This window comes from Mycena indigotica, assembly GCF_014461135.1.
Source record: "Mycena indigotica strain 171206Taipei chromosome Unknown Mind.scaff0006, whole genome shotgun sequence".
Taxonomy (NCBI): Eukaryota; Fungi; Basidiomycota; class Agaricomycetes; order Agaricales; family Mycenaceae; genus Mycena; species Mycena indigotica.
The window spans coordinates 983,730-1,043,964 of NW_023503005.1; the positions used below are offsets into that span (position 1 = coordinate 983,730).

A 60,235-nucleotide genomic window follows, 5' to 3' on the forward strand; every position below is an offset into this window, starting at 1 on the left:
AAGCCCCACAATAGCAGGGTGCCATTCAAGACAAGTTGTTGGTATAACTGTCCCATCTTCGTCCCAAGGGTGGATCAGAGGGTTCCGTGTTTGATACGAGATTTGGGCAGGTATCGCTCGATGCTGGAACATGAGAAGCAGCTTGGCAAGGCCAGCAGCGCCGGACGCAGCCTCCAGGTGGCCGATATTGGCTTTGATAGAGGTAATGTGCAGCGGGTTTCCTTGTTCTCGTTCATTCCCGCACAAGACAGCCCGCAGACTGGCGACTTCATTTGGATCGCCAGCCTGTGTTCCCGTGCCGTGCGCCTCGACAACATTGACCCTTTCTGGTGACATGCCAGAAGTTTCGAGGACCTTGCGGAAGAGCATTGCCTGGGTCCCGGCGTGGGGATAAGTGATCGAGTGGGCGTTGCCGCTCTGGTTAATTTCGACACCGCGAATGACACCAAGAATTTGGTCATGCTCGTTTTCTGCGTCGGACAATCGCTTGAGGACAAAAAGACCGCAGCCCTCCGACCGAGAGTAGCCATCGGCTGAAGCGTCAAAGGCCTTGCAAGGGCCAGATGGGGAGAGGAAGTGGCCTCTATCGAGACCGATGAACATCTAGAGAGAGTATTGGTGAGAATGAAGCAGGATGTTTAGAACGCGTACATCTGGACTCGATATGACATTCACACCCCCAACCAAGGCGGCTGAGCAATCGCCGTTGATGATTGCTCGAGCACCAAGGTAGAGAGCAACATTCGAGGAAGAACAGGCAGTGTCGACAACCATGGATGGCCCGCTTAGTTGCATGGCAAATGATATTCGACCACTCAAGAATGCTCGGAGCGTGCCTGTGCAAGAGCTTAGTCAGAGGTCAGAAGACAACATATTTGTTAGACAAACCAGTACTATAGTAAACGTCTATGTCGTCTTTCAGATTCTGCACGTAATCTGACGTTGCTGCCCCAATATAGCACCCAAAAGTCTCCGGACGGAAGGATGGTGTAGCGTTCGGAACATAACCTGCGTCTTCCAAAGCTTCGTAAGCGGTTTGCAGCAACAAACGTTGCTGAGGATCCATGCTTTTTGCCTCGCGCGGGCTAATTTGGAAGAATGTGTTGTCGAACTCATCGACGTTCTGGAGGAAGTTGCCCATATGTGCTTTCATTTGCCGTCCAGGTATCTTGGTACCATCGTAATCCTCGACCTTGAATCGATGTTGGGGTATCTGTCTCTCCCATTAGCCAATAAACAAGCAAGTGGGTCAACAACCGACCTCCGAAATTGTGTTGATGCCATTTTCCAACAGTTGCCAAAGGGCATGTTTATCTGGTGCATTTGGCATGTTGACGGCCATTCCGACAATGGCGATCGGGTCATGCTTCCCGCGGACGATATCATCGCGCTTGCTCCAGTCTACGGAAGCCAGTTGCAATGCCCTCTCCGTCGTTCGTAGAAGACCCGAACCCGGTCCGAAGTTGGCTAATCTCGTATTTGAGCCGTCGGTTGCGCTGTCGACTCTCAATTTCACACTCTGCAAAACTTGGTCCCAGTTAACCGGCTGTGTCAAAATCATATCAACTATGAGCTCGACGAGAGATGCGTGTGTGTCTCTGGCAGCTTGCTTGAGGTCTTCGCCATTCGCAGTACTGAAAATCGGCTGCTTCAAGTCTTCGAATGTCGGGAAGTTGATTGCTCGCCGGGAAATATCCTGCATGACTTGTTCCTTGAGCTCTTGATGGTCTGGCGAATGGTATAGCATGTCCAAACTTGTCTCGTGAGCCATAATAGGCAATTCCAAAGTCGACACGAATGCGCGGAGTATGTCTGGCCGACCAGAGATTGTAACACAAGTCTCGTCCAGAACCGCAGTTATGTAAAGCAGCATAGCGGCGGAGGCCTGAAGAGAGTAAGCGGTCGTGGCCAAAGACCTCAGAAGTTGGGTGTTACCGTTTCTTTCTGCTGCTGGGTCCAATTCCGCAGCAGCGATTCCGCTTTGTTTTTCGATATGCCAAGGAGGACGACACCCCAAGATGCGGACATAGCGTCGCTTTCTTCCATCTGACCACCACTCGCCAGGCTCCGAGTACGATACTCCATGGCTCTCACCCCGATCCAAATCGCCAGTCGAAATGCCTCGATCGCATAGCCGATGAAAGAACCCAAATCGTCTGACGAGGCGACGACGCATGCGGCAAGAGCGCCTGAAGAGAAGCCAAGCACGCCGAAGGGAAAACGCCCCAAGCTGTCTCGAAATGGAGTCGCTGTTGCCTTCTCTTGTGGAATCACGTGAAGGTAGCGCAAGACTTGTGCAAGAAAGAGCGATGTGCTCGATATGACCGGGTTGTTGTAGTACTTGCCGTCGAAAGCAAGGAGGGAGCCGGGAGATGGAAAGTCGGCCAGGTCGATGCCTGCCTGAGAGCGTTCAGGAGGAGAAAGCGAAGCCAATTCTCCGTGAAAAGCTTCAAGACACGCCGTTGCAACGGTTAGTCCTGTTCCTGATTCCATGTCTTGAAGCGCTTGGAGGCGAGATGCTTTCTGAGAGCTGGCAGATACGCCTTGGCCGCCGAAAAGCGGGATGTCGAGAGCGGTCATTGTCGAATGTATGTTCGAGGGGATGCGAGTGGGAGAAGCTGGAGAGCAAGGATTCGATTACGAGTTTAGGTCTGTGATCTGGTAACTGGGCCGGTCTATGGCAGCCTGCTCGTCAGCTGGGTAGTGCCATCAACTCAACCTGGAAGGCAAAAAGTCAATCTTCGTCCGGTGAGCGTTCAATCGCACTTGCCGTATAGATTAATTTCTGCGAGCAACACGACCCGGGGTTGTGGTAAAAGCGCGCAAACAATATGACCGAGCCGTTTTCTTCAATGTAGAGCAATAAACATGGAGCTGAGCTTTTGACTAGCGATAGAAGCACTTGCTGGCTGTTGCAACTTATGCGATTTTGGCAGCGCCGGTCCCAGTGCGGCAGTCCGGTTTGCTTGGTAGAACTTCGCAGTGTCTTCCGAAAAAAACTTGTTGTCCATTGTCAGCGCGCAATTGAGAACTTTATCCTTGTCGTATGCTCACCGTGGTTAGCGACGAGCGACAAGAGGTTGATTTGAATGGCTCTGGTTTATGCAAAAGAACATGCCAGGGACTGCAGCTGTTTGGGGCACCGCGACCCGTGGTCCCGTTGGCAGTGCCTGGAAAACAAGTTTAGACACGTGATCCCGAAATAAGACGATCCAACGACATACTTACCTTTCACATTCAATACTAGCACGGATTATGGGCCAACCGTGACGAAAGCGCTCTTGAAGCCAAATAAAGCATCCACCCATTGGCAGCTGCAGAGTCGGACCCGTAGCTATACGGAAGGTAAGATGCGTTGTGGACTATTGTGGAATGCCGAAGTAACATAGCAAGTCTCCGACCCTCAGGACACGGTCGATACGGCTTTACTGTTTACACAAACTTTGCGTTCATGGGCCTGATTTCAGAAATTGTCAAGCACCTTAGACTCTGTTTGACTCTCAAGATGCCTCGTCCATCGAAGCTATAACTAGTCTTCATCAAGATTCGACCAACTTGAACGAGTTGCCGCGCGTTTTTATCTTTTGTGGCCCCGTTCGTGTCAAACGTATACGTGCGTAAGGGCAGCCAAGCGGGTTGCTGATCAATGGGCGGGGACAGTATCTGGTAGACGAGATAAAATAACACGCTGAATCTTCTCCAAATTTGTGCGACACATTATCCACGCCCCCTGGCGGAAAGACGTGTCCACATTGCGCTTCAAAGCTTCAACGTTCAACGCCCACGCCAAACTTGAATATGACTGTCGCACTTCTTCCGATGTTGGCGAACTAAATCCAATTGGAGTTGTGCCATTCTGCTAGCTGACAATGGAGTTCTGCAATATTTACCGGAATAACAATGCTGCACGAAAAGCTCACAGTCCCAAAGCCTTTCGTGCGTCTGCAAGTTCCGCGCACTCCTCCCCGGGACACTGATGTTCACAGTTTGCCCCATGCAGGCTCGTGATCCACCAGTCCCCGTTGGCACTCAGGCTCCTTCTCACATCTTCATCGCGAAAAGAACCGCGTTGCACACCCAGACTATGGAGACGACGCAGAGCATTATAGACACCGTTTCTGTGGACATCAGCAAACAATCTTGTGATGATTAATCTTGCTTACTTCTCGTTGGGGGACAACGAATCGAATGGCGGGCAGCTCTCCGAATGCTCTAATATAGCTCCCACCCAGGCACAACGCGGGTCTTCGAAAGCACCCCAGCACTGTGGAACGAGGCTGGGGGACTTGTCTGCTGACGTTCTCGCATCGAGTCGTTCATATGTAGCGAGTTCGTCAGCTAAATCACTTGCTCGTGTTCGTGCAATGGCCTTCAGCAAAATCGACCGTTGGTTGGTACCGCCCATGTCCAACACTGCATGGTAGAGCTGTGCGTCATCGCTACCGGTTATTCCCGTTATCGTAAGTTGGACGGGATCCCCAGCGATTTCTGGTGAGACTGGGGTCGGGCTTCTGGATGAGCAGCCACTAAAATTTGACAGCCCGTCGAAATTGTCACTACTTGGAGGAGTCTCCACATCGTCCATTTCGTCAGAGTAGTCATCCGAGTTATAATCGTCATAATCTTCCTCATCGTCCTCATCGTCGTCGCTTCCATCCGAGTCCGTCGACAGCATCTCAAGTTGCTGACGAGATATGAGACGCATGTCCGCTATGGGTAAGCTGAGAGAAGAACTCCCAGTCCACCGCACGTGCTATGAAGTAGTATTAGATATACCTCATCTGAATAGCAAGCACGCACGATACGGTCCAGCACTTTCAAGTTGGGTGTCGCGGATGTTGAGTTGCTGGGTTCAGCTGGTGACTGGTCGCTTGGATTCAAGTTGGGTGTAACTCGGGGGTGAAGTTCAACACCGAGAGTGATGCGGCCGTCTGCATGGTGTACGTCCTGTTCTGGAATTGACAGCGCGAACCAGAGCGCGATGAGGGACGCCAAGTGGTGTCTTTCTGGGGGAGATGATGGAGCGCAGCTGGTGACGTCCGACAGTAGGAGGGCGCGGTAGCCGAGGGCGTCGCGATGCGCTAGTAAAAAAAGTCACGGGTATACGTTTCATTGAACTGTGGACTTACTGTCTTCAACGATGCAGAAGAAAGGATAGGCAAAGAGAAGGCCGAACCGAATGTCGAGGTCAGCCCGGAACTTCAGTGGGTAGACAGGTTCCGAGACAATGTGCTGCAGCAACTCGATCTTAGTGCCGAGCTGGGAGAAGTGAGACCAAGGGTTACGATGCAGACTACAAAATACCTGTTCAAGCGCATTTTGTGTCTGCGGGTCCACTTGATGCATACCATTCACTTCTTTTATTACAGCTTCCTGGAGGACGCCCGGGGGGAGGAACACCGCAGAAAACCCACTGATTGCGATATGGTCGGCCTTCAAAGTCAAGTCTAGGTTTGCCCCAGACACTCCCCTCGGGAAATAGAAGCCATTGAAAGAGAACTCGGGATGGATGTCTCTCCAGAGCGTGCAAATGAAGCGCGTGATTTCGAGAGCAGCGATGGAAACACCATGGCTCGTGTCCGGCATGGTGGAGGGCCCGGGCAGGTCTTGCAAAAGGAAGGTGTATGTTGTTTGAACAAACTCGGAGAATTCTCCAAGGTTATTAATCGATATAAAGCGATCCAAGCGACGGAAGAGGTCTTCTTCAAGATGGGCATTGCGTCTGAAATGGGTGGGGACAGGGGGAGTAGGTGCAGTGAATAGAGAAGCTGAATATGCTTCTTTGACATTGGGCCGCTCGGGGATTTGTGGAAGGCGAATGTTCAGCAGGTCCCTCCAATTTGAGAGTCGGAAATGGTCGTTGAGGTAAGACATTTTGTGGAGCTCCTTCAAGTTGCTTTGCGTCACGCACATCTGTTGCATAATTTGACGAGCTCTCAGATCGTTGTTGTTCACTCACCAGAAGTTGTCAACGTTGCTTTTAAATTGCGAGTCGAATTCAAAGTGAATAGGCAGCGTTTTCGCGATTATGTTCATGGTGGTTGGTTGCCTACAGCCAAGATCTAAGTATGAGGGAGACGACAAAAAGTGTACACGTTTACTGATATTGAAGTGATATAAGCTATTGTAGCTATGCGAACTTGCCGGAACGTAAAAATACTTTTCGTTGTCTGCTAGCCAGGCTGTTTCTTGGGTGTAGTCGAAGGGTTAACTGAGCGACCGACGACGCTTGGCCAGGTTCTACGAAGGGAAGGGTCCACCAGTAGAGGAACTCTGCGTCCTTTGACCACGTATGGGGGGGCTTTGGGCGTATTTTGTTCTAAGTCAGCCGATTTGCGCGGTTTTTGGTGTCGCGATGTCGGACTCTGGGTTTTGTTTCTCATTCGGCTTCTGGGAGTTGGTCCCAGCGCTACGCGGACTGGACCCGACGGCATGTCAGGTAAGGTCTTGGGTAGACCGGACTGCAAGAACAGATCGACAGTCGCGTCGGGCCAAATGACCACCCGTGGCAGCTTGCTGGCGAAAGAAGTGTCGCCAGTCAATGGATCAGTTTCCTTTGTCGCATCTCTCCATGTGGCCCGAGTTTTTGCATCGAGTTCAATTGGGGGCGGTAGATCAGTCGTCGGTTGTTCTTCTTCGTCTAGGTTGTCAACTTGAAGCTTTTCTGCATGCCCCAAATCTGAGAAGACACCTCTGGATCTTGAGTCGTTCTCGTCGCTCGTGGTAGATGATTCGGTGGATGTTTTGGGAGGTGATGGCGAATCTGGCTCGGGCACAAAAGCAATGGCAAAGTGCGGCCAGCCATCTATAAAGCTCAATTGGAGGAAGCAGCACAAAAAAGGAGAAGTAGCGCACCTTGATCAAGAACAACACGTGTTCGACCCCCAAAGTAGATGGTTTCAGCCAGATATCCGGCCTCGATTATTCCAGCGCGGTTTAGATCATCGTATTCAGTTTGATCGAAGTGGGCAGAGGCGGCTCCTGCGACTTCAGAACGTGGAGGGGAATCTTGTCCCTACGAATGTTAACACAAGCAAAAGGGGAAATTGGAGACACAAACCAGGCGGATGACATAAAGACGTGCAACTTCATGGATGATGGTGCTTTTAACACCGGCCACGACAGCCTTCAAGGATCTCCCAGCCTCGGCACTCTTTCTGCTTTCAGCTGCTTGCGTTGCAGCTATGTAATACTTGACCAGCTCAAACGACAGTGTAACGTGGTGGTTGTGGGTTGCATATCGTCTGGCGATGATCTGTTTTACCCATTTGTCAGGCATGTCAACGAGGTTGTTGTCCCACACGGGCGGTGCTCGCAGAGTCGGAACGAGCACCATCTTTATCGTCATCAAACACGAATGGAAATTCGGGGTCAGTGGAGGCATCGCAAATTACGAAGCGAGGGGGCAGAGAATCCCGCAAAAGGGCGTTGGTGTTTCTCGATAACGCTGCAGTCTGAGTGGTGGACGCAATGTTCCAGGACGTGATTGGGGCAAAAATCTTCAGGGGTGGCGTGAAAGCTAGCTCCGTCGCAGTTTGCGTTACGAGCTTGCTCAATGGATGATCGAGTGGCAAGAGCTTTGCCGTCTTGTTCTTGAAGGAAACATAGGTTTTGATGGGCAGAATGAGCTCAGTATTCCAACGGCAACGGCTTCATCCCAAAAATGTGTAGCATCTGTATCTCACAGTAAAAACAGGAAAAAATGGGGATGAAAGCACACACCATCCTCATTGCTGAACCTAATGTGAATACTGATGTCGTCCCAAATCCGGGTGACCGCTGGAAGAATAACAATACAGTACAATATAAGTAAGTAGTCTCCCTGCTTTTCCAGAAGTCAACTGGGAGATGCTGGAAATACTCTGAAGAACAAGGTTACTGGGTGATTATATGTGGCAATGAAGCCTCACTTTGCAGCATGGGAACATTCAATTTATCAAGGAATCTGAAGCCGGATGGCACAACTGTACGAAAGTAAGTCAGCGGTCAAGAGGTGGTTGCTTGAAGTTGCATCTACCTTCCACACTAATTATTGACAAAAGGTCAATTTTCTGCGACCCCTTTGTCCCTTGACACTCCACATTGAAACGGAACTCTGGCCTAGGCGGTTCTGAGCTTGGTCGCAAGAGAGGTCCAAAGCTGGAAGGAGCCATCTCAGCACTTCGTGATGGAGTGAAAGAATGCAACAAGAGCGGACAAGTTGGTGGTCTTGGAAGAGAAGAATTCAAAGAGGCGTCCGAGTCATCGATGTTTGACTCCTATCTTGGTGGGGGTTCCGTGGAGGAATGGTCTCTAGGCACGGAATCGCCGTTCAAGTTCGTTTCGAGATCGTATTGCTTGTTTGGATTGTCGACATGGACTGTTTCCAACTCGAGGAGAGCACAAGTTCGCTCGTCAATGTTGAAGATTGATGGGTCACGGGTGTGACTCGCCGTGAATCTTCCAGAGCCTTCCACTTGTGCGCTGACTGATCATTAGAAAACTGTAGAATATACTAGTACAATTAGCCTGTAGTATATAACCTGAAATGATTCTCAGCGTTGGGCATCGTTTGCCCTAACGCATTGAACCCTCACCGGTTTGCGATTGCAAACTCTCGCCGACTTTGATCCCATCGCTCCCGCGATAACCTCGGAATTTCAACAGTCAATGAGCTTCTTCAGCGAGCCGACCTCCCTACAGACGGTGACACTCTCAACACTGAGATTCATGTTCTCGAAGTACTCGGCCAACGGTCGTTCGCCCATCAACTGACCGGAAGGTTGTCACCATGACTGCGGGCTGGTATGGATTGGGCGGATAAGGTTAAGTAGTGAATGATACAACCAATGGGACCTACCAGGGTCAGACTGGCTCGACCTCATCACCGAAGCCAATGCATTTCGATCCCTTGCCTCCCACAAGCCCTTGCCTCCCACAGTGCCTGGTCCCATTGGTTGTATCATTCACGGCAGTGGCAGTCTGCTGCTAAATAGACTGGGCTAGTCATCCCGGCTAATCTTCGTTGTCTCCCAGTTATTTGTTATGCTGCAAAGGAGTGTTAGAGATAGTGTTAGAGCAAATAAGATTCTATCGCGCACCCTCCAGTTTATGGGCATGATGATAGTCACTGCGTAGAAGGCGCGAACCGAGAAGAGCTTGGATGCCATTTTGTAGAAATCGAGTATGACGGTGGCATTGGTGTTCGTGCGCGTCAAAACTTTGCTACGTAGAGAACCTCCTCATAGCTGAGGGACGCATGCTGGAAACTGGGCAGCAAATATGTTGCCGGTACTTCATTTGCAGAAATAAGTAAACAGTGATTGGTCAGCTAGGACAAGTAGAATTCTACAACTTTAGCTGGATTATGCACAGAAATTTTACAATCCCAGCGCCTCTCGTGCCTTCACAAGTTCCCCACACTCTTCTCCTGGACACTGATGTTCACAGCTCGCCCCATGCAGGTTCGTTATCCACCATTCCCCGTTGACGCTCCTTCTCACATGTCCACTGTGAAAAGAACCGCGCTGCACACCCAGACTATGGAGACGGCGCAGAGCATTATAGACGTCGTTTCTGAGCACATTAGCAAACAATCTTGTGATGATTACTCGCACTTACTTCTCGGTGGGGGACAACGCATCGAATGGCGGGCAGCTCTCCGAATGTTCTAGTATCGCTCCCACCCAGGCACAACGCGGGTCTGCGAAAGCACCCAAGCACGGTGGAACGAGGCTGGGGGACTTGTCTGCTGAGGTTCTCGCATCGAGTCGTTCATATATAGCGAGTTCGTCAGCTAGCTCGCCCGCCCGGGTTCGTGTGATGGCTTTCAGCAAAATTGACCGTTGGTTGGGACCGCCCATGTCCAGCACTGCACGGTAGAGCTGTGCGCCATCGCTACCGGTTATTCCCGTTATCGTAAGTTGGGCGGGATACCCAGCGATTTCTAGTGAGGCTGGGGTCGGGCTTCTGGATGAACGGCCACTAGAATTTGACAGTCCGTCGTCGAAATGCTCACTAGTAGGAGGGGCCTCGACATCGTCCATTTCTTCTTCATGGTAGTCATCTGAGTCGTTGTCGTTGTGGTATTCCTCGTCCTCCTCCAAATTGACGCCCTCATCGGTGTCATCGCCATCTGAGTCCCCATCGTCTGTGGACAGCATTTGAAGCTGCTCACGAGATATGCGACGCATATTTGCCATGGGTGGGCTGGACGAAGAACTCCCCGTCCACCGCACATGCTATGAAGAGTTGAATATACCGTTATCTGAATAGTAAACACGAACGATACGGTCGAGCACTTTCCATGTCGTGGGCGTTGAGGGTTCAGCTGGCGGCTTGAGGGTGTTGGTGTTTCGGGAGTCGAGTTTAACACCGTAAGTGATGCGGCCGTCTGTATGACGCACATCTTGTTCTGGAATTGACAGTGCAAACCAAAGAGCGACGAGAGAGGCCAAGTGGGGGCTTTCCGGGGAAGGCGGATCCTGTGGAGCACAGCTGGTGACATCCGACAATCGGAGGGCGTGGTCCGTGGCTGGTGAAAGTCAGGGGTGTATGCTGAGTTCAACTGTGGACTTACCGTCTTCAACGATACAGAAGAACGGATAGGCAAAGAGAAGACCGAACCGAATGTCGAGGTCAGCCCGGAACTTCAGTGAGCAGACAGGTTCCGAGACAAGGTGCTGCAGTAACTCCATCTTGGTGCCGAGCTAGGAGAAGTGAGACACCCAAGGGTTACGATGCGAGGCTGAAAATACCTGCTTAAGTGCAGTTTGTGTCTGCAGGTCCACCTGCAAAGCAACATCGTCCGGCGTAGCATTCACCTCTTCCTGGAGGACGCCGCGGGGAAGGAACACTGCGGAAAATCCGCTGATTGCGATATCGTCGGCCTTGAGAGTCAAGTCCATATTCGACCCGGGCACCCCCCTCGGGAGATGAAAGCCGTTGAAATAGAAGTCGGGATGGATGTCTGTCCAGAGAGCGCAAATGAAGTCTGTGATTTTGGAAGCAGCGGTGTAAACACCATAGCTTGTATCCGGCATGGTCGAGGACAGGGCTCGCAAAAGGGAGGTATATTCTGTTTGAATGAGCTGGGAGAAATTGCCAAGATTATTCAGGGATATGAAGCGGTCCAAGCGGCGGTTCAAGATGGGCATTGCGTCGGAAATGGGTGGGGGCAGGCGGGGTAGGTGCGGTGAATGGAGAAGGGGAATATGCTCTTTTAGCATTGAGCCGCTCGGGGATTTGTGGAAGGTGAATGTTCAGCAGGTCCCCCCAATTCGAGAGTTGGCAATGGTCGTTGAGGTCAGACATTTTGCCCCTCTCTGATGCATCTACTGCATGATTTAACGCGCTCTCAGATCGTTGTTGTTCACTCACCAAACATTTATTTGCTTTGCGAGTCTGCTGCTAAATGAACCGGACTATTCATCCCATCCCGGCTAATCTCCGTTGTGCTGCAAAGAAGTGTCAGAGACAGCGTTAGAGCACATAAGATTCTATCGCACACCCTCCAGTTCATGGGCATGAGTAATAGTCACTGCGAACAAGGTGCCAATCGAGCGGGACGGCGGCATTGGTGTTCGTGCGCGTGAAAACCTTTGCGATAGCCCGAGAAAAGAGGAGCCAGTGAGAGCTGAGGGACGCGTGCTGGAAAATGTTACTTTTGAGCAGGAACAAACACGCATACCAATTAGTCAGCTACCACTAACATTTTACAAACCTATAGGTTCCCCGGCGTTCGTCAGTCGGACCGTGCCGCGTATCAATCCAATCCAATCCAATCCCCGCATCCTTGCGCTAAACACTGACGCCAACCGTCTATGAATTTCTCGGAGCTCGACGAGCTCTCCGATAGTCTCCCTCAACTTCCTGTCACCAAATGACATTGCTTTGCGACTAGCAGTACTCTCTCAACCTGGCCCAAGCCGCTCTCTGCTCTATCCAGACCCAGACCCAAACCCATGTCATTGCGCGTCGGAGGCGTGATGATCGTTGTGGACTGTTGGTTGGCACCTGGTCCACGATTCTCGTCCACAATGTATTAATAATCAATCCCAGTCACTGTTAAGGTTGCGCAAGTGCCTGTTCTCGGAGGAACACGTCTCGTGGGGACCATGCTTGCGTGTTGTGCATGTTCAGCGAGTTGGTTGGCCACGTTGGCGACCGTCGAAGGTTCGGAAGCCGACGTTAGTCAACGATACAGACTGACCAGGGATTTTGAAGGTGGTGATGTCGTGCCGGGCAAGTTGGAGCAACCGTAGTGCAACCGTGCACTAATAAAACCTAAAACCGTCCACAAGCGATCGAAAAATGGTCCGGTCACTGTCTTGGGAATAATGACGATCTGGGTTACATACATAGGAACCTCTCGCCCTTCATCTTTCGGTCTGAAGGTCCGCTCTCCGCCACCATGGCAAGCACCCTCAGACGTTGCTCGCAGGTCGGGATTTGCCGAGTCAGAGAGTTGATGACCGTGATGTGATGTGATGTGACAGGCGAACTTCAGGACTTAAGCACTGAGATGCAAGGTAATGACCAAACCATGGTGAGCACCTTGACCAGCCCCATGCGAGCTTCCACAATGACGTGGTCCATAGGCGCCCGTTGTCCGCTTCCGCTGGCTCATACCAGATGAAACGCAGTTTTTTGGCCTGCGATTCGAAATGGATCAACAGCCAAAAGACCAAAAAATATTCCCAACGCTCTCAGCTCGCTACCCAGCTCGTCCAGACGACATTCATCGGGGCCGTCTCTATGTCGCCCCTGCGGCTTCGCTTGGCGATGGCATCCCCACTTTCAAACGGCATGCCCGCGCGCGGTACAACGGCGCATTCCTCACAGAAGTCACTTTCGGTGAGGCCATAGAAGACCCGAATGGCTCGCCGTGTGTTTTCTTCGAGCCTGTTGTGTATGTCAGCAACAAGAAGAGGCGGCTATTACTCCCCAAAATCGACTCCCCCAGCACTCTCGCAAAAGGAGGCCAGCCCTTGCAAGAAGCGATGCAGAAGAGCGACTCTCGATTCCACGGAGTTATTCCATCTGCAGAAGTAGGAGCATGTCCCACTATCCGTACGATCCACGGGGCCTGCCAGGCCGAGCCGCTGGCCCAGCTCTGGTCAGCCCTCCACCGATGTGTCTCGGCCAATGAACAGGAACTAAAGGCCTCCCTCGCCCAGATCAAGGCAGGTGTTCTCCGCAGATGATGTGTTCTACAATGCTTATTTGCAACTCATAGAAAGATGGTGGTTTGTCCAAAGGGGAACTACTCAACAATGCACGGAAGTTGATCTCTGCACTTTGCGGAGATTACGCCGCGGAGCCGGGTTTGCGACAAGCCATCGAGGGGCCATTGCGACGTCTCACTGGCTTCTCGGGAGACGACCAGCTGTTCCTCGTTTGCAAAAACCAGCTGGCTGGAGACCCAACTATCCAGGCATTGTACCGCATTCGTCATCTCATCGCTGGAGATCCCAATATGGTAACTTGAGCATGTTTGTCAGCCCTACTCAAACGCTTCATCAAGGACGAAACCCGGCCCGTGCTGGTGCTCTTCATGGCCATCCGCGCGCATACTATCGAGATCGGTCACGCTTATCTCAACACGTATTACGTCGACGGGAAAGAGGAGGAGCGGGCTTCGTGGCAGGCTGCGACACATCTCACGTATGGGGTGGGCGGCACATTGTCAACGGACCCAAGCGACCTTGAAGTACTTCGCACCGCTTGTATCCTGACGTGTGTTGGGAAGGCAGTCAAAGCACTCGCTGTTTTCCGCAAGCTGATCCAAGCGCCCCCTATCGCCCCCTCTGTCTTTCCAATCAGAGATATGCTAGGTGGCACTTTGCAGCCGGCTCGTCTCTTCCGCGAAACCGACATGCGCGTATTCCACACTGTGTGGCAGAGGGAAGGGCACGAGGACCAGCACGTTGTGGTGAAATTGTTCGAGACTACTACCTACGGGGAAGCGGCACATCGGGCTGCAGCAGAGGCAGATTTGGCGCCAAACCTCGTCTTCTACGGGGATGCTCTCCAGGAGTCGCAGACTGGCTGGTCTGTTGTCGTTATGGATTATGTCGAGCGTGCGGACCACATCACCCAAGCACATATCAAAGCTCTTGAAGCTCTTCCCGGGCGGTTGCGCCAGCTCGGCATCGTCCACGGCGACCTCCGGCTGCCCAACATCCTTTTTGCGAAGAATGACAAGGTGGTGGTTATCGACTGGAACTGGGCCGGCACGCATCCACACTATCCGTGGACGATGAACATGGGCCTCACGTGGCCGCACGGCGCGCAGCCGGGCGGGAGGATCCTGCCTGAACACGACAAGCAGCAGATTGATTGGATAGTGGCGGCATTGCAGAAGGCATACGCCAAGATGCGGGACGGGCCGTTGGAGCTTACTGAAGCAAGAGAGTTCGTGGCTATTGAGCTGCGTGACGTCGGTGGTTCGAGCGAAGACTCAGGATAGTGTTAATGTACAAATTTTCACTGAGATACTTTGTTGGAATTGGAATATATCAGAGCCAAATGCCACATTGAACAGTATGAGCACCAGATTTGGCAGCTTCGTCGAGAACGAGGCGGTTACTTACCACGGATATCCCAAGTCGACCGAACCAAACTGCAGCGGGCAGCGAGACAGTAGAAAGCTTGAAACGAGACATATGCGAAAAAGACAAGAGTCAGAACTTGCTGTCGGACGCATGGAGCTGGCCGGGACTAGGAAAGTGGGCTCCATGCAGGTCACCCTGCGTCCGGAAAGCTGCGACGCTCAGATCATCTCCCGAAAGTCGGTGTTGGGCCGAGTGTGGTAGAGCGGCCGTGAGTGCCGGCGGCTGGTCTGAGTGGATTCCGAAGTTATTGTTACCAGCGAAGAAAGAGTTGTCGCGTGCATCTGTTGCGGTCAATTTAAGGTTGGTCGGCGTTGCTCAGTTTCCTCAATCGAAAGGTGGACAATTAATACTCAATAAGCATGAGTACAACTCACTCACTCAAAGTAAAAATGAAACAATCATTGAAGTGAAGTTGCGTCCGCATTCACGTCGTCGGCCGTCCAGCCTATGTAAGACTGTGAATTTTTGAAGGAATGCAGAAGAATGCACTCACTCGTGTGAGAAATTGCAGCAGAAATAGTCATAAGACGCCGAATTGGTGCAGGGGACCCAAATCGTCTTCCCTGAGATGCATATATTGACATCATCCCCAGACGAGTTTCTAGTAGTCGGGTACTACTAGTCGCTCCAACCCCGAGTTCTCGATCCGTCCCACCGGCCGCCGGTCCGCTTGCTTTCGACGGCAAACAACTCAGTCATCGAGCATATCGATCTTTCTTGCACAAGTCTTGCGGTACTTCCATGTCGGCAAGAGGAAGCAACAACGACATCATTTCAAGGCAGCTTGTGGCGTGTGTGCTTGGCCTGTCTCCAGGTATTCTTGTCGCTTGCGTCGTCGCCTCGTTAGAGGTTTTGAGTCATCTGAATCGACTATACAGTTGAACTTGAGGGATTTCGGGGCACTTCGGATCGGATGAGAATATGAGTTGGATCCAGCAGCGGAAAGCAATGGTTATGGCACCCCGCCTATGAAAGGGTTGAAACTTGAAGCTTGAAGGCTTCCCCAGACAGAGGCATCCTCAATTTTCGACAAGACTTGCGTTGCAATCTTCGTACCATCAGACAAACAAAGCGACAATGGTTTCCGAAATTGCGGTACGCGATTTCTGACTGACTATCAAAGCGGGGGCGTGTAGTGGTGGTGGCCATGGCAGACGCCAACACGCGTAATCGAGCGGGAAAGCGCGGAAAAAAGACTGGCTATAGACGGTGTGGGGCGCGTGGAGGGCGTGTTAGAGGACTTAGAAAAAGCAGGCATACAGGTGGAAGAGGTAGAAAGTAGAAATAGTATTATGATCGTTGGCGAGCGTTGGCGCCAGTGAGCGTGACATATGTTTCTTGAGAAGCATCCACTTCAATGACGCTTTTCGACCCTCCTGAAGGTCCACCACCCGGAAGTCCTCCGCGTAGTATGTGCTTTTAGAATAATATGTGGTAGGAGATTTGAAAGCAAACAGTGCGCTTTGAGGGCCCATGGTTTACAACTCAACTCATCCTATCTGGCGGGATTGGCATTTTCTCATTCCTTGTCTTCTCCTACTCCCGAACTCGTTGGCCGCTTCTATTTGCCCCACGTACAAAGCTCAAAGGTGCGCTGTGGATGAGTCTACAACGTTCACCGCTCCTAACGCCAAACCGCAGGATTTTCCCCACATGAAGCACACGCCCACCAGGCATTCTTCGGATGGATATTACCGACCATACGGACCTCCGAGTTTACCGTTCTCCAGATCGTCGGGCTGGATGCCGCCGTCCTGCTCAATTTCTACAAAATGGCATTCAAGCTCTTCTCGGTTTGCGCCTTCTTCGCAGTGACTATTCTCATGCCTATAAACTGGAGGGTGCGCAATATAATGTTATATGCTATGACGTTTTCTCTCATACTCCTATGCAGCACAACAAGGAGCTCGGAGACGGCGAAGATTGGCCCGGGGATGAGGATGACTGGCCTAGTCTACTCAGCAGCAGACCTGTCCGCCTTACTGCCACTGCCGTGAATGGTACAACCAATGGGACCCTACCAGGTTCAGACTGGCTCGACCTCATCACCGAAGCCAATGCATTCCTATCACTCTACCTTGTCTTCACCTATCTATTCACACTGCTCGCCCTCTACTTCATCTACAGGAACTACCGGCGCTTCATTCGCTCCCGGCAACTATTCTCTCTGGAACTGGTGCATTCCATACCAGCCCGCACAGTCATGGTGACAAACCTTCCGCGGCATTTGATGGGCGAACGACCGTTGGCAGAGTACTTCGAAAACATGAATCTCAGTGTCGAGAGTGTCACCGTCTGCAGGGAGGTCGGCTCGCTGAAGAAGCTTATTGACGAGCGAACTCGTGCCCTCCTCGAGCTGGAGTCAGCGTGGACAAGCTATGTCGGCAATCCAAGCACCGTGGAGGAATACGATCCTGAAACAAGCGGTGTTGGTCCCCTCGTTGATCTTGAATTCGGTGCTGGCCAGCCTCAGCGTCTCGTAGTCCCCCACCGCCCTCGCCCTTCCGTCCGCCCTACTTGGTTTGGTCCCAAGGTCGATGCGTTAGAGTACCTTGATGCGCGGTTTAAAGAAATCGACGAAAAAGTACGCAAGAAGCGCATGTCCAAGTTCAAGGCCACCCAGGTTGCGTTTGTCACTTTTGAGAAGATGTCATCAGCCCAAGTCGCCGTTCAGGTCGCCCATGCACCAACTCCGCTACAATGCAAGACGTATCCTGCTCCCGAACCTCGAGATATTGTGTGGAGTAACATGACTCCGTCTCAACTCAGCATTCAGACTCGAGATGTCTTCGTTTTGGCGATGATTGTCCTCTTGTTCTTGTTCTGGTCAATTATCATCACCACACTCGCGGGTCTCCTCAGTTACACTGAGATTCAGAAGATCCTACCCTGGCTTGCACGTCTTATCGACAGCAACGACAAGATTCGAGCCATTGTGCAGAACTCGTTGCCATCAGTGGCTATTATATCTTTGAACGCCTTGCTACCATTTTTGCTTGAGGGTATGTGAATAGACCAATTAATCCAATATAATTCTAACAATCGACCAGCCTTGACATATCAACAAGGTTATCGTGCCAGGAGTTGGGTCGAGTATTCTCTGCTCAAGAAGTAAGAAACTTTACCTCAAGCTGATGTCCTAACGGTGATCAGATACTTTCTTTTCCTACTTATCAATGTCGTATTCATATTCCTCCTCGCTTCGACCTATCTCGAGCTGTTGTATGAGCTGGCGAACTTCCCTGCCAAGATTCCCGAAAAGCTTGCTAAAGCTCTGCAAGCCGGTAAAGCGCGGAACTTCTTCCTGTCTTATGTGATCCTGCAAGGTATCTGTGGTGATATGCCATGCGAACGAAGCCTCACTTTTCTTAGCTCTCGGTATCATGCCCTTACAACTCCTCAACTTGGGTGTAACCATTCCACGATTTTTCCAGCTGTTTATAACAAGAACCCCTCGAGGTATGTCAAATCTGTCGGTCAAGACTATCTCTCAACAAATTGACTAGACTTTGCGGAACTCAATGCACCACCAATGATCAATTATGGGATCGTGTACCCTCAATCGATCCTCATGTTTGTCATCACGATCCTCTACAGCGTCACTCAACCCCTCATTCTTATATTCGGCGCGATCTACTTCGGCAATGCTTACGTGGTATACAAATACAAGTTGCTTTTTGGTTTGCCTCTACTTTATTCTACCTCGAACACCACTGACCCAAGAACAGTATTCTACAAACCATACGAATCGCAGGGCCAGGCATGGCCACTCACATTCGTCCGATTAATCTGGGGCGTCATAATCTTCCTGCTGTTCATGACCGGATTTTTCATTCTGCAAAACACTTACGCTGGCTCAAAGCTGTCCTACGTCATCACCCTCATGCTCGTTCCTCTTCTCATTGGAACGGTTGTTTGGTCATGGTATGTCTATGGCGCGCTCCAGCCACTGAGCGATTTCGTGAGCCTGAGCTCTGTGCACGAAGTTGAACGGGGGGAGGAGTCTTCGGAGGTAACGAGACTTCAGGCAGAGCATCCCGTGACCTGGTCCCAAAGGTAGATCTGCAACTTGTCTGTTTTCCACTCTTGACTAACCTTTTGCGCCGCAGTAATCTAAGTCGTCGTCGATATGCCCAAAACGACGAGACTTTATATGTTGCTCCGGAGGACGAACGAACAGACTATGTACGATAAAGTCACGTGACTCTCTGACAACTAACCTCCCCTGCAGTCACAACCACCAATGGCGAACTGGTATTCAGGTGTTCTCAAGTAAGAAAACCACTCAATATATACATCCTTTCTTAATCATACGGTCTACAGTACCGGCAAACGCCGTTACGGCCATCCTGCACTCAATGGTGTGCTCCCACAGCCATGGCTGCCGTTGAAGAAGGGACAAACCCTCTCAAACAATGAGCACCGAGCCTCGCCGCGTTTGTCGAAGGACACGAATGGCCAGGCGGTTGTGCTAACATTACGCAAGCGCCCGTCAGTAAGACGGCGGACGCAAACGGAGTTTATCCCCGCTGGCTCTTCTAATGGACCCAGTGTTTCTTCCGACAACGTATCGACCAGCAGCAGCAACCCGTGGCAACATGAGCCGCGGAGGTCCTCGACTGCTCCGCTGAGCCATCGACTGAGCTTCGACCCAGCCAGTGGGGTCATTAATCTACCTGATGACGGAGAGTGGCTGCATGACGAGAGCGATGAGGAAGACTACGGAACACAGACGGGCGGGCTGGAAAACTCGATAGCGTCTCTGGCCGACATTGACCAGCCACCCGTGACTTCGAATGGAGAAGAAGGGACGCCTGTAAGCTCCAGCCCGACTGCATCGCCTTCGCGGCTGTCGCGATACAGCACGTACTTTCACCACCCAGAGCGGCGGAGACAGACGATCCCTGGAGCTTTCCCGCGGTCATAGTGTACTTGGAATGTGTTTTATGATACCCTCCTTAGATCTTTTGGTATAATACTGATCATTGTGGAACTGGACTGCTCCTTCAGATGTTGTTTCGTTGTGGGTGAAATCATCATGGCATTGCAATCAACCACCATGAGCTTCTCAGCTACGACTCAAAAAGAATCTCTTGGGATCGACCACCATGAACTATGCTGCCTATGCTGCTCCAATTCCACTTAAGAGGCCAATTCCTCTTACTTACTCGCCAAAGCAGGCCAAATTTAAAGCTCGTCCTCCGTGACAATTTGTGACATCTTCTCCTAGCCTTTCTCGTTCTCAACGACAATGCCATCATTACCATGGCCATCTTTCATCGGCACGCGCCCTGCGGACTTGTTGATTGACGAGCTGGAGGAAATGATCCGCACTGAACCCAAAGTCTTCGTCAAGATACTACCCAAGGACTCGGAGCTGTATGTTCATCTCTCATTACCAACAAAGCGTGCACTCATATCCCCTCAAGCTCCTCGCAGTCGACCAAGGCACGCAGAAACCTGTCAACTGAGCTTGTCTATCATCATGACCTCCATCAAAAATATTGGGGCCTCGCCGACAGGCAGCCAGAACCACCAGCTACTTGGGAAATGCCTGGAAATGCCAAGCTATATACACTTCCGTCGTATATCGTATTTTTCAAGGAGTATCTGAGGCTATTCAAGTACATCGACATCAAGCGCACTCATGACTTTCTTACCATGCGCACCGGCTTCAGAACTCAAAGTCACTCTGGCGTGTTTATAATTGGCATGCCAGGCATTGGTCTGTGTCTCTTATACTCATAGTTCATCTTTGCTTATTCCCTGTCTACTCAGGAAAGTCAATGTTTTTATGGTTATACCTGATGATCTCCCTGGCATTGCAACTGCCAATTGTAATCTTCTGGGAAAGCCACCTTTTTCTGCACACCAAGTCTGGAGCCTATCGCGTCACGTGCGACATCAAGGATTTTGTTTACCGCGAGGCTCTGAAAGGCCTGGCGTTTCTTATCAATATGGACTGGATCGGGGAGATTCCAGCAGGTCTTGATGTAACAGGGCTAATGTTCGTCATCGCGGCGACTTCCTCACAACCACATCAGTACAAGAAGTGGTCAAAGAATGCCAGCATGGCGACCCTCATTATCAACCCCCCGACAGAAGAAGAGTAAGCTAACAGTCTTGATGACCCGATGCTTATGGCTCAACCCGAATAGATTGCGGGATTATTTTTGTCGGGAGCTTCCACAGCAAAGCGACATGACCTTTGAAGCCGCCTTTGGCCTGGCAGGTCCAAATATCCACACATTAACCGAGCTCCAGTACGGAATGATAACTGAGGTTCAAGTTATCAGAGACATTCGCCTCGGGTTCAGCAATCTTCACGACAACGACTTGGACAACCTTCTTTTCTCCTCGAGCACACCAGACCTCAAATTATTGTCTCATAGCTTAATATCTATCAATCGCTCGGAGACCGGCATGCGAACCGAACGCGGACAAGATGCCATGGTACACCAAGTACCCAAAACTGTCCTTCGTCTTTTGCACACGCATCTGGCACAGCGGCAACTCGGATATCTCCATCGGATGTACAAGCTCTTTGCCGGCAGCAGTCAATTGAGTGTACCACGTGCATGGTGTTTCGAAACCCTTTGTCATCGTCTATTTGCGACGTCCTCCCCGAACACAGTTGTCAAACTTTTTTCTATGGCGGTGGCTGGAGCCGAACTTGAACCAAAGTTCTCGCCTCAGAGCTTGGAATGGCCCATGGCACAGCGCTCAATGCAGACGTTCGTGGCTTCCGAGACACCTAAGCACACCAGCAATATCGATTGCTACTACATTCCAATTGAAGCCAACAACCCAACATTCGATTCCATGGTCCATTTAAGCAACCCATCCCGACTGGTTGGTCTCCAGATGACAATGTCGGCAACTCATTCACTCAATCAATCGGGTTTGGAACGACTCCGAGAACGCCGTCTCCCGGATGAAGAACTCTGGCTTGTCTATGTTATTCCCGAAGGGCAGACGATCTCGGTCCCCTACACTGACACATCGCCCTTCAACCAATTTAAATATTTTTGCTGCCCTGTCGACGTTGGTAACGTCTCGCAAGAGTTAGCGTATTCTTCTGCATTCCTTCCAAGAATTAATAGTTTTAGGCTGGACGGCTGACGAATTGAATGCACACGCAACTGATTGACTGGGCTTGGATCATTGAGCTGGCCATGGGGCTGGTTCAAGTCTGCTGTTTCGAGGGAGCGAGTTCCAATTTGCTCAAGAGATGCGTAAAATAACGTCCAGGTGGAGGTTGGTCAAGTCTTGACCCACCTTTCGTAGTCGGACCAAGGTCAAGTCATGCTTTGCTTATCATGATCAGTAGCTTAGATTTGGACCGAAGCATGGTGTGAATTGAGTTAGTAGCAATAGTATCACCACCCGCAACGGTGACAATTTCTAAGCCCCCGACATTGGCCCTCTCCAAAGAAAGTTGTGCTGGTATCATACAAAGGCGACGCGCACTGGCGTCAACGATCATGATGTTATTCCTACTTTCTGCCTCTTCCAGCTATACGCTTGCTTTTTCCAAGTCGTCTGGAACCCCCTCCACGCGCCCCACCCCGTCCAGGACCAGCTTTTCCACCGCGCTTTCCACCGAAGTCATCAGTCGATTCACGCGTATTGGATTTGGATCGTCTGCCACCACCGCCAAATCCAAACTTCTGGTCCCGACCTCGTCTACTCATTTTAGAACCCCCGCGGCCATTAGAAGCCACTCCACGTCCCCGCTTTGATGGTCGGTCAGAAATCGCGTCTTCAACTGCTATGTCGAAACCATCGTCATCTTGTTTGTCCAGCATGTCCCCACGTTCTACAAATCGAATGAAACAGTAAAACACGGTGAGAAAAGTCGACGTACTGCGCTTGAGGCCCTTGAGACGCTCTTCCATATCCTTCTTGCTCTTCTCTCGCTCTTTGAGCTTTTCTATTTGGACTTGTTTGCCGAATTTCTTGCCCTCTCGCTCGCGACGCTTGTCTTCACTCTTTTTGATACCAGCCCGTTCATCAAGAAGCCGTTGTCGTATCCTTTCCATATGAGAGTCGGACTTGACCATCTCCGCAAAGTAATCTGGCGGACGAGTGAATGGGAGGTTGTGTTTCGTCGCGAGGTCGCGCGCGGCGTTTGCACTATGCAGAGCTTGCTTGTAGCTTAAGAAAGATGTTAATAGTTGGCTAGTGAGAGGGAAATCCCGATCTTACAACGCAAGTTCCCTGTTCAGGTCGTCGTTAACATCAACGTCGATGGTTTCTGGGTAGGAAAGAACAAGGGTTTCGGTCCACGGAAGAGAAGAGTCCAGTTGAATAGTTTCGCGTATGCGAGACATCGCAGCGGTGTTGTCAATTTCAATTTTTTGTCGAGGGACTGCGTCGGCGTCGATAGATTCAACCTCATCTAAAGGAACGTCTTCATCTTCTTGACTTTCTTGGTCGCTTTGTTCGCCACTTTCTTGTTCCTCTTCTAAGTCTGAATCCCCCTCCTCAGAGCCCGATTCTTCGTTCGAAACAGATCCATCGTTGGGAGCGAAGTCTTCATCTTCTGAGGAGCCGCTTTCGTCTCCGCCCAAAGTAACATGCAGCTGCATCCTCTCAAAGTCATCGAGCCCGTCTTCTCCGAGTGCCTTCATCAACCGCTCCATGCCCTCTTCATCGACACCTCCATTGTCCTCAGACCCGTCATCCGAGCTGGAGTCCTCAGCCACTGAGTCTTGAGCTGCTTCCTCTTGACGCACAGAAGCCTTCGAAGATTCAGCTACCGGTGCTGGTTTTTTGGTAGCCTTGGCCATCGAAATCGGAGAAATTTTGGTTCAGACTAACTTTTTGGATGTCACGTGGCATCAGCCGAAAGCGGTCACTCAATTTCCCTGCCATCATGGTAGGCGAAAGCTCGAAGCTTTTATCCTCAAATTTTGCCGACTTCAACACCAAAGTACAGACCGCTGCTCTCGGTGCTACTCGCGCCGCCGCCGGGCTGCCCTTAGACCTCAAATTCCATCGTTCAATCGATGCAGAACTTGCAGACGACATCGACGCGTTTTCATCCCGCGTGCTTGCATTCACAAACAATCTATTAGCCGCGGTATCTACCTCTCGTAGCAAGGGAAAGACAAAACTGCGAAACCAGGACGATGTTGTTGACGACTTCCACTCTCTTGTGGTCGACTCGATGGACCAATTGTTGGAGCGGACAGTGAGCATTTACAATTGGTAAAAACTTTGACTGACCTTTCAGGATATGTGTTTAGACGAGTTTCAAGGGAAAAACAAAGCTCCACAGATCGCAATTAACATGAACGTGGATGCCCTCCGGAAACCTAAACCAAGCAAGGGTGCACTGGACTCCGCTGTTCAACATGCGGCCAACCTACCGAAACCACAGCTCCGATTCAAGCATCCGATAAACAATAGTAACGACTCGCCATGGTATCCGGCTCTTTCGCACAAATTCAACGCGCAGGTTCCTTTGGGGCATGTTTTCAGCGACACGGAAGGAGATTCTATCATGTGCGTATTCCCCGTTCAGCGAGTTTTCTGGTTAAAGGAATTGCGCCAGCCGACACCCTTACCGTTACGAAATTATGAATATACCCTACCCCTTGAGGATGTTCCTCAAAGCCGAGCCCATCTCTCCTCAGTCCTTCGATGGAACTACGGCAACATGGGTAGCAACAGCGGGGGCTCTTGAGGCCATGATAGAAGAACTCCGCCATGCAGCAGAGGTTGCAATTGACTTGGAACACAACAATTATCGTTCTTTTGCGGGTATAGTATGTCTGATGCAAATAAGCACACGCAGCAAGGACTGGATCGTCGACACGTTGGAACTGAGGGCTGAGCTAGCAGATGGGGCACTCAACGAAGTATTCACTGATCCGAGTATTGTCAAGGTGTGTCCCTTTATTGCGTTTAACCAGTGGGTGATAAAAGTCCAGGTATTTCATGGTGCAGAAAGCGACATTATTTGGCTGCAGCAAGACTTCAACCTATATGTCGTCAATCTATTCGACACGTACCATGCCTCAAAGCTACTCGAGTTCCCTCGTCATGGGCTGGCAAATTTATTGGAGACGTATTGTGATTTTACACCTGACAAACGCTATCAACTAGCCGATTGGCGGGTGCGGTGCGTCATAAACAGTTATTGGATTCTTGAAACTAAAATGTGATAGACCACTCCCACAAGAGATGCTGGATTACGCAAGATCCGACACTCATTTTCTTCTCTACATTTATGACAACCTCCGCAACGCGTTGTTTGGATCGTGGCCTGGGCCCTCCGTCTGATGTCCCAGCTGGTGAATGGCCCCACGAACAGGCTTTTTTGCGACAAGCTCTTGCCAGGTCCCAAGAGACGGCATTGCGAACTTATGAGAAAGAAGTTTATGATGCCGACCGGGGCAGTGGGCCAGGCGGTTGGAATAGCCTCGCAAAGAAGTGGAACAAAGGAGCACTTCTCGCCGCTGCCGAGCTGCCCAATGGCAAAGAGATACTTCAACGAGCAGTTTATCGGTGTGTGCATCAATGGCGGGATTCAGTAGCTCGACAAGAAGACGAGAGCACGCGGTATAAAAGTTTACCTCGCAACTTGAACATCATTCTCATATCAGTAGTTATATCCTTCCGAACCATTTCCTGTTCCAGCTGGCGGAAAGTCCGCCTTCCGACATGACAGCGCTACTCAAGACCTTCAGCTCAGTACCACCAACTGTCAGGAAACGGGCCAAAGAGCTCTTAGATGCCATTCGCACTTGCGTTCATTCGCATTTGACGAGGCCTCAGGAAACGATGCCGGCAATAGAAGAGAAACCTGTCCCGATTGTTGAGGAGGACATCGTCTCAAAGCCATCCAACGAATATGTGGACCCAAAGTGCGTTGCGGCTATCTGTCAAATTTCGTCTTATGCCTGTCACCTCCTCCAGCGTTGCGCCCCGATCTACACTATTTGGTGGTGTGCTATCAAGCGAATCTAAATCCACATCCAAAGCTACGCGTAGCGTGCTCTTCGGTAACAGGAATATTGAAAAAATGGTGTGTGGCCTAAAATCGACTGTGGGGTCTTCTTCATTCTCTGTTCAGCCAGATCTGGGCTTCCACGATGTTGTGGCCCGCATTCATAGCGCTTTGGTAGTCGCGCCGTCCCTACCAACGGTGAGTCCAATTGAGTATCCCATCCCAGTTAAGACTGATTCTTGGAAGATCCCCCAACCTGCTGTTGCGCCGGCTCTTGAGGAAACTACTGGGACGGGCATGCAAGTCGAAATTCCGTATTTGCCTGCGTCGCAACGTGTCACCAAGCCTCTCGCTCCAGTCCTAGACGATTCGATTGTAGTAGTCGGACAGCCGCGGGTGAAGAAGCGAAAACGGGTGAAGGACCGGGATGCAGACAAAAAATCCCCCTCCGTCGCTGAATCTCCGCCATCAAAACAAGACGATGAGATCGTGGAACCCTTTGATTTCGGCAGCGTGCCCAATATTCTCGATGATGCACCAACGGAAGAGGATACGAGAGTGAAGAAGAAAAGGAAAAACAAAAAAGAAAAGACTGAGGGGAAGCCGTTCTATGGGGACTTCCCGGCGCCTCCTAGGGCCCATCGAGAAGTGAAGAAGGGCAACCAGTCTCGTACATTCAAGTAGTTTTGTCTAACTCAGTGACTGAGTACAAAATCACTGAATGATCATGATTCACTGAATCAGAAACACGCCATGTCACATTCACGTGATGTCACAACCAATCTGTCTTGCATCCATGTCGACCAGCAAATCCTCGCAGGCCAAGTCCTCTCAGAGTAAGGCCAACGGCGGCGGCAAGGACATTCGTGCCTTCTTCTCGAGCCAAGGCACTCCCAAACCTACTCCGGTGCGCTGCCTGTATTATTCAGCTGGCTCGAATGCTTAATGGGTATTCAAGACGTCCTCCAAACCCACAGCATCACAAGTTATCGATTTAATTAGTGGATTTGCCTTTATCCCGCTGAGACATACGAATTGAACCTCCTTTAGGTGATGACGAAAAGATGGCGGTTGACCCTGGGCCTTCCAAGAAACGCAAGTCGACCGTATTGCTGTCGAGCGACGATGAGGACGAAGGAGAATCTCCACCCAAGAAGAAACCTGTGGCAGTTGCGAAACCCAAGCCACGGCCTTCCATTACGCAGCCTACGAAACCGACACGCAAACACACCGTTGTTGAGTCCTCTGGAGAGGAGGACGACTCACCTCCGAAGAAAGTGGCAAAAAGCACCAAGCCCAAACCACGGCGCTCCACTACTAAAGACGACGACTTCGTGGTTGACGATGATGAAGAGGACGAGAAGCCAAAGAAGGGCACACCGAAACCCAAGGCGGGTTCTTCTAAGCAACCCAAGGACGAGAGCAAACCGAAATTCAAGTGTGTTGTCCGCTCATTCACACTCCATTACTCAGCTGAAAAATAGCTGGGCTGCTGCAAGGGCAGCAAAATTGGCCGGTCCGTCAGCGCCGGGCTCAAAGGCAATACCAGACGGTGCACCGGATGCATTGGCCGGCCTTGCGTTCGTGTTCACTGGAGAGCTCAGTAGCTTCTCCCGTGACGAAATCGCAGAGGCTGCGAAACGCTATGGAGGGTGCGCTTGTTTCCTCTGTAAGACCTTTGACTAAGCAGTCCTTAGACGCGTCGTTGGCCAACCATCGGGCAAAACCGATTTCGTTGTTCTGGGGGAAAACGCGGGACCGTCCAAGCTGAATGCGATTAAGAAGCACGGACTCAAAACTCTGAGCGAAGATCAGTTTCTGGATCTCATACGAACTCGCCCAGGTTCAGGAAAACTAGACGAGAAGGCGGCCAAAAAACTCGAGAAAGAACAAGAAGCTATCAAAAGCGCGGCCAAAGAAATGGAGAAACGGGAGAAGCAGCAGCAGGCAAGGTTTGTTTTTCAACATTTATCACTGGATTTGCTGAAAGTCATGTTTCTAGTGCTATCGAGCCGGCTGGCCAACTATGGACAACGCGTTATGCCCCGCAAAGTTTAAAGGAGATTTGTGGTAACAAGGGACAAGTAGAGAAGCTTCAGCAATGGTTAAAGGACTGGTTTGTTATGATGCCCGAAAAATTGCAGTCTCGTCTTATTTTACCTCAGGTCAACTAGTCTCAAGGCTGGATTCAAAAAGCCGGGCAAGAATGGCATGAACGTCTATCGAGCCGTATTGATCACTGGTCCACCTGGTATCGGTAAAACAACGAGTGCCCACCTAGTAGCCAAGCTGGAGGGTTTCACGCCCATAGAATTGAACGCAAGTGATGCGCGGAGCAAGAAGTTGGTCGAGGTGCGTCCTGTCTCCTTTGGGCCCGACACAGCTAACTTGTTCAGAACGGTATGAATGTCAACAACAAATCGTTGGATGGATATATTGCCGGCGCTCGAGTGCGCCAATTCCCGCCTTGTCCCCCACTTCTCTTATCCTTTGCAGGAAACAGACGGCGTTGCAATCACGGACCGGACATGTCTTATAATGGATGAAGTCGACGGAATGTCTGCTGGTGATCGTGGAGGTGTGGGTGCTCTGAATGCAATGATCAAGAAAAGCAAAGTGAGCAGCTTGTTTCGAAAGCTTGTGGCAAACCTATCCATGTGCAGGTTCCCATCATTTGCATCGCCAATGACCGCGGGGCCCAGAAACTGAAGCCCTTGCTGAACAACGTGTTCAGTATAGCTTTCCAGCGGTAATACTACCATTTCTTTACTGTTCAACTTTGAACACCGCTCTTAGTCCGGCGGCAAACATGATACGATCGCGTCTAATGACCATCGCTTTCAAGTGAGTGGTTGACGTCTTTCTCCATGCAGCTAACTGACATGGACACAGAGAGAAAATGAGCATACCCGCCAATGTCCTCGACCAACTTGTCGCTGGCGCCCAATCCGACATTCGACAAGTACTCAACATGATGTCAACATGGCGGTTATCCAGTCAAACTATGAGCTTCGACGACGGCAAGATGCTGTGAGCTTTCTGAAACTTCCAATCCATGGCTTATCTACTTTTAGCGCGAAAATGAATGAAAAATATACTATCATGAGCCCGTTCGACATAACTACCAAAATACTCGGGCCTTACATGTTTTCATCGACCGCTCGGGAGACATTGGGGGACAAAATGGAGCTCTATTTTCAAGACCATTCGTTTGTCCCACTATTCATCCAGGTAGGCGAGTCTTGTTGTTTGGCCTGCCCTGTTCATGCTCTGTAGGAAAACTATCTCAAGACAGAGGCCGCTCGGTTGCGCAACTACGACGGCCCAATGAAACAGCTCAAGTCTTTGGAATTAATGGAGAAGGCGGCTGCTTCAATATCGGACGGTGACCTTGTTGACGCGATGATTCATGGGTGAGTTATTACTCTGGTGGGGAGGTATTTAGGATTTGAACGAGAAACCAAGGTCAGAACAACATTGGGGTCTGATGCCATTACATGCTGTCTGCTCGACTGTAAGGCCAGCATCCTTTGTCTACGGACAAGGCGCGCATTATGGCGGAGCCAACTCACTCAGTTTTCCACAGTGAGTTGTGTCACAAATTGCTCTTGCACCTGACCAACACTCTCTCTAGATGGCTTGGCCAGAACTCAAAGCAGCAAAAACTAAATCGCAACCTGACTGAGGTCGGCGTGCGGATGCGCCTTAAGATCTCTGGCGACAAGGCCGAGATTCGACAATCGTACCTTCCCGCCCTCTTCCCACATATCATTGCCCCGCTGATGGAGTCTGGGACAGTCAGTCCTACGCTATTCACCTTGCTACCACTAATAAGTTCTACAACAGACTGCGGTCGACCCTGTCATCAGCAAAATGGACGAGTACTATCTGAGCAAAGAAGACTGGGATGCTATCATCGAGCTCGGCGTTGACGAGCGGAAGGACGAGGTTGTGCTGAAAAAGATCTCGGCCGCCACTAAGACTGCGCTGACCAAGAAGTATAACGCGTCGGAACACCCGATTCCGTTTTACAAGGCGGTGGACCTGGGCAAGGCGCCCAAGAAGTTGGCGGCGAGCGGGCCGGCACCCGACATTGAAGATGCGTTTGAGGTCGACGAGGAGATCGTCGACTCGGAGGACGAGAAGGAGAAAGTGAAGGACCCTGATGATGTGAGTAAAGACAAGCTCATCAAGGCCCCGAAAAAGAAGGCCGGTGGGGGGACCGAGAAGGCGGGGAAAGGGAAGAAGAAATAGAATCAATAAGTCGAATCTATGACGAGGGAATCTAATATCGCACAACAAATGGATTACTTAAGTATGAATCATGGCTCCTGACCTCTACTTCGAGCTCTGGCAAGAACTATGGCCTCAGCAAGTTTCGGGGCAGCCTGCCATCGACTTGCCTTCACCGCAAAACCCATATCCCGAACCTCCCTCTTTAGCTCAATACATCAAAGAGATGTCCCCAACTGATCATGACTGGCTCAATGCCGAAACAAATGCCAGCCTTCTCGTTGACCAGATCAAGAGTGAAAGGCAACAAACCGAGGTACAGGTTAAGCCAGCAAACGAGGAACAGGATGAGACACCAGAGGGAGAATTGGCGGAGGACGAGTTGGAAGCCAACAAGGCAGGCGCAGAGGACAATGCTCTCCAAGATCATGAACAGCGGCCCATTCGCTATCTTGACCTTGGATCTGCTCCATCCTTTCGACGGGCCTTAGGGCATCTCCGAGTCAATCAATCGCTTTGCAAAAATACACGACACTCTAATGATACCGCACGCGAGATCCTACCTGCTTTCATTATCCGTGATGAATACGTTCGGTTCTATAGGCATGCCCTCAAGGCAATCGAACTCGGTAGGGCTACTTTCTTCCTCACGGGCCAGCCGGGCATCGGTAAATCATTCCAGTGTGATTACTTTGTCCTGCTCTTGCTCGCCTGCGGTCAATCCTTTTTTCTCATCAGAGAAAAGGAAACGGCCTTTTTCTTCTCGGATGCTGGTGTCGAAAGATACCGCATTGCCGACTTCAACATCAAACAGTACAATGCCCTAAATAAAAGCTGGGTTCTCATTGACGTGGACGATTCAGACATATCCACTTGGACTCCGCTGAGAGTATTCAAGGATCGTCTGTGTCTCATCTGGACCTCGCCGCCGCGGGAACTGCGTCTGCATTTCATGCACAACCAGTTCAATGCAGAGCTGTGGTTCATGAGGCCGTGGAGTACTGAGGAGATCGTTGTGGCAACGTGCGTCATTTCTTTTTCAACTGTAGTAATTCATGGTTGTCAAGTCATCTGCGCAACATGGACCCCGCTACTATCTCAAGGCGATATAAGGTCGTAGGGCCCATTGCAAGAGAACTATTTCACGCCAAAGAACCAGAACCCAAGATGTCTGATGACGCTGCAATCGTAAATGTTCTCCAAGGGAATTTCTTTCCTTCTGGTGCAACGGAATTGCTCGACGGAAATATCCACCCCATATTCATGATTACTCCACAACGGATTGAGTTCCAGCTGGACCGGAAGCATTTCACAGTCGATTTTCGATCGCATGAGGTTGCTGATCGCTTTACCAGCAAGGTTCACGAAAGCTTTGAAGGACTACGGGACACGCTGACGGAGGGATTTTATTCGCCCGCTACCCGCCTTCTGACCAGAAAATTGTTCGAAAGTGTCATTCATCGCGCGTTGGAGCAGGATCGTCTGCGGCTTCCCGATGTCTTTGGCGGTGATACCGTCGCAACAATCCTCGGTTCAGCCACCACCTTTGTCCGACGATTCGACCCGACCGACCTGCCTGTCTACTTGAACCCAGGAGCGCTCGATTTCGGTGCGGTCGATGCTATCGTCGTCACAGATGACCATGTTGGGCTGTTGCAGGTCTTCCAGTTCCCATGAGTATGAGCCCGCCTTTGGCATGATGCTGGCGATTCTCGGTCGACTGCAAAACGGGGTGGGATTGGATGTGGGCACACGCCGTGCTGTTTGCTGTCTTGTGGGGATCAAGGCCAACTATATCAGACGGCTGGTGGGCGAAGCGGCCGACTCTCTGGTCCAGTTGAAGAAGTTGGACCCGAATCAGCTCGGCGTAAAGCTAGGCATCGAGGGCACACAAGCGGCTTATCAACGGCTATCGCGGTTTGAAGTTGTGGGATATACGTACCAGAAGAATGGGGGTTTTGTGCGGGTCGCTCCATAGGCGAGATGGGGGGACGGACATTTATTGCGATTATTACTATTTTATTTTGGTGTTGTTGTTGTTGTACGCGCGGCCTAAGTGTAAAAGGCACTGTAGCTCATGGACAGCTTTGAGTGGGGACCGGCATCCACAGGTAAAATGATCAAATCAATCAGTAGTTTGTACTTGTTTACTTCTGAGGCCGCACTGCCAAATGAGTAGATCAAAACGCCGATACGTTTTCTGAGCGCATCTTGCCCTTAAAAAATGACTTTTTTGACGGAATCATCACCTCTTTTGGTAAGCTTTGGGATGCTCGGAACACATTTTTGATCAAGGTTGCCATTCTTAGGCGGCAGTCAGTAAGTGGCCCATTAATCCAACTGAAAAAAATCCGTCTCGAGGAAAACATGCAGCAGTATGCATACTCTTGCTATGTCCAAGATTTTTGGTTAGTGCTGCTGAGTGGACGCCATAAAATGTCGGCGAAAGTGAGGTGTGACTGGCAGTGTGACCGACCGCGTCAAGAGACATCAAACGCGTCGACTGGCTCGCCAGAAGGCCCCGCCGAGGCGGAAGGCTCTGGTACGTGTCAGAAGCAGCTTAGATACCCTCAAGTAGTCCTAATGCACGGAATTCATTGTACCACAGGGCTAAACTAACAACATTCCTGGTGTCTACCTGCCTATCCGCCCTCTTGTGTGCAAGCTCTTCATGGGTGACGAAAAGCGTTCGGGATACCGGCCAAAGAGGCTCTCTGCTGCACGCAAGGCATCTATCAGCAAAAATCTGCAGAAGGGGGGAGCAAAGAAAGAGAATGTCCCACCTTTGACACCCAGATCGGCACTAGCACATCCAGCGCGAGCGGTCGGAAAAGCACGTCCAGTGGGCGCAAATTCGAATGGGATCCAAGGGCCAATGTCCTATAACGAGTTAAAACGAAAATACGAAAACAAGTCACGGAAATGCCGACGGCTTGAGGTCAAAGTGAAGGATCTGGAGGAGAAACAAGAAAAAGCGCGTCTTGCTGCAGCAGCCCAGCAAACGCGACTAGCCCTCGTCCAGCGTCAGTTGGAATGGACACAATCCGACCTCCAGAAGGCCCGACAGACAATCTTGGACCAGTTTTCGGAGGCCCAGCAGCTGGGACAGATAAACCGTGATTCCCGAATAGAGATGAGAAGGGCAGTCAAGAATCTCGAAAAGAAGGTGCGGCGAATGGAGCGGTCAGCGGTGACAATTCAGAAGGCGTCAAGAGCGCGTCGAGCAACCCAGGTTTTCCGTAGCAAGACTGGTCATGCATACTCTGCATCGCTTCGAGAGGCAGCTCGGAAAATGGCAGCGGCGGGATGTGCTCGAGCGCAGGTCGGAAAGATGATAAAGTTTATTGCGGAAATGCTGGGTGTTGAGATGAAGACAACGATGAGTGAGCGAACAGTGGGGCGAGCGATTTTGGAGGGTCTCGTTGCAGGAAAAATACAGTTGGGTTATGAATGGCTAAAGTCCGGAAGTAAGCTTTGAGTCCCGAAGAGATATAGACACTCACATATATTACAGGTCTGACTGTCAGCGCCGACAGTACCATGCATCGCAAACAGAATCTTGAGGCCCACCACTCTGCTCATCGAGTCCCCGATTACGCATCTGGCTCGCTTGACGTTGACCCAAAGTCCGTCCCGCGCATACGAGTTGTCTGTCTTGACGCGACGAAGGACCATACTGCAGCAGGATCAGTCAACGCATGGAAAGAGGCAGTGGAAGAGATAGAAGAACTACTTGCACGGAGTCCAATCGCTCGCCGATTGGGCCTAAAATTTACAGTCTCCGACTTTCTTACCGCAATAAAAGGCATGAACGGCGACCATGCGAATAACGAGAAGGCGACTGCGGCGGGAATTCAGACATGGAAGAAGGAGAATGGCATACGAAACCTTGGGGAAGCAAATATGACAGCGCGGGCGACATCGCCGGATCGAAAGACGATGGAAGACCTCGTCCTCTATCTGGCTTCGTGGAACCTGAAGAAAGTCACAGACTTGGGTGGGTGGGATAAGTGGAACGCACTCTCGGACCTGGAGCAAGCCGAACACGATCGACGAACGCTGAACGAGGTTTTGATGGATTTGGGCCAACAGGAATACGACAGGTTGCCAGAGAAGGATCGCAAAGAGATTTCGGGATTCATCTGGGCGGGGTGCTGCATGCACAAGGACATGAATAGTTTCAAGGGAGGGAATGTCGAGATGATGGGAGAATGGTCAAAAATTGGTGCCGGCAGTCCACTCCCACTTGCGAACAAGCAGAACGCGAAGATTCTACATCAAGTTTTTAATGCGGGGGCTCGTCCATATGACCAACTCACCGATGTGGAGAAAGATGCGCTGGAGAGCACCACCTGTGGTGGAGTAAAGGCGATGGCGCTTGCTGGTAGTGTTTTTGAGAACAAGAACGAGAACCTTGGGCAAGGCGACACGCACGTCGCGGAGTTTGGATTTCGTTTCGCGGATACGAGCAACAATCGATTTGGCAGCTTCGGACGTGCAGCATGCATGGTGGTCGCCAATCTTGAACGCTACCGAAAGTTCGTTAGCGAGATCGCATTCGCAAAGTCGTCAGTAATTGGACACACCAATATTGAGAAGAACCTTGACGCTGCGCTCAATGACATCCCAACAATCACTGAGCTCTGCGCAATGGCCCTCTACACAAATGTCATTTCCTATCCATACACCCGTCTCGTTCGTGGTCCTGGGTCCCATGGTGAAGCACAAAACGTATTGGACCTTGGCCCCTTGCATGCTGAGGTCAAGAACCATATACAAAAGATGATAGACTCACCAGACCTTCTCGTTGGTGACGATGCATCGTTTGAGACGGCCACGCTCGATGGTGGGAAATGGGAAGACAGCGATGCCATAAATGCTGTCTTCAGTTTGCTTCCCGAGCTGCCGCATCTCCGCGCAATCACCATTGCCTTCTTTCGTGGTGCTTTAGCCACTTGGACGCGATTTTCTGCTGAGTTTGCCCCAGGCGGGCCAATAGATGATCTTTCTGAGGAAGAGAAGAGATTAGCATGGATGGCCACAACCAATGATGTGAACGAGGGCTTACTGGGAAGTTATCGGGTCACCATACGAGGCAAGCCCACGCTGTCGCTTCACCAATTTAACGCGATGGCGATGTTCTCGCGGAACGATACAATCTCGTTCATGAATGCGTTATTCGAAGCCGAGGATCATGTCTTCATTATGAGAGAGGCTCGGCGGATCGATGCGAGCGGGTTAGAGAAGAGTCGAAAGCAGGCACAGAGGGAGCTTCGCCGAGCTATGGTGGAGCTGAACAGAGCCAAAGAAGCTGCTCGGACCAAGAAAGCTGAAGAAACTCGTGCCAGACTTGAAGCTATTCACTTGGTACGTCGGGCAGACTTAAATCGGCCACCACCAGGAAAGAAAAAGTGGATTGGAGTCTTGATCAAGGACCAGCTTGACGCGTTGAAGCACCGTGGCGTTGATATTCCTGCTCTCACTGGCGTGAAGGTTGATGCAAAATTCGAAATTCTGAAGCAGTGCTTAGTCACTTATGCCACCAGGATAGAGGAGCTGGGTCTCTCATATGGGTCTAGTCTCAAGACACAGCCCCCAGCAAACTCTGGACAGATTCTCGAGGCAGAAGACGAGGAAGATATAGAGATGGAAGAGGCGGAGTTGTAATACACATTAATCTATCAAGTATTTTCCATTTTTGTTGTATCTAAGTATAATCGAACTATTCTGCTGCTATCTCGATGCCTCAGCCTGCAAAATAATGCTCAATTTCGGGTTGTTTGACTCAGTTTGAGGTCCGGACACGATTTCGGTGGCTATGCTAGTGATGATCAGGCCATCATCAATAGTGATGTGCGGGTCCCCACTTTGAGGAAAGGTAAGCGTACACGTGACTACGCGTCGTGAAAGTTGTCTTGAACTTACAGTCTTCGATTGGATTTCTTTCCTTTTGACTTTACACCCACCTACACCTCGTCGTGCGCAAGTATCTTGACCTAGGAGATGCAGGCGCAGACACTACCCGATCGCAGGCTGGTCACAGCCCAATCGTTGCTTCATCATGGCAACCACCTCAAGTACACCCACAGTTGATCTCACTGGCTATTCCCACATTATGACTGCCTGCTCTCGTGGGGCTTGGCTAGCCGAGCGTGCAGAGAAATCTCCCAATTTCGACCCGGGTTTGTTACTTGCATGAGAATCGAGATGAGTTCTTGACCTTTGCTCCTAACCGGTACTCTCTATGTAGACAACACCGAAACATTCAGGTTCATTGGGAATGCAAGAAATGGCCATGTTAAAATCGTGACAGCGGAGCTTAACACCCGCGTCATGGCAGCAAAGAGCGTCTGCAGCAACACTGGCGGCGATATCCGCAAAGAAATCGACCTCATCCTTGCTCTGCCATCTCACCGCAACATTGTGACCCATTTCGGTGCCCAACGAGTCATTTCTGCTAACCTTTGGCTAATCCGTTCCCAGCGAAGAGCACCCCGAGAGAGATTTTTTACCCGCCTCGGATCTTCATGGAGTTCGTGGGAGGGGGAACGATTGTCGACCTCAGCAAGGCGCTGGGTGGTATCACAGAAAATGAAGCCAGCGTGATAGTCTTCCAAATTCTCTCCGGTCTCAACCATCTCCACGAGAACCACGTCGTTCACCGAGATATGAAGGGCAGCAACGTCCTGATCTCCTTCACTGGTTGCGTCAAAATTATCGGTCTGTGTGGACCGAAACCCATGTGTGAGTGCAGCCATGGAGCCATTTCTCTCGATGACAGCATTCACAGCAGTGGGCGATGAGCATTACCTCGTTCGCAGTGCACCTTTTGTGGCGCCAGAGATCTTACTCGGGACTACGCTCTATGGCCCCGAAGTGGACATCTGGAGTACTGGGGCGGTTATCATCGAGCTACTTGAAGGAGGCCATCCATGGGAAGACTCCTTGATACTCGACATTTTCACACAGGTATTTCTCCCTCTCGTCGCACCAACATGCACACTGATGAAAACAGGCCTCCGCATACCAATGGCCGCGGCCCAAATCAATGTCAGCGCGACTTGAGGCCTTGCTTGGCAACTGTATTTTCAGGGACCAAAAGGAGCGCTTGCCGGCGGCCACTCTGTTGAAAGACTGCTGGTTTGACTTCGCGTACGTCTTCTCTCTTGCAGGCGGATCAGTCGTTTATCTGTTGCAGGAACAAGATGGTATCAGGACTTGGGGCAGTTTAGAACAGGATGTGGAGGAGGCAGCTCGTCAAGGAGAGTAGCATCTTGGCTACTGACTAGCGAATCGACGGTCACGGAGCAGACATCTACTAGTACCCCACCGCCCTCGCCCTTCCATCCGCCTGGTCCCAAGGTCGATGCGTTACAGTACCTTGATGCGCGGTTCAAAGAAATCGACGAAAAAGTCCTCGAAGACGTTGATCAGCTCGGCGGTCAAAGCACGAATAGTGGGAATGTCTTTTTGGACAGTGCCGCCAGGTTGTCGATAAAGGCGAAGGAAATAGGATGCTTGTGAGGGCAAGTCATTTATACCGGTCCAGTTCTGGCGTCCCTGCGGGAAAGAGACGGCGAAGCAGCGCTTTGAGGATCCTTTGGAGCCGGTTTGAGCCTTGATCCTCCGGCTCTCCATTAGGTATGGGTCGCGATAACTTGGGGAACTCGGGGGTTGATGTTCTTTGTAAGCAGTAACAAACTTCGAATACAATGCATTTCCTCCTCTAGCCCCAGGTGATTGAGCGGGCTCCGTTTAGTGTTGCACAGTTGTAGTCACAGTTGTCGTTGGAGAGCTCGTTTCGAGTTGTGTGTCCGCATGGCGTCAGATCTGCTTGGTCAGATTTTGTAAGACCAACTAATAAGACTCGGACAGGCCGGGACAGTGTTTTAAAAGTTCGTGGGTCAACGCGGCTTCAACTTGAAGTTGTCTCTGACCACAGACTTCGTCTCGCGCTCCACTGGACTTGTTACCATCGCCGTTGATGAACGAGGAATAATGAACGGGCACAGCTCTTATGCTAGACGGAAAGTGAGCAAGTCAGTCATTTTAGATCAGCCCACGGCTCACCGTCGCTCAACCCCCCGTCCCAGACAAGTTGCCGATCCGCCCCAATCTGGATTGCCATGTTGCAGCCGTGAATTTCACTGCACGGTGGAAGCTGCGTTAGATGATTGGATTCAAAGGACTCAAAATTGGGGGGAAAATACAACTCAAGCAACAGTTTGCATACGCTTGACCTTGTCTGGACCTGCTTCTTCCTCTGCTCGTCTTTTGCTCCCTCCGAGTTTCTCTACTAGACCCTTCAACATGTTGATATCATCCTCCGCGGTGATGGTCTTGCCAGCCTTGCCTACCCAAAATTCCTGGGTTGTATCGAGGTTATCGGGGTATTTGATTGATGGTTCATCGGCTGCTGTTGCCCAGTCCCAGTCGATAATCTTCAGACTGCCATCCTCAAGGAAGATGATGTTTGGTAGGCGTAAGTCACCGTGGACAAGCTGGTTTTCATCTAGCTGCTTGATTGCGTTTTCGAGTGCCGTCACGTGTCGTTTGTCTGGGGCAATGCCGGAGACATACTCCATAACCACCACATGATAACCTAATGAGCCTGGGACAGGACCAAAATGGATCAGGGCTGGAGCAAGCCCCAGTCCTTGGGCTAACATATGTGCTTTGGTGCCATATCGAGAAGAAACGAATTTGAGAACCACTGTCAATGTTCGATTGTCAGATGAGGAGTTGTTGCGTGTCCAATCTGCAATCATGATCTGTGGCACCTTTGGATCAGGGACATTCGAATGAGAGAGGAAGCCTCCATCATCATGATCTGCAGGGAAGATCTGCGGTGCTACGGGTGGCGGTGTCGTCTCTGCGGAGCAAATCTTCTCGATGTCTAGGCACAACAAGTAACAGTAGCCAAAAAAAAGAGCCAGACGCTTTAGGACAGTGTCGTTGCGCTTGATACTTGAGAAACCATACTTGAGCGGATCAAATGAGTGGCCGAGGGGATGAGAAAACCACTGGTCTCCCTTCCGGAGGCTGATCAAGGGAGTAATATTCGAGCCATGGTAACTAGTAACGAGAATGGGATAGAATTTGCGGAGAAACGCCGTCGGGTACTCTTTCGCCCACTCTTGCTCTAAGAGAATCTGCGCAGTCATCAGAACTGTCCTTTGACAGGCAGGAGAGAAAAGACAGACTGGTTCAACGCTATGTTTTTGAGAGCCCAGAACGCCCTGCAGCGATGGCACAGCACGTGTCTTGTATTCATCGACCTTGACGATCAGATGCCCATTGACGCGCCCAATGTCATCAACATCGGCATCTAAGGCTTCGGAAATGGACATTTTGAGATTCGTTTTGGTGTCGATGGGAAGTATCTTTGGTCCAAAGTAACGTCGTACGAGAGGTTGGAGAGCTGCTTGCATCTGCACCTCGTCTAGGTATGTGCAAGTGAGGGCGGTGAGGAGTGTCTCTGCTTCTTGAAGCGTCTATCCACAGAAGTAAGATAACAGTGTGGTTGACTGAAGAGCGGCTCACCATATGGGGCTTATTGCTTAATGATTCTACTTCTCTAAGTTTATCGTTCAGTTCACCCTCACTCAAACTGTGCAGCTCGTCGAGTTTCATTGCATAATTGAGAAAGGCCTCGTGATAGAAGACTGCGGGAAGACAGTCGAACCTTGAGTCAATGGTCGTCTCCTCCGCATCGAGAGGCACCCAAGTGCCATTTAGTAATCGCAGTTGTTCGTCTTGTTGGCATTCGAAGATCAGAGATTGCTTGTTAGCTCTTTGGCTGGGAGTTGGGGCAAAGGCAATGCGTCGCTCGATGGGGGTCTCCGGGGCTGAGAGCACAATGAAGAGCATAACGTCATCTGGGACATCACTTGGGACCCAACGGCGCAGTGGCATGAGCAACAGTTCCAGCCCGGTTCCCGAATGATTGTCCAGTGGCCCCGTGATCTGGGCTACACTCTTGGTTGACCACTGCCATGTAAAGTCGAATTGCTTATGCTGAAACGCCGCGATGCTATGTTGGGAGGGTTGTAGATGGGTATTCTTGAGGAGATCCGTGAGAAGAATGTCTGCGTCTGCGGACCCAGTGGTCAAATGTTCGTACGGAACGCCTTGCGGGATCCCTCTTGACTCGAAAATATGGACACGCATGGAAGTTGGTATGAAAATGAAATATTGTGACGTCACGCGTAGTGTTGGTAGGACCCCTGATTATGCCCCAAGAGGTAGGATACCAAAATCCGGACAGATTTTGGAAAATTTCAACCTAGGTTTGACCAGAATCCGGACAAAAATCGGGTTGGAGCCAAAAAAGTTAGAACCAAAGTCCGGACAAGAGATTTTACCCTTAGACAGGTCGGAACCAAGTCCGGACAAATTTTCCTCAGTTAGGTCAGTTTGGTGGGCAATTCACATTGAAATAGACCACATTTAAGAAAAAATCAGGTGGCACATAACGGCTATCAGAGCCTGAAAAACTGTTCTTTAGCTATAATTCCACCTTTTCTCGGCTAACTTTCGCTAATTTAGCGCTTTTTGTCAAGGTCGGATGCGAATCCGGACAAATTTTGCACCTTCGGGGTAGGTCGGATCAAAATCCGGACAAAACGATATGCGTTTGGCGTCCAAAAAACGCGGACAAATTTTTCATTTCACCGATTTCAGAATCCTACCTCTTGGGGGATAATCAGGGGTCCTGTGTTGGTAGGTTGGTAGCGTGTGACCAAAACATTTGGCCAACACTGCGTGCGACAAATAAAAGTGCTTCTTAACTGAGTTTCCATCCACGCAGCTCTCCCTTTTGGACCCACAACAAACACGTATCACCCAGATATTCAAATCCATTTATAACACAGTAGCGCGGCCAGGCGGCCGGCGTCCGCTGAGGGGGCTATCAGAACCCAAGTCGAATGAGAAAACATTTATGTAGTGTCTGCCCCGTGAATATCGATTCGCTAGTAGCCAGGTGCTACTCTTCCTGGACGAGCTGCCTCCTGCCAGTGTTCTAAACTGCCCCATGTCCCGATACCATCTTGTTCCTGCCACAAATAAACGACTGACCGCCTGCAAGATAAAAGACGTACGCGAAGTCAAACCAGCAGTCTTTCAACAGAGTGGCCGCCGGCAAGCGCTCCTTTTGGTCCCTGAAAATACAGTTGCCAAGCAAGGCCTCAAGTCGCGCTGACATTGATTTGGGCCGCGGCCATTGGTATGCGGAGGCCTGTTTTCATCAGTGTGCATGTTGGTGCGACGAGAGGGAGAAATACCTGTGTGAAAATGTCGAGTATCAAGGAGTCTTCCCATGGATGGCCTCCTTCAAGTAGCTCGATGATAACCGCCCCAGTACTCCAGATGTCCACTTCGGGGCCATAGAGCGTAGTCCCGAGTAAGATCTCTGGCGCCACAAAAGGTGCACTGCGAACGAGGTAATGCTCATCGCCCACTGCTGTGAATGCTGTCATCGAGAGAAATGGCTCCATGGCTGCACTCACACATGGGTTTCGGTCCACACAGACCGATAATTTTGACGCAACCAGTGAAGGAGATCAGGACGTTGCTGCCCTTCATATCTCGGTGAACGACGTGGTTCTCGTGGAGATGGTTGAGACCGGAGAGAATTTGGAAGACTATCACGCTGGCTTCATTTTCTGTGATACCACCCAGCGCTTTGCTGAGGTCGACAATCGTTCCCCCTCCCACGAACTCCATGAAGATCCAAGTCGGGTAAAAAATCTGTCTCGGGGTGCTCTTCGCTGGGAACGTATTAGCCAAAGGTTAGCAGAAATGACTCTTTGGGCACCGAAATGGGTCACAATGTTGCGGTGAGATGGCAGAGCAAGGATGAGGTCGATTTCTTTGCGGATATCGCCGCCAGTGTTGCTGCAGACGCTCTTTGCTGCCATGACGCGGGTGTTAAGCTCCGCTGTCACGATTTCAACACGGCCATTTCTTGCATTCCCAATGAACATGAATGTTTCGGTGTTGTCTACATAGAGAGTACCGGTTAGGAGCAAAGGTCATCATCTCATACAAGTAACAAACCCGGGTCGAAATTGGGAGATTTCTCTGCGCGCTCGGCAAGCCAAGCCCCACGAGAGCAGGCAGTCATAATGTGGGAATAGCCAGTGAGATCAACTGTGGGTGTGCTTGAGGTGGTTGACATGATAAAGCAACGATTGGGCTGTGACCAGCCTGCGATCGGGTAGTGTCTGCGCCTGCATCAATCACCCCAGGCACCTATGATCTGTCAAACGTCAGACCTGTTAGGTACATTATTGTGTATGTAAACGATGTACCTAAGTGGTCCGCCACCAAGAAGGCGTCAATGACATCATTATCGGCGTTCTGGTTTTGGATTGCCGATCAGTCTTCGTCTTCCGTCCCGACCTCCATGGTGGCGAATAGCGCACGCCCTGGCCGTCGTGCGTCCAATCGACATGAGCGGCCAAGCACCTCTGGAGCTGGGGTATATCACCTCAGTCCCCTCAAGGCACGCGACGGGCGTATGAAGCGCCTCATCCGACCTACTAAAAGTCAAGCCGCCGCGTCGTGCGGCCCTTGCATCGCAGCTAACGCGTCTGCTTGACGGTGGCAGTACTTCTGGGCCGGCGCAAGCACTCGGAAGTGCTACCGAGGGCACTGGGGATGATGAGTGGGTGGATGAGATGGCCGACGACAGCCTCCCGATACCACCCCCAGAGCCGGTGTACGTTCCCCCACCCCCTCGCCGAGTCGTAATCTCTCGTTACAACTTGGCGGATGCTTGGGGGAATCTCCTTCCTCTGCTGGAAGCTCCATGGGCCCACTTCAAGCGGACTACTCACGCCTCTCCACCATCGCACATTCCTCCGTCCCTCCACCACCCATGCCAGAATTCATGCAATACTTATGTCAACAAGTCAGTCGACTGCCTATACCCTACGCGTACGCTTTCCTTGAACTCTAACCTTTTATTTTGCTGATTATCCTCCAGATTTACAAAAGGTCTTTGTCTCGACGTGCAGCTGCAAGCCACTTGCCGTCCTCCTAGTCGAAAATGGGGTTTTTCCCTCGTCGCCTCAGAAGCCGCGAATCGGGGTCTCCATCGACCTCTTGGAGCTTTACAAGGCGCTGTTCGAGCGATCTTGCGACGCGATCACGGCACTTGCACATGCACTTCAAACAGTGTATGAGCGGCGTGGTTATGACGTCTCATCCACAGGGGTGAGTCTTTCAAGTTGAATGCTATATCTTGATGCTCAACCCAAGTAGCGAAGTGGTGCCAAGGCATCAGATCCCTTTCGTCGGAGCCTCACGCAGGCAGTCCTTTGGTCGAGCAACCTGCGCGACCACATCGCACTTAGGGTTGATGCAGCTCTCGCTGCTGTCGAGGCCTCCGCCGCCACCTCCGCATCTGCCTCCGCTGCCTCCGCCGCCTCCGCCGCCGCCCCCAACGTCGCCGCCACCTCCACATCTGCCTCCACCGCCACCCCCGCATCTGCCGCGTCTGCTGCCAACGCCGCCAACGCGGCCGCCACCTCCGCATCTGCCTCCACCGCCACCCCCGCATCTGCTCCGTCTGCCAACGCTGCCGCCACTCCCGCGTTTGCCAACGCCGCCACTGCTGCACCAGCCTCCCATGCACATCGGACTCTTCGAGAGCGCTGTCCATTGTGTTTTTGGTGGGGTTGTTTGGGGCCGGCCACTTTCCAGGTACGTTGTCAAGCACTTGTATTATGCCTCTGTCCTGATATATCCTAGTGGTGGCGATGTCCAGCTTGGGGGTGATGCATGTTTCAGTTATCGGCACCTCCGTTCCGCGGGTGACGGCCCAATTGGTTATACCCCACGTCACTTTGTCTCCAAAGGAAAGGTTGACCAGGTGCGACGGCGGGTAGACGAGGCCAAGCGAAGGAGGCCAACGCAAACACTGGATGACAGCTGTTCCGAGAATTGGACAGCTGCCAATGAGAAGAAGAAAATCGTCGATCCCAAGCGATATGATGCGAGTGGCATCTTCGCCCTAGTCTGTCGTCATGGTCAGACACTTTTCTGCTGCAACATTGACACCCCAGGAGAGCAACACTACTATATCATTGCCCTTCTTGAGGAAGTGCTTCAACTGCTGCCTCCCAATGCCACTATCTCCCAAGCTTATGACGTTGGCTGTGTTATTGACCGTAGCCAGTATCTAGTTGGTTATTTAAACTTCTTCACCACTTTTGATATTGATATTCCTTTGTTTAGTTTGATATTCTGGGGGCAGGTGTTCGAGAACGCATTATGTTTGTTCTCAACGCTATGCATGCGTATGGCCACGAGTGGCGATGCCAGCTCCAGTACAATCCCCGGATGGTTCGTGGAATGGGCTTGACTGACCATGAATCTGTCGAAAGGCTATGGTCTCGTATTCGGAGGCTGATTCCAATTACACGTGGACAATGGGTGAGTTTTTGTTGAAATCTCAATTCCAATCTTATGATTATATAAATTTAGAACTCACGCCGAATCTGGACAATAGACCAGTATATCAACTTCGTCAACACAGACGGTTTTTATAGACTGGGAGATTGGGTCCTTCGGCAACAATCGAAGAATGTCCAGCGTCGGTATCATGATGCGTTGAGCCTTCTACGCAGATGTGGTGTCCCTGTTCCTGAATTGCGGGAGGAATGGATGGCTCAGAAGGCCACACAAATATCTGGCCGTAGGCGTAAGTAGGCGACTATAGTCATCAACAGTGCTAACTCAATTTAGATGCTCCAAAGCGCTTACGTCAGGATCTTGACAGGGTTGTTGCACTGCAAGCCCAAATCGATGCTATCGAAAAATCGCTTGTAGATGTTCGGCAGTCAATTTCAGATCAGACCGCCTCCGCCGACTCCTATCGCCACCTTCGTGAATTGGAGGCGACTCATGCTGACCTAGAAAAACAGGCTGAAGCTTTATATTCATCGCTCAACATTCATAACATCTATCCTGCTCTAGAAGGGGTACCTCCAGAGCTTGCACGACTTCTTGTTACTATGCGTGATCTGAAGATCAATATTCGCAAAAGGGCAATTGGCTCATTTCAGGAGTGGGAAACACTTGATCAGGCGGTATCAGGCCGACGGGAACCATTGGGTATGCTTCAAATCTATCTATCTACTTATTTTCTAACTGTCATTAGGAACGAAGCTATATCAAGCAACACGGTCAACTATTACAAAACGTCAACCTGCTCTCCTCAAAGCACTTAAAAAGTTCAACGCCTACTGCTCTGAGTTTGAGATTCTCAGGCCTCCTGACTGTCAGATTGCTGTTCCACGCCCACTGCCAACGACTCTTGCTGCGCTCCGAGAAGACTCCTCACTACATGAAGACATCTGGACAACTCCTACCGAGGGTCGGCCACCACGATGGCTTGAGGATGAGGACGTTCGGCAAGGTATTCGCAATCTTCACATTGTTGATCGGTGCGAAGAGGAGGGTTTGCGACTCCAATTAGAATCTGCTAATATGCAGCTTTGGGTTGAGAAAGAGTTGAATATTGCAACTCTGGCAGTTCGGAGAAATACCGGTATGGCTTGTAGATTGTCATCTGTTCTCTACCTACTGACACCTACCAGATCCAACCTTGGACCTCCCACTCCGTGAAAGGCTTGGGTATATATCCAGCCTTCAAGCTGCTTGGTCTAGAGGCATTCGCAGTGGATCATTGGCCATAGCTTCCTCTGCTAACTTGGCAACACCTTCAACCCTGGGAGGCTCTGAGAGGCACCCTTCAGCCCTGGGAGGCTCTGAGAGGCACCCTTCAGCAGCCCTGGGAGGCTCTGAGAGGCACCAGTTAGAAGAGTCAGAGGAGTTACTTGATTCAGAGGGTGCTTCACTTGAGGTATTCAATGCTGATGAGCAGGATTTGTCAACTATTGAGCCTGAAGAACCCTCTGAATCAGTTGACATCTTCCAGGAGGTCTTAGATGGCAATGATGAAGAAGGTACTACAGATCTTCTCCAACTAGGAAACTTTGAGATTCAAATGAAATCCTCTGTGGTATGCTTCTTTTGCCAGTTAGGATGCCTCCATCTGACCTCATTTCACCTCTTTTAGCCTCCAATGCAGGTTGACACCACCTTCGTTCATGCTATTGAACAGTACCTTTCCTCTCAAGAACACTCCCCTTCCCTCCATGAAACACGGGTCATCATTGATATCCATGGCCGAAAGCAACTTATAGATGTTGAAGACCTCGCTCGCCTCAAAGGGCCTACGCAGTGGTTGAACAACTTCTGTATTAACGGAGTTGCAACAGCCATCATGAAAACGCTCCTTACACCAGAGGACCTTTCTCGCAGTGCGTTGCTCGACACCTTGGACCTCCATCGGGTTCAATATGGTTCTGATGACGCTGTCCTTTGGCACCATTTGGCTCCAACCGAATATTGGTGCAAGCCCTTGTGGCTGATTCCTGTGCATCGACGTTCACAGCAGCACTGGGTCTTAGCTGTAGTATCAGTTGAAGAGAAGTTGGTCTTCTTCTATGACAGTTTTGCAGAAGTGGAGGGCTGGGAGGCTGACTTCAAGGTATGTTATTATTTACTTATTTCCAGCTGCTTAGGCCTCTAGGATATTTCAACTCTTCTCTCCCACATGTTTGCTCTTGCTACTGCTCATGGTCACCATATCAACACAAAGGAGGCAACTATACCATGGTCTGCACATCCTTTGTTTCAAGTGGTAAGAGATCTTCTAACCAGCTTTATGCACTAATTCTGATTAATTTTAGAATATGCCTCAGCAAAGCAATAGCCATGATTGTGGTGTCTGGGTGTTATGCATGCTCACTGCAATTCTTCGTGGATATTCGGCCGTGAATATTGCTGAGCGTGACATACCACACATTCGGACATTACTTACTCGGTTGATCTACACATTCCCTCGATATGTGCGTACGAAAAGAGGCGGTCAGAGGTAGAAAGAAGAGGTGGTCAGAGGCGAGAGAAGAGGCGAGAGGAGGTCAGAGGCATCGGAGGGGAGGTGGTCAGAGGCAAAAGTATTTGTTTAGATCTTGAAATGTTGATAGTACAAGCGGTAGATATTACGGGCCTCCCAATGGAGAAAGTCTTGCAACATAAGGGCCTCATAAGGATGTTCTGCCGGATCGTAATGAAGACTAAGAGCTCGCTTCCAAACCTCCAATCGCCTCTGTATCTCGGATCGCAACCCATCCATCAGTCCACGCTCCCCGTAATTGGAGAGACCCAGAAAAACACGGTCCTGGACGATTTCTAGCCGACTGCGCACACCATGCAGGAGCTCAGAGAGGGAGGTGACGTCCAAGCTGTCGTATTCACAAGGCTGAGTGCTTGTGGCGAATGGTGGTTCTTGCATCCATCGAGCAACTGGTAGTTTTTCAATGCTGAATGCCAATTGGAAGCCGAGGCGGAAGAGAGGCCGGGACTCAGGCAGTGCCCGGCGTGCGTAAAGCTTCGATTTTATAGCTGAGTGCTCGTATTCCGCGTATAGCAGACTTTGCTACGGCGTCGGCGGCTAGTGCGGGAGGCATTGTGCTGAGCGCGCATCAGTTTCCCTCTGTGATTCGGGGTGAGCTACCATTTAGACCAAATAATGTCGTAGAATCTACCTAGAGCTTGAGTTGTATTGCTTATTGTACTTCTGGGATGCTGAGTTCCGTTCTTCCGTTGTGTTGTATTTTTTGTGGCGACCCATGACGGTGGTCAGAACCGAAATTGAGCTGGAATACGGTCACACTAAGGATTGTCAATTGGTATGACCTTTGATTTAACGGAATGACAGTCACCATGCGACGGGGCTGGTGGGGCTAGGCATCTTCGGGCGCCTTTCCAGAGCTCTATAGTGTAGATTTCATGAGAAGATGTGGAGAAACGGTCTCAAACGCGCACAATCATTGTGATGCGAAACTTACTGTGGAGGTGCATCGAGGCAATGTGACGCTTGTGACCATTGCCTCTTTTTGACGACGACGCCTTCGAATGCCGCCTGCTGGCACCCCCAGCAGGCGGCTGCGGAAGTCTAATGCCTTTTAACCCCGCGTCTCACAGAGTCAATGGCTACTGTGTAGCCGCACGTGCCCCTCCTCCTTCTTCCTTCCCTTCAACGACGACCTTACCTTCATCTTGCTGTGAGTAGTCCCCTCTCTGGATGGTTGTTAATTACTCATCTTCTACTTATCCCCCACAGTAAACACTTTCTTGCAGCCTTCATTCACGCCACCGAACGACTCCTCGCGACCGAACGACTCCTCGCGAAAAAAAAAAACTTCTGGCGCCTTTACGCCACGCGCAGCTTAGTCTTACCTTCATCTTGCTGTGAGTATTCCCCTCTCTGGACGCTTGTTGTTTACTCATCTTGTGGCGTTCAGTCACGCCACCGAACGACTCCTCGCGGAAAAAAAAACTTGTGGCGCCCTCGAATCATCACAGCACCAAAGGACTCTGCTACGCCACACGCAGCTTAGTCTCCCGCCCTCGTTACGCAGCTCAGTCTCCCACTCCAGTTCTTGCACTTCGACAGCCATTGGCTCCATTCTGACAACAACCGCCTCCCGCAAAACTCTGGCCACTTTGTAAATTTCTTGCTTCGCGACTATCTCTTGCTGTGAGTACTATATCTTGCGCTCAAATATCCAGCTGACTCTCTCTAGCTCTTGTATAAACCTCGTCTTGCACTGATTTTATCTCGTACTTCGACCGTTTTGATTGTAGGTTTTTTCCTCGATCACGCTCCCTGCTTCTCAATTTTACGATAGATATACTGCACCAAAGATGGACCGTCCAACGTCTGAACGTAGTCCACTCAGTGAATGCTCTGAAAATGCCAACTCGCAGTCTCTGGACAACTCGCAGTCTCTGGACGGCGACATTACCTTTGGAAGCGAGGACTATACACAATTCTCTGACAGCTTTTTTGCAACTGATTCTCTCCGAGCTCCGCGGCGCTACCCCTCCCTGTCTTTTCGATCGGATCTGAACTTTCAGATGCCAGAACTACAGGCCGACGGAAGCCACAACAACAACTACTACTTCGAAAACAGCAGATACGACACTAACACCGATGCCGATGTCAGCCTCCCCATAATCACCACCATTGAAGGCGAGCGTGCCCCAGCTTTCTATCGATCGCAGAAGCAGCCCCTTCCACTGGCTGGCTTTCCGTTCACCCAAGATCCCGTCGCCAGCAAATCGGGTGAAACCTTGGAGGAGGGTGATGGGTCGTCTCAGGAGGCGGAGCGTGATGAGCGTCAAGAAGGAGGTGGTCGAGGTGACCCGCCTCCCGTTCCGGAGGCAGACCAACGCCACACTCGCCTGCGAACGACTATACCGCTCTCGATACGCGGCGCGTCAAGTCGGGACATGGTTGCTGCAACAGATGCCCGCCGTCATCGAGTGCAAGACGAGGGGGCGGACTGTGTCGATCCCGCTCTAATCTCCCCCACCAAGCCCAAGAAGCCACGACAGCCCAAGGCCTCTCGTCCACCCTTGCTACTTCCCGCAACCACACTACCGGTTTCTGCGGAGCGGGCGACTGCTGTCGAAGAACCTCGACAACCCCCATTTAAAGCGCGGGGAGGTTCGGTTCCTCTTGGGTCTGATGAACATCGACCAAATGCATCGCGTAGTGGATCTGCACCGCCCACCGCCCCCCATACCCCCGTTTCAAAGCCGATTTTCCAACCCATTACGCCCCAAAACTTTCACGGGACGATAGATGAGTTCCGCGAACAGGGTCAATTCGACTCCATCCCCCTCCCACCGCCTCCTGATGCATGGACGAAGGCTCACACTAAGCGCCTCTCTCCTGTGCCGGAGGTCTCGAGTGTCCCCAAAAGAAGGGGGCCGTTTACCAAGGACCAGCTCGATGTCATCGAAAACGCTGTACAGGAGGTGGTTGGTGTGCTGGAGACCGCGGCTGCAAAGGCTGGCTTTGACACTGACCGTATGCAAGATTTGGTCTTCAATCGGCTTACGGCCAGCCCCTCCCGTTCCTCGAATAAATGGAACATCTATCAGACTTTCTTCGCTGATCCCGACCACCTCGAAAACGAGATGAAGCGTATCGACCCTAGCTTTTCTAACGCCTCCGCGTCTAGCTCTGCCGATGAGATTGGTCGTGATGTGGTCAAACGTGCCTACCACGCGTTCCGTGAGCATTATGGGGAGAAGGCCGCGTCGGAAATTCTTCAAAACTACGATGCACTCAATTCGGTTGGGCAAGAAACACATCAAGGACGAAGAGCGACCTTCAATCGCTTAGTAGCAGATTGGAAACGGAGGGTACGTGTTCTTAATCGAGGCGTTCCGAGCTGCGTTGGGGGTCGCACATGCCCCTCCGCCTACGGCTGCCTCCGGCTCCGGCTCCGGCTCCGGCCTCCCAAATACGTCGACAGCCGATATCAAGGGGAAGAAGCCCATGCAGACGTTAGAAAGTACCAAGGCCGTGGTCGTGGCTAAGGGCAACAAGCAGACGTCAGAAAGTACCAAGGCCGTGGTCGTGGCCAAGGGCAACAAGCAAAAGGCGGCACGTAGGGAGACTGGGCGTGCTGGGACCGAGGCGATCCGAATTCTTCGGACAAGGCTCTCTGCTGTGAGCAGGGCCGACGTTGGAATCGATATCTTCACAGAGCTGGGCCACAATAATTTTGCATGGACTGTGCTTCCCGGCCTGATGTACCCCGGCGGGTATCGAATTGTCGGATATCCCACGCTGGCTCTGCTGCCTGTCGAATGCGACCCTGCCAAGGCGATTTCAGCCTTGAGCAAACGCGACTGTACCGCCTTACATGGCGCAATGGACCTACGCACCGACGATGATCCAACGATTGGCTTCCACGTCGAGAAAATGCCTGGTCCATTGAGATCTGGTAAGTTATTTGTGCATTCTATTCATAAACTAGCTTCTGACATGTATCTACAGAATCAGTGGTGATTGTCCGACACGAGTATGGAACCTTGCCGCCGCCTCCAGGTGCCTCCAAGGCAACTTCGCTGAAACATTGGCGGACGTCACGTGGTGTTGCCTTGGAGAACGTCAACGGAGCTGGAGAGATCTGGCGAATGGCATACGATCTCATCGAAAACCCCAATCCAGTCACTCCAACTGCGACGCATCCCGTGCCAGGTGCAGAACTCGTAGAAATCGAGAAAGAGAAGGAAGAGAAGCTCGCGAAAGGCAAGGCAAAACGTAAAGCCTCCAAGTCCAAACCGCGTAAGCGAGGGAGGTCAACAACTGCAGAGGTGGAGGCAGAGTCTTCGAGCGACAGCGAGGAAGACAGAAGTGGGGGAGATGAAGAGGAGGAGGAGGAGGAAGAGGACGACGACGACGACGACGGTAACACGAAGTCTGCTCGGTCGTCAGCCCAAGTAGGCGGTGGGAGGCGGCCTCAGACTCGTTCCGCGTTTACCGTGGCCCAGCAGACTGAAGCTCCTGCACGGCCCGCGGCGGCTGCTCCTGCACAACCAAAGCCGAAACCTCTCAAGCCGCTGGGGCCTCCAAAGAAGGCCTCCCGCCCTCCCCCCACTCGCTTGATAGACAGTGACGACGAGGAAGATGGTCAGCAGGCCGCGGCGTCGGCTCCTGCACGACCAAAGCCGAAACCTCTCAATCCGCTGGGGCCTCCAAAGAAGGCCTCCCGCCCTCCCCCCACTCGCTTGATAGACAGCGACGACGAGGAAGATGGTCAGCAGGCCGCGGCGTCGGCTCCTGCACGACCGAAACCAAAGCTGCTCAAGAACCTGGCACCAACGGAGGCCTCCGACCCCTCGCACTTGTTCGACAGTGACGACGAGAATAGTCGGCAAGCCCCTTTGCCACCGTCCAAGCTCGACAAGCTGGCAGCGAAGCCGGCAACGAAGGCCAAAAGACCTCATGTTGTCTCAGACAGCGACGACGATGACAAGCAGGAATCCCCTTCACCACCGTCCAGGGCAGCCAAGAAACGTGGGACGAGAGCCTGATGCGCCATCTCCAGGCAAGCGGCCTCGTAATGCAAGCCCTTCACCACCTCCCAAGCCGAACAGGAAGCGTGGGCATGAGCCCGATGTCCCGCGGCCCGACAAACGTGTTCGTATGATGATGGATGGTGTTTTGGTGACCACCCCACCAAAGGCAAAAGCAAAGCCCCCTGCCAAGTCGTCTGCGCCTGTGCAGTCCTCCAAGCCAAGCACTCGACCACATGAGCTGGCTGCTCCAGTCGCGGGTTCCAGTAAAGGCCCTGGAACTATTGCTGGGAGCTCCAACAACAACTCCTTAATCGCCTCCACACGGCCTCTACTCGCCCCCTCGGTTGCCTCCTCCGCACGGCCTCTACTCGCCTCCTCAGTTGCCTCCTCCGCACGGCCTCCAGTCGCATCCTCCTCAACGACACGCGTTGCACAACGTCCCGTTCAGACATCGAACGACCGGCTGTTCTCGACGGAAGCACTGACCCAGTTGGCCGCGCGGTTTTCCCAGATTTCCTCGGAGCGACAGCAATACTTCCTGGGGCAGATGAACGAGCAACAACAGCTGGAGCTGTACCATTTACTCAATGAGGCCGGCCAGAAAAGTTTCCTGGCACTGATGGATATTGCTGAGCAGTTGAACTTCTTCATCCTGCTCGACAACCTTGCGTGAGGTGGGAAGGTTTAGGTGTGAAGCGTCGCACAACGAGTTTTTGCTGCTTTTTTGATTGATCTTGTCCTCTGTGCCCGCCTTCCGTCCGCCTCTGCTGTAGCCATCTATCTGTACCACATATCACGAACACTCCATTTGTATTAGACACGACAAATAGTATACACAGTGTCCTTGTGCTACGCCCGACAGCTTGGATAATGACAATCTGTGCCTCCATCTGCCTCTCGAATCCCGCCCTGTGCCCCAATGCGGCCGGAACCTCGTACAGGCGCTGCCTCCGTAGACCACTTAGGTACATTATTTACATACAGAATGATGTACCTAAGTGGTATGTACGTAACGTGATTCGAAGGTCCCCCAGGTGGCATCAATCTCAGCGTCGAGAGTGACACCGTCTGCACGGAGGTCGGCTCGCTGAAGAAGCTTATTGACGAGCGAACTCGTGCCCTCCTCGAGTTGGAGTCAGCATGGACAAGCTATGTTGGCAATCTGAATCCAAGCACCGTGCAAGAATAGACCCTCATAGCTCTCCTTCCCCCGCGTGACAGGCCCGTTCGAACTCCACGACATCAACTGTGTGGGTTCTGAGGTTCTGATAGTCCCCCTCACGGGTCAGAAGAAAGGACTGCGAGCGAGACGAAGCCCCGCTGAAAGACTCTGACAGTCAACATTGTGCAATCGATGAGTCTGAATATCTTGGATGATATGTGTTGGTTGTGGGTCCAGAAGGGAGAGCTGTGTGGATGACACCGGGCGCAATGTCAAGGGCGGCTGCGGAATGACAGTCCGATACACAGCATCTCCGACAGGCTGCATGGCAGACCCAACGGCAGTTCCATGGGCAGCCAGACTTTCTTTGTTCAGTTCTTTGTTAATTTACTAATACACAACATGTCAGCGGCTATAGCGCTAGCCTCGATCGTGACAGGACCCGATCGGACTTCCAAGCTCCGTGATGGGTTCCCACATTCCCACACACATGCTGCCTCCCACCACCACCTTGCTGTGCTATCCCGTCTGAGTTCTGTGTCACCAAAACCACCCGCAGCCTACTACATGCTGCGAGGTTGTGCCCGCCCGCACGAACACTGCCAGTTACTGCCGATATGACCGCCAATACTAAACCCTTTTGGCCTTGCAACAGTCTCGGCCTGACGCCCGCTAGAGGGTGTTCTCGGAGTCAGTCTCGCGGCTGCCGCCGTACATTCAAGCCATCCCAGCCCGCGGCCCCGCGAGATTTGCGCTGCGGGGGCATCTTGTGTCCGGGCTGCAGGGCCGCGACTTGCAGCCATGTCGTCTGAGCGTGGCGCAAGGAGTTAAAAACTTAGGTGCCCGCATGCCCCCTCGATTGACCCTGCCCTTCCTTCTCTCGCCGCCCGCCGCCTATGGTCGTCGCCCGTTGCGCTGTCCGTCGCCGTTGCTGTGCGCCTGCAGCGCCGAGAAGGAGTGGACGCCAGCGTGGGCCCCGTCGTCGTCGTCCCCCCGCTGCCCACCACCACCACCCGCCGCCCGGCCCACGGACCGCAAGCGCTCCCCGTCGTTCTCCGCGGGCCCCGATATATACGACCTGCGCACAGGCCCCGCTCCGCTGCCGTCCGTCCCTGTCCCTCCCCACGTGCATCCCGCCGTGACCATAATGCGCCCCTCCCCCCGTCCTGGCCCCGCACGCAGTCTCCCCGTCGCGCCTGTCGACTAGAATCGGGGCCGTGCGTGTCGCTGCAGCTCCCATGCCGGCACCCAGAGGCTCTGGGTGTCTCTGGGTGTCGTCTGCGCGTGCCACGACGCAAGATGTGGATGCATCTGCTATACCGCCGGCGGTCTTGCTCGCATCTACCGGCTCGATCCGGGCCAGCGCAGGCTTCAGTGCGCATCGGCCACGTCTGTGAAGACTCATGGGGCGTACGCGAAGTGTTTTGGCGAGTGTGTCGGCCGTCGTCGCCGACTCGCCGTTGACCACATTCTCCACGAAATTGGTAAGCGCTGGACTTAATTCTTGATCGTTCCAGCTTAAATTTTCAATGCAGATAGCGCCAATGTGGCACTTGAATTCCTGTAAGCGGTTCAATAGAACTTAGCCCTCTGCCCGTCGGCATACATTGTGCGAAACTTGAGGCCGGCGGGTCAACCCTGTCCAGTTCTTTTCAATTGTTGACACTTGTTGGTGCTGTATTGATGCTAAAAATAACATTTATATGTCATAACTACTAATTTCCTCTGTGCTTCCTCCCACGGTTGAGGGCCCAGCATATAACTCTGAACTTTTCTGGGATCCCATATGTTCCAGCTGGCCGTGTCCAAGACGTAAGGTGTGTGATAATATGTTCTGGCTCAATGATTTCTAGCTTCTGGTCTGGCTCAAAAGAAACAAGGGTTGATAGAAGGTGTGGAGAGTGTGCATATGGTGTGTTTGTGACATCAAGTGGATGATCTCTTTGGACAACAATGAATTTCCTAAGAAAACCATGCAAAGGAAGTTCAAGAATTGTTTGAATGATACCAGTGCATTCCTCATAGTCCACAGGGTCCCAGTATTGAATAAGACTGTTACTGTAGTGGGACTTGCAAGAGCTGAATGTGACTTCTCCAACCCTATATTTGTTCAAGTGCTTAGCCACTGGAGGAACAATCATCTGAAAATGATCAAGATCTGCATTTCCAGCACTATTGTCCAGATATCCAGCACCATTCCTGTTCAAAAATGATAGGAGAAGCTTATATAGATCTGGTGAGAGCTGCCAGCAAGATCTCAGATAGTTTGTAAGTTCAACATCTGTCAACTCTGTAGGTGCTTTCAATCTTGCAGCATCAGGCTCCAAAATCTTTGTCAGAGCTTCTAGTTTGGGTGTTTTTCCAAAGTCTGAGTGGTATAGCCGTGCTGTAAAGCGGATTCGCCGGGCTATTTGGCGTATCATTGTAAAATCCATATCAGCTAAAATTATCAGATGTAATCTTCCAAATAAAAATAATAACGGACATAATTGCTTGTTGGTGGGAATTTTTTGCAATTCCCCATTGAGCTTTTCCCCCCACCCCTCCCCAGCAATACCAGCACCAGGACCCCACCATCGCATCTGATCTTCAACATGCATAGCATAGTGAGCATTTGGGGGCTCATTAACATCTGGATGTGTATTCTGGATATATTTCCTATAAGCCACAAACTTTTCTGTGAACACACTAGCATCATCATCAGAACACTGGAAGGAGGCATTGATGTTGGTGGCTGATACTAGATCATAAAACCCCTGTTGCATTTGTTGATTGATATTGTCATCCTCTGACAGCTGAGTTTCTGGAACAACTAAAGGCAAGATAACGGTAAACAAATTCAGATACTGAGCAGCTTTAAGCTTTCCGTGTTTCTTTTCCCCCAGATTATGAGGAAGGCGTGTTGCATATGAGGGCATGTCAATCTCCTGGATGCAAGTCTGAAACTTCTGTACTACAGCTTTTGAGAGCTTCCAGTTGCCAAAAACAGCAGCTCCAGTGAAGTTATCATCTTCCATATCACTATCCTCTTCCTCCTCACTATCTGAGCTAGATGAAGTAGAAGAATCACTGTCACTTGAGGGCCTAGGTGTTGAAACTGCAGAAACTGAGTCATGAATATCTTCCATTTCAATATCCTGGTCTAGGATAGTATGACCAATTGGTCTGATAGTAGCATTTGATGCTACAGAGTCTGTAGAGCTTTCCCGTCTGAGATCCCTAGAATCATCATCTGGGTTAAGCTCTTCCTCAGTTGAGTCTAGATCTTGAATCTTGTTAAGAAGTTCCAGATCCTTCTCATTTGTACGGCCAATACCCCAAACTGTACGAAGATGGAACTTCAAAATTCCCTCTAGCCAGTTATGCATAAAGCCTAAGATTGTATCTTTGATAGGATCCCTATATGGAAGCAAGTGAAGAGAGCAGTGTCTAACACCTGTATCTGTAGCCTGTTGATTTTTTGCCTTGATGGTTGTCTTGGCTTTCCATGTAGCAGCCTGCTCTAAAACCTTCTCTGCAGTACGCAGTTCCCAGTTTTGATAATCTAAACGAGCATTCTCTGGTCTTTGTAGAAGACAATACCAGCAATAGCAGGTAGCCGCATGAGATAAAAAGCCACTAGCCTCTCTTGAGGCAAGTAAGTCTGCAATCAGTGCCTTGATTCTTGCCTGCACAAAGACACCATCTGGGTGAAAGTAGGTAGCCATCTTCTTCCCAGGTGGTTCATACTCTAGAACTTTCTTGACAATAGGATCTATGACATGAGGTAAGGTGGTGGAGTCAGGCTTGGAAGGTGATGGGACAAGCCCAATTGGAAAAAGATTTTGCAGCTTATAGCGTATTTCAGGAGGTAGGTTCAAGCAACAGAGGCAGAGTGTTCCACAGGATATTACTTTTCCTAGGACACCATAAAAATTAAATACTCTATAAACAGTTTATATTTAAGCTCACCTGCTGTCTTGTTCATCAGAGGATTAAACCAGTCAATATACAACCCAAAGACCAAATTATATTTGGAAGTTAGGTAGTCTTGCATATCTCTCCAAGCACGGCTATCCTGAAGATCAGTGATTGAGCTCCCATCCTCTGGAGCTGGACGATTTACAGCATCTGCCAGATGCTCTTCAATATATTTCTGTGAGAGGAAAAATTGAAGCCATTCATCAAAGTCTAGAGTATTGAAAGTTGTATGAGCAACTAGCTTCAGACCTGTTGGAGTCCGGCGTTTTTTTGTGAGCTCTGCACCACATTCTTTCGCCCTGCTAGAGCGTTTAAATGGGCAGTGGTCAGGTAGTTCTTCTGCAGAACCAGAGTATTCTGTATAGCACTTGCGACAGATGATTGTGCGCTTGATGGTTGGTTCCAGTTCAAAGCGAGCATGCAGTGTGCGTATATCAACAGGAATATCAAGACTAGGTAGATTCACAGTCACTCCAGGAGCTTGTTGAGCAAGGGTTATCTTGATGATCTCTAGAGCAGTTTCTAGAATCAGTTTGATGCTTTTCAATGTTGTATTGACCACAGAGGCTGGGACATTCTTCTTTGTGTGCAGCCAGATAGCAAGCATTGAGCACAACTCAACAATCAATTTGTTAGGCTCCCTATCTTCTGCTTCTAATAAAAATATTATTTCAGAGAAGAAATTATTATGATCTAACTCTCACCATCTGCTGAATCCTGAGGAGGTTCTGGGTCAGGAGGGTCTTGAATATTATCTACACAAATTTTTAAGTACATTCTTGACCAAGTATAACTATAGCTCACCTTCATCATCAGAATCAACAAGATTTAAACTTGCTATTATTTTTCGGACAGGATGCTTAGAAATACGTCTTTTGACGGGCCCCTTGGGTTGAACAGCTGTGCGATGCTGTTTGCGCTTCCTCCAGGACAGCCATTTCCCTTGTTGTGGGACACCATCAATTACAATAATTGATTGGTTGCAGCCATAGGCAAGGCAAGTGCAGGCATAGAGTCGTGGGGGGTTCTTGGCCATAGTGCTCAAGCCATGATAATGAACGTGCTCATTTATATAGAACATAGTACTAGTGCTTCTTCAATAGAAATCTATCAATCATGTCAAAATCTAGTATTGATTATACTAGTTGCTGAGGCACCCGCTGAACGGCCAAAGGCACTCACGCTCGTTGCGCAGAGCGCTTCCTGTGGTTCTGCCCACCAGAATCAGTCTCTGGGCGCTGTTACCTGAGCCGGCACCGATGACGCACATCGCGTTCGAGTTGCGTTTGAGGGTCATCTGCCTATCTTGCAGAAATCACGGACATCAGTCATGTGTCCCGCTTGTACTCCCACACCGGGCCGTTCCCTCCAGCTCCCCTCGTCACCACGCTTTGGGGCCACATTCACCATTGCTCGCCCTTCTAGTCGCACCAAAACCGCCGCCCCTCCCAAGTATGACGCGTGGCGGCACAGCTTGACTCAGGCTTGACTCCTAGATTTCACCTGCTGCGTGTTGCCGCTCTCGATCTCGGCGATCTTGGCGTGCGAGAATCGTGGATCGATGGCTTGGCTTGTGTTCCGCGTGACCGGCGCTCCGGGTCTCCGGGTCAGTGACTCCGAGTAACGCCGGCCTCTCACGCCAACTTCCCATCCACCACCTCGGACGACGGCGCGCGCGTAGAACGGCGGTGATGTGGGGAGAAACGCTGGGTAATGAGGTGGGGGGAGTGTAGAAGAGGGGAAGAGAAAGCTGGGGACGGAAGGTGAGTGGTGAAACCGCCCAGTTTCAGCCACCTCACCGGATACTGTCCTCACCATCCTACGGCCAATTCCTGGCCGTTCCCCTCCATTTTTTTAGGAGCGTCCGGGACGCCCCTACCCTTCCCACATCTCGACGACCGAGACTGCTGGACGCACCGTTGACGCTCGTCGGTCAACACAATGTCCAAGGTGGACTTAAAATTGCCTCGGCTGCCTGGTGTGCGTTTCTCGGCCAAATCCTGCCAAACCGGGCCCTCTTACTTGGCCCTCTAGGCGCTTTCATTGTTGCGCATACAGCGGTCGTCAGCCCACGCGTTGCCTCCCGCCGCCACTTGCCATTTTCGATTGCCTCTTCCTCCCCCGCGCCGAATCATCGACCGTTTCGCAGCAAACTGCGGCGTTTGGCGCCAGCGGGGTGTCTCCCCAGATGCTGAAAATTTCAGCGTGAACGGGCGAGCGGTGCTCCCGCCGCCGCTCGCTCGTCACTTCCTCTCTCTCGATGTCCCGCGCTCTACAGTCCAGCAATGCTCTTTGGAAGAAACGGGTGGATGCATGAATGAGGCCTGGAAGGGTATTCAAGGTGTGTACTTGTTGTGCCTGGTCTGAGCTGCCATGGCTGATATTATTGCAGTATCTATGCTGTTTACTATAAACGCGGCACTAGAGTAAATACATTCTCTAAAATGGAACGAATTTGTCCCTATTATGCTGGTGGTGCAGGCGGCGGGGGCGGGGGCGGGGGCGGGGGTGGGGGTGGAGGAGGAGGAGGAGCAGTCGCCGCATCTCCTTCGTCTTCGCTGTCCGAATCCTCCATGTGTATAACCTCTTCCTCTCCTTCTGCCTCTCGGTCTCTGCGAGCCCTTTCTTCCGCTATCTCCTCATCTGTCGGAACATTGTAGCGTGCACGAACAGTCTTGCCGAAGCGTTGCATAAACGAAGTATTCCTCTCCTCCTTCCACATGTCGAAGCCTTCTTGACTGAGGCAATATGCGATGTCGGGTAAGGCGATGGTGGTGTCGTCAGAGTAGTTGGCACGGTCTCGCACGTCCATTGCATTGAAGAAGCTAGGCTCAAAATAGTCCATCGGAAGAATTAACTCCTGCTCTGCGTCCTTCTCACCCTTCGCAAAGAACATGGCAGGAGGAAGGATACGGGAGAGACGACTGGGCTCTAGACGATTGTCAATTCTACGGTTTGGCGGCCTACACAGTTGTTAGTAAGACAGTGCAAAGTAGTCATCGATTTGCGTACGCTTTGCCTGAGGGGATTTCTGTCCCATTCAAGCTTGGCCTCCCGGTCGAGGTAGCGGAACAGTGCCTCGGCACACGGACTGCGGCCAGGCTTCTCGCGTGCAATCCGAGTTGGCGCATTCCTTGCCCGCCGGTCCCGCTGCTCAAGTGGGATGTCTTCGTCATCTGAATGACAGGCCGGCTGTGCGACCATACGAAGGACAGGGCGACGGAAATTCTTCCGTACTGCTGTCGCCAGACGACGTGCACACAGCTGTAATAAGCCAGGTTAGCATAGTAGCGATATGGCAAACAGGACGTGAACACACCGCGTCACGACGCTTCTTGACTACCTCCAACTCCTTCCGCAAGCGCAGAC

The 60,235-nt window shown here is 51.2% G+C and overlaps 14 protein-coding genes across 14 annotated transcripts; 9 read left to right on the forward strand and 5 right to left on the reverse strand.

The window, feature by feature from the left end:
- Window positions 1-3,916: 3,916 nt before the first annotated feature.
- Window positions 3,917-6,036, reverse strand: MIND_00677400 (uncharacterized protein; the record flags this gene model as incomplete). The annotated part of the gene is made up of 6 exons (XM_037363486.1): window positions 3,917-4,118; window positions 4,164-4,753; window positions 4,801-5,081; window positions 5,130-5,259; window positions 5,305-5,896; window positions 5,960-6,036. The coding sequence occupies 6 exons, from the start codon at window positions 6,034-6,036 to the stop codon at window positions 3,917-3,919; spliced, it is 1,872 nt and encodes a 623-aa protein (XP_037219130.1).
- Window positions 6,037-9,359: 3,323 nt separating this feature from the next.
- On the reverse strand, window positions 9,360-11,207 carry MIND_00677500 (uncharacterized protein; the record flags this gene model as incomplete). Its single annotated transcript, XM_037363487.1, has 5 exons — window positions 9,360-9,555; window positions 9,601-10,220; window positions 10,266-10,513; window positions 10,559-10,688; window positions 10,737-11,207. 5 exons carry the CDS (start codon window positions 11,205-11,207, stop codon window positions 9,360-9,362), a joined length of 1,665 nt encoding a protein of 554 aa, XP_037219131.1.
- Window positions 11,208-12,502: 1,295 nt separating this feature from the next.
- Window positions 12,503-14,449, forward strand: MIND_00677600 (uncharacterized protein; the record flags this gene model as incomplete). Its single annotated transcript, XM_037363488.1, has 4 exons — window positions 12,503-12,526; window positions 12,579-13,167; window positions 13,221-13,459; window positions 13,505-14,449. The coding sequence occupies 4 exons, from the start codon at window positions 12,503-12,505 to the stop codon at window positions 14,447-14,449; spliced, it is 1,797 nt and encodes a 598-aa protein (XP_037219132.1).
- Window positions 14,450-15,951: 1,502 nt separating this feature from the next.
- Window positions 15,952-19,521, forward strand: MIND_00677700 (uncharacterized protein; the record flags this gene model as incomplete). The annotated part of the gene is made up of 12 exons (XM_037363489.1): window positions 15,952-16,003; window positions 16,052-16,183; window positions 16,236-16,435; window positions 16,489-17,596; window positions 17,645-17,705; window positions 17,748-17,920; window positions 17,967-18,053; window positions 18,101-18,274; window positions 18,323-18,650; window positions 18,704-18,779; window positions 18,826-18,866; window positions 18,918-19,521. 12 exons carry the CDS (start codon window positions 15,952-15,954, stop codon window positions 19,519-19,521), a joined length of 3,036 nt encoding a protein of 1,011 aa, XP_037219133.1.
- Window positions 19,522-19,845: 324 nt separating this feature from the next.
- Window positions 19,846-21,716, forward strand: MIND_00677800 (uncharacterized protein; the record flags this gene model as incomplete). The annotated part of the gene is made up of 5 exons (XM_037363490.1): window positions 19,846-19,973; window positions 20,024-20,319; window positions 20,373-20,703; window positions 20,753-21,658; window positions 21,704-21,716. The coding sequence occupies 5 exons, from the start codon at window positions 19,846-19,848 to the stop codon at window positions 21,714-21,716; spliced, it is 1,674 nt and encodes a 557-aa protein (XP_037219134.1).
- A 374-nt stretch (window positions 21,717-22,090) lies between these two features.
- On the reverse strand, window positions 22,091-23,386 carry MIND_00677900 (uncharacterized protein; the record flags this gene model as incomplete). Its single annotated transcript, XM_037363491.1, has 3 exons — window positions 22,091-22,413; window positions 22,462-22,751; window positions 22,803-23,386. 3 exons carry the CDS (start codon window positions 23,384-23,386, stop codon window positions 22,091-22,093), a joined length of 1,197 nt encoding a protein of 398 aa, XP_037219135.1.
- Window positions 23,387-23,472: 86 nt separating this feature from the next.
- Window positions 23,473-26,235, forward strand: MIND_00678000 (Exosome complex exonuclease RRP6; the record flags this gene model as incomplete). Its single annotated transcript, XM_037363492.1, has 8 exons — window positions 23,473-23,790; window positions 23,833-24,104; window positions 24,154-24,487; window positions 24,533-24,723; window positions 24,770-24,862; window positions 24,942-25,163; window positions 25,211-25,468; window positions 25,521-26,235. The coding sequence occupies 8 exons, from the start codon at window positions 23,473-23,475 to the stop codon at window positions 26,233-26,235; spliced, it is 2,403 nt and encodes an 800-aa protein (XP_037219136.1).
- A 103-nt stretch (window positions 26,236-26,338) lies between these two features.
- On the forward strand, window positions 26,339-29,805 carry MIND_00678100 (Replication factor C subunit 1; the record flags this gene model as incomplete). The annotated part of the gene is made up of 17 exons (XM_037363493.1): window positions 26,339-26,458; window positions 26,510-26,552; window positions 26,602-26,989; window positions 27,036-27,203; window positions 27,249-27,503; window positions 27,554-27,667; window positions 27,717-27,903; window positions 27,948-28,001; window positions 28,048-28,167; window positions 28,215-28,300; window positions 28,348-28,395; window positions 28,444-28,581; window positions 28,626-28,782; window positions 28,828-28,964; window positions 29,017-29,136; window positions 29,186-29,348; window positions 29,398-29,805. The coding sequence occupies exons 1-17, from the start codon at window positions 26,348-26,350 to the stop codon at window positions 29,803-29,805; spliced, it is 2,697 nt and encodes an 898-aa protein (XP_037219137.1). The 5' UTR covers window positions 26,339-26,347.
- A 70-nt stretch (window positions 29,806-29,875) lies between these two features.
- MIND_00678200 (uncharacterized protein) lies at window positions 29,876-31,461 on the forward strand (the record flags this gene model as incomplete). Its single annotated transcript, XM_037363494.1, has 2 exons — window positions 29,876-30,807; window positions 30,852-31,461. The coding sequence occupies 2 exons, from the start codon at window positions 29,876-29,878 to the stop codon at window positions 31,459-31,461; spliced, it is 1,542 nt and encodes a 513-aa protein (XP_037219138.1).
- Window positions 31,462-32,455: 994 nt separating this feature from the next.
- MIND_00678300 (uncharacterized protein) lies at window positions 32,456-35,451 on the forward strand (the record flags this gene model as incomplete). Its single annotated transcript, XM_037363495.1, has 2 exons — window positions 32,456-33,251; window positions 33,299-35,451. 2 exons carry the CDS (start codon window positions 32,456-32,458, stop codon window positions 35,449-35,451), a joined length of 2,949 nt encoding a protein of 982 aa, XP_037219139.1.
- A 394-nt stretch (window positions 35,452-35,845) lies between these two features.
- Window positions 35,846-37,016, forward strand: MIND_00678400 (Mitogen-activated protein kinase kinase kinase NPK1; the record flags this gene model as incomplete). Its single annotated transcript, XM_037363496.1, has 6 exons — window positions 35,846-35,966; window positions 36,035-36,220; window positions 36,268-36,528; window positions 36,575-36,753; window positions 36,800-36,936; window positions 36,983-37,016. The coding sequence occupies 6 exons, from the start codon at window positions 35,846-35,848 to the stop codon at window positions 37,014-37,016; spliced, it is 918 nt and encodes a 305-aa protein (XP_037219140.1).
- Window positions 37,017-37,997: 981 nt separating this feature from the next.
- Window positions 37,998-39,963, reverse strand: MIND_00678500 (uncharacterized protein; the record flags this gene model as incomplete). The annotated part of the gene is made up of 3 exons (XM_037363497.1): window positions 39,328-39,963; window positions 38,988-39,278; window positions 37,998-38,936 (listed from the first exon to the last, which is right to left on the reverse strand). The coding sequence occupies exons 1-3, from the start codon at window positions 39,952-39,954 to the stop codon at window positions 37,998-38,000; spliced, it is 1,857 nt and encodes a 618-aa protein (XP_037219141.1). The 5' UTR covers window positions 39,955-39,963.
- An 844-nt stretch (window positions 39,964-40,807) lies between these two features.
- Window positions 40,808-41,992, reverse strand: MIND_00678600 (Mitogen-activated protein kinase kinase kinase NPK1; the record flags this gene model as incomplete). Its single annotated transcript, XM_037363498.1, has 6 exons — window positions 41,845-41,992; window positions 41,603-41,788; window positions 41,295-41,555; window positions 41,070-41,248; window positions 40,887-41,023; window positions 40,808-40,841 (listed from the first exon to the last, which is right to left on the reverse strand). Exons 1-6 carry the CDS (start codon window positions 41,963-41,965, stop codon window positions 40,808-40,810), a joined length of 918 nt encoding a protein of 305 aa, XP_037219142.1. The 5' UTR covers window positions 41,966-41,992.
- Window positions 41,993-42,193: 201 nt separating this feature from the next.
- On the forward strand, window positions 42,194-46,739 carry MIND_00678700 (uncharacterized protein; the record flags this gene model as incomplete). Its single annotated transcript, XM_037363499.1, has 13 exons — window positions 42,194-42,351; window positions 42,398-42,726; window positions 42,776-43,005; window positions 43,054-43,454; window positions 43,495-44,136; window positions 44,178-44,226; window positions 44,278-44,494; window positions 44,539-44,907; window positions 44,954-45,343; window positions 45,393-45,817; window positions 45,875-46,348; window positions 46,391-46,501; window positions 46,551-46,739. 13 exons carry the CDS (start codon window positions 42,194-42,196, stop codon window positions 46,737-46,739), a joined length of 3,984 nt encoding a protein of 1,327 aa, XP_037219143.1.
- Window positions 46,740-60,235: the final 13,496 nt, after the last annotated feature.